Genomic DNA, 72,089 nt, shown 5'->3' with positions numbered 1-72,089 from the left:
ACAATAAAGCAGATTCAGCGGTTGCACGGTGATTAGGATCATCAAACATTAATGTCATAGCTGCCAAGAAATCATCCAAGTTATTTAACCGTGGGTCACGAGACTCAATCATCGGATTCGCCCAGGCGAGCGCTCGTGCAGTCAGCAGCATTATTACACACAATACTTTGGATCTATCATTAGGAAAATGGTCAGCATGCACATCAAAATATAGCATACATTGATTCACAAAGCCACGAAATTTGTTGCGATCACCATTAAATCTGAATGGGGGCAACTTAGGTGGGCTAGCTTGTGGCGGTTGCCCAGAAGGAAAAGTCGCTTGTGCAGCTATTTGCGTGCTTATGTCCTGAAAAGCCCGTCCATACTGGGACTCTATGCCAGCAAGTTTGTTTTCCTGGGCTGCCATGCGGGTGCTTAAGTCCTGCAAAGTCTGTCCAAACACTTGTTGATTGTGTTCAAAGCTTCCAAACTTCTTTTGCAGACCTTCCACATCTTTCTGCAGTGATCTAATTATGGAAAACACCTGCTCTAGTCTGCTTTCTGCAGTCATTGTTCCAGCAGTCTCCATTTTTTTTTAGGCTAGAGTATCCTGTAATAATTATAAGGGATAACTCAGGAGACTCTTTGCGTGGAACAAGACAACTACAGGACACAGTTTTATAAGTGGTAAAGTCTATATTATCACACGGTGATTCAAACAGGTGCAGAGAGAAACTCAAGTCCACAACACTTGGTGCAAATATCAAATGCAGCTCAGCAGTCTACAGGAAACTTCAGAGGAAAATGCAATCACGCAGAAAGTCTATGAAGCACAATTATTCTTGAGGATACTTGACACGAATAAGTCCTTGCTTAGTCCAAAACACAGATAGATATGCTTATAAGGCAGTTCAAATAATATCTTAGCTCAACCAGGGAGGTCTGGGTAATAGTCTCAGGTTCTTGCAGAGCAGCAACAGCTTACATGTCCAGCAAATGCAGATGGAAGTAAACACGAGCAGCAGATGAACGAGGATTACTGGAACTGGTGTATGCAGCAGGAACTCAGAGCAGAGTAGCAGGATAACCCCACAGGTTCACAGGAGCAGGTATATAGCCAGGGAGTCACCAGAGGTCAGGAGCTGGATGCAAGGCAGAATACTCTAGCACAGACTGAAGGCTGGGGTGGAGTTTTACAGCAGGAAGGCGCAGTGCACATGAGACCAAAGATGCCATCTTGGAAAAGGGCAGTAATGCACAAAAAGGTAATAAAAAATCTTCAGAGTCCTGACTGCGGGCCATTGGGGTTCTTCATGTGGTGCTCTGCTCTGTCATAAGCTATCATACTGATGGCTTATAACAGGTCACTGATGCCTCAGTGACCGGCCCCCTATTTTACATACTGATTATTATTTGTATTGAAAAAAAATCACATTCAGCAGGCAGGTGGCAGCCTGCGCCTGCGCTGCAGCATGATCATATCTATAATATGCATTAAATTGTTTTATTCAGTCATATACATTTATTCTGAAAAAAAAATAGAATTATTCTTACCGTTAATTCGGTTTCTAGTAACCCACCACGACAGCACACCTGGAGGATGTTACCCCTTTCCTAATAGGGACAGGAAATGACAAAGAGGTTAAATAACCCCTCCCTCATCCTCCCCCTCAGTGTTATTATAAAGGACCACAGGAGAAGGAATGCTTCAAATTATATTTATTCTTTCCAGAACATATCTTTAAGCAAAGGGAGGGATTACTCCTGCTGTCATGGTGGGTTACTAGAAACCGAATTAACGGTAAGAATAATTCTATTTTCTCTAGTAACCCCCCACGACAGCACACCTGGAGCAGTACCCAAGAGTAATTTTAGGGAGGGACTATAGCTCTAAGGACTTTTTCTCCGAAGGCCAAGTCTTCTTTTGACATCAGGTCTAGCCTGTAATGCTTGGAAAATGTGTGGACCGAGGACCACGTGGCAGCTCTGCAAATTTGCTCAATGGAAGCACTGGCTTTCTCGGCCCAGGAGACAGCTGTTGCTCTGGTAGAATGAGCTGTGAATTTTTCTGGCGGTGGAAGCCCCTGGATCTGGTAAGCTTCCAGGATTGCCCTCTTGATCCAGTTGGCAATTGTGGTTTTGGAAGTCTTCTTCCCTTTATTCTGTCCATGAAGATGAATAAACAAATTTTGATCCTTTCTAATTTTGTTTGATTCTTCAAGATAATAAAGTACCGCTCTCCGAACATCCAAAGTATGGAACTGTTGTTCCTTCTCATTCTTTGGTTCCTGATAGAAGGAAGGGAGAATTATCTCCTGTGACTTGTGGAATTCAGACACGACCTTTGGGAGAAAGGAAGGATCCAAACGCAAAATAAGTCTATCTTGTAGAATCTTCATGTAGGGCTCATTGATTGACAGGGCCTGTAGCTCACCTACTCTCCTGGCTGTAGTTATTGCTACCAGGAAGGTGGTTTTCCAGGCCAGTCTATCCGTTCCTATTGATGACAAGGGTTCAAAAGGAGGAAGTGTAAGTCCTTTTAGGACTATATTGAGGTCCCATGATGGGACTATATTTATGGATCTTGGAGATATGCGGGATGCTGCTCTCATAAATCTTCTTATCCATCTGTGTTCGGCTAAAGGCTGGTCGAAATAGGAGCTCAGGGCCGCCACCTGCACCTTGAGGGTGCTGGGTTTGAGACCTTTTTCTAGCCCATTTTGTAAAAAATCCAGGATCCTGGCTAGGTTCAGCCGGTGTGGGTTAGGCTGATCAGGGGTACACCATGTGATAAAAGTTTTCCATACTTTCTGATAGATGGAATTAGTTACTGTCTTTCGGCTCTTCTGTAGTGTTCTAATGACGTTCTTTGATAGCCCTCTGGTCCTCAGAATTGAGAATTCAGAAGCCAGGCATTCAGGTGTAATTTTTCGGGATCTGGGTGGAGTATTGGCCCCTGATAGAGAAGATTCCTGACCGGGGGTAGTGCTATCGGTCCATCCACTCTTAGGCTGATGAGTGTCCCGAACCAGCTTCTTTTGGGCCAAAGTGGAGCCACTAGGATTACCTTGATCTTTTCTGTCCTTATCTTTTGTAGGACTTTTGGTAGAATTGGTAACGGCGGAAAAGCATATGCCAGTGAGAATGTCCATGGTTGGGCCAATGCGTCCACACCTAGCCCTGGACTGGTTGGATCCAGTGAGAAAAATTGGTCCACTTTTGTGTTCTGACTGCTTGCGAATAAGTCCACTTCTGGCCGTCCCCACTTCCTGGTCAAAATTTGAAAAATTTCTGGGTCTAGACCCCATTTTCCTGGATGGATTCTTTCTCTGCTCAGGAAATCGGCCTGTATATTTATTTCTCCTTTTATGTGTAGGGCCGAAAGCGAGAGAACATGTTCCTCGGCCCAGGGAAATATTCTGGTTGATATGGCCTTTAGATCCTTGTGTCTTGTACTTCCCTGATGGCGAAGGTGGGCAACTGTCGTCATGTTGTCCGAGTAGATCTTGATATGGGAGTTTTGGACAAGCGCTGTTGTGGATTCTGTTGGTGGGCTCCCTCTGGTGGTTACTGCTGGTACTGGGTGACTTTGGTGGGTTGCGGCCTTTGGTTTCCACCTGTCCATCAGAGGCTGGGTGTTTCCTATTTTACCTGGCCTTTCTGTCATTTCCCTTGCCGGCTATCAATGTGTTCAGATGTGCTCTGTTTGGTTCCTGCCTACCTGCTCCCAGATCTTTCAAGATAAGCTAAGTGCTGATTTTCAGTTGTTTGGTTTTTGGTCCAGCTTGCTTAGAATGTCTCTATGCTAGCTGGTTGCTCTAGTGGACTGAGGTTCTCCCCATGTGCCATGAGTTGGCACATGGGTTCTTGTAATCTCAGGATGGTTTTTTTGATTAGGGTTTTTTGCTGACCGCTCAGTCCCCTTTTGTATCATTCTGCTTTCTAGTTTTTAGCGGGCCTCTATTTGCTAAAGCTATATACATCATCTCTATGTGTGTGCCTTCCTCTCATTTCACCGTCAATACATGTGGGGGGCAACTATACCTTTGGGGTTAATTCCTCTGGAGGCAAGTGAGGTCTTGTTTTCTCTGCAGTACTAGTTAGCTCTTAGGCTGGTGCGTGGCGTCTAGAACCAACGTAGGCACGCTCCCTGGCTATCTCTAGTTGCGTTTGTCAGGCGTAGGGCAGCGGTCAGCCCAGGTTCCATCACCCTAGAGCTCGTCCGATATTTTGTTATACTTTGCTTGTCCTGTGCTATCCCTAGCCATTGGGGATTCATGACAGTATAGCCGGCCTACAAAGTGTTAATTGTTTGGGCTGAAGCAGGAGGAAAAGAAGTGTTCAAGGAAAATTTTTTATTTTTTTTCCTTCAGAGTTTTGCTGCCTAGCCCTTAATTGCTGTCTAGCTGCTTCTTACCTCCTCTTAACCCTTGAATGGCTCTGATCTTAGCTGTTTATCATGGATGTCCAGAGTTTGGCTTCCAGCCTGAGTAATCTCGCGGCAAAGGTTCAAAACATACAGGATTTCGTTGTTCACACTCCCATGTCTGAACCTAGAATTCCTATTCCAGAGTTTTTTTCTGGAGATAGATCTACCTTCCTGAATTTCAGGAACAATTGTAAATTGTTTCTCTCTTTGAAATCTCACTCCTCTGGAGACCCTGCTCAACAGGTCAAGATTGTTATATCGTTCCTACGGGGCGACCCTCAGAATTGGGCATTTGCATTGGCACCAGGGGATCCTGCGTTGCTCAGTGTGGATGCATTTTTTCTGGCATTGGGATTGCTCTATGAGGAACCTAACCTAGAGATTCAGGCTGAAAAGGCTTTATTAGCCCTCTCTCAGGGGCATGATGAAGCGGAAATATATTGTCAGAAATTTCGGAAATGGTCGGTGCTTACTCAGTGGAATGAGTGCGCCCTGGCTGCAAACTTCAGAAATGGTCTTTCTGAGGCCATTAAGGATATTATGGTGGGGTTCCCTGCGCCTACAGGTCTGAATGAGTCTATGGCTATGGCCATTCAGATTGATCGGCGTTTACGGGAGCGCAAACCCGTGCACCAGTTGGCGGTGTCTTCTGAACAGGCACCTGAGACTATGCAATGTGATAGAATTCAGTCCAGAAGTGAACGGCAAAATTATAGGCGGAAAAATGGTTTGTGTTTTTATTGTGGTGATTCAGCTCATGTTATATCAGCATGCTCTAAACGCACAAAAAGGGTTGATAAATCTTTTGCCATTGATACTCTGCAGTCTAAGTTCATTTTGTCTGTGACTCTGATTTTTTCACTGTCTTCCATTTCCGTCGATGCCTATGTGGATTCAGGCGCTGCCCTGAGTCTTATGGATTGGTCATTTGCTAAACGCTGCGGTTTTAGTCTAGAGCCTCTGGAAGTTCCTATTCCTCTGAAGGGAATTGATTCTACACCATTGGCTATGAATAAACCGCAGTATTGGACACAAGTGACCATGCGCATGACTCCCGTTCATCAGGAGGTGATTCGCTTCCTTGTACTGTATAATTTACATGATGTACTAGTGCTTGGTCTGCCATGGTTACAAACTCATAATCCTGTCCTGGACTGGAAAACAATGTCTGTGCTAAGCTGGGGATGTCAGGGGGTTCATGATGATGCACCTCCAATTTCTATCGCTTCATCGACTCCTTCGGAGATCCCTGCGTTTTTGTCAGATTATAAGGATGTTTTTGAGGAGCCTAAGCTCAATTCGCTCCCTCCTCTGTCATGATTCTCAATGGCGAGAGAACATAGCCCAGCATATATGAGAACTAGCTCTTGGAAGATGGAAACTATACTGACCATGAACTAAACCTGCCGCACAACTAGAAGTGGCCGGGTAGCATGCCTACGTTTTTTAACCCTAGATGCCCAGCACCAGCCGGAGAACTACCTAATCCTAGCAGAGGAAAAGACAGTCCTGGCTCACCTCTAGAGAAATTTTCCCAAAAGGCAGACAGAGGCCCCCACATATATTGGCGGTGATTTTAGATGAAATGACAAACGTAGTATGAAAATAGGTTTAGCAAAATCGAGGTCCGCTTTCTAGATAGCAGGAAGACAGAAAGGACACTTTCATGGTCAGCAGAAAACCCTATCAAAACACCATCCAGAAATTCCTTTAAGACTCTAGCATTAACTCATAACACCAGAGTGGCAATTTCCGATCACAAGAGCTTTCCAGACACAGTAACGAAACAGCAGCTGTGAACAGGAACAAAATGCAAAAACACACAAGGACAAAAGTCCAACTTAGCTGGGAGTTGTCTAGTAGCAGGAACAAGCACAGAAGGCTTCTGATTACATTGTTGACCGGCAAGAAACTGACAGAGGAGCAAGGTTATATAGCGACTCCCACATCCTGATAGGAGCAGGTGAACAGAGGGGATGATGCACACAAGTTCAATTCCACAAGTGGCCACCGGGGGAGCCCAGAATCCAATTTCACAACAGTACCCCCCCCTCAAGGAGGGGGCACCGAACCCTCACCAGAACCACCAGGGCGATCAGGATGAGCCCTATGAAAGGCACGGACAAGATCGGAGGCATGAACATCAGAGGCAGTGACCCAAGAATTATCCTCCTGACCGTATCCCTTCCATTTGACCAGATACTGGAGTCTCCGTCTGGAAACATGAGAGTCTAAGATCTTTTCCACAACGTACTCCAACTCACCCTCAACCAACACCGGAGCAGGAGGCTCAACGGAAGGCACAACCGGTACCTCATACCTGCGCAACAATGACCGATGAAAAACATTATGAATCGAAAAGGATGCAGGGAGGTCCAAACGGAAGGACACAGGGTTAAGAATCTCCAATATCTTGTATGGGCCGATGAACCGAGGCTTAAACTTAGGAGAAGAAACCCTCATAGGGACAAAACGAGAAGACAACCACACCAAGTCCCCAACACAAAGCCGAGGACCAACACGACGACGGCGGTTGGCAAAAAGCTGAGTCTTCTCCTGGGACAACTTCAAATTGTCCACCACCTGCCCCCAAATCTGATGCAACCTCTCCACCACAGCATCCACTCCAGGACAATCCGAAGATTCCACTTGACCGGAGGAAAATCGAGGATGAAACCCCAAATTACAGAAAAACGGGGACACCAAGGTGGCAGAGCTGGCCCGATTATTGAGGGCGAACTCCGCCAAAGGCAAAAAAGCAACCCAATCATCCTGATCCGCAGACACAAAACACCTCAAATATGTCTCCAAGGTCTGATTAGTCCGCTCGGTCTGGCCATTAGTCTGAGGATGGAAAGCAGACGAAAAAGACAAATCTATGCCCATCCTAGCACAGAATGCCTGCCAAAATCTAGACACAAATTGGGTCCCTCTGTCAGAAACGATATTCTCAGGAATACCATGCAAACGAACAACATTTTGAAAAAACAGAGGAACCAACTCGGAAGAAGAAGGCAACTTAGGCAAGGGAACCAGATGGACCATCTTAGAGAAACGGTCACACACCACCCAGATGACAGACATCTTCTGAGAAACAGGCAGATCCGAAATAAAATCCATCGAGATGTGCGTCCAAGGCCTCTTCGGGATAGGCAAGGGCAACAACAATCCACTAGCCCGAGAACAACAAGGCTTGGCCCGAGCACAAACGTCACAAGACTGCACAAAGCCTCGCACATCTCGTGACAGGGAAGGCCACCAGAAGGACCTTGCCACCAAATCCCTGGTACCAAAGATTCCAGGATGACCTGCCAACGCAGAAGAATGAACCTCAGAGATGACTCTACTGGTCCAATCATCAGGAACAAACAGTCTACCAGGTGGGCAACGATCAGGTCTATCCGCCTGAAACTCCTGCAAGGCCCGCCGCAGGTCTGGAGAAACGGCAGACAATATCACTCCATCTTTAAGGATACCTGTGGGCTCAGAATTACCAGGGGAGTCAGGCTCAAAACTCCTAGAAAGGGCATCCGCCTTAACATTCTTAGAACCCGGTAGGTACGACACCACAAAATTAAACCGAGAGAAAAACAACGACCAGCGCGCCTGTCTAGGATTCAGGCGCCTGGCAGACTCAAGGTAAATTAAATTTTTGTGGTCAGTCAATACCACCACCTGATGTCTGGCCCCCTCAAGCCAGTGACGCCACTCCTCAAAAGCCCACTTCATGGCCAAAAGCTCCCGATTCCCAATATCATAATTCCGCTCGGCGGGCGAAAATTTACGGGAAAAAAAAGCACAAGGTCTCATCACGGAGCAGTCGGAACTTCTCTGCGACAACACCGCCCCAGCTCCGATTTCAGAAGCGTCGACCTCAACCTGAAAAGGAAGAGCAACATCAGGCTGACGCAACACTGGGGCGGAAGAAAAGCGGCGCTTGAGCTCCCGAAAGGCCTCCACAGCATCAGGGGACCAATCAGCAACATCAGCACCCTTCTTAGTCAAATCAGTCAATGGTTTTACAACATCAGAAAAACCAGCAATAAATCGACGATAAAAGTTAGCAAAGCCCAAAAATTTCTGAAGACTCTTAAGAGAAGAGGGTTGCGTCCAATCACCAATAGCCTGAACCTTGACAGGATCCATCTCGATGGAAGAGGGGGAAAAAATGTATCCCAAGAAAGAAATCTCTTGAACCCCAAAAACACACTTAGAACCCTTCACACACAAGGAATTAGACCGCAAAACCTGAAAAACCCTCCTGACCTGCTGGACATGAGAGTCCCAGTCATCCGAAAAAATCAGAATATCATCCAGATACACAATCATAAATTTATCCAAATAATCGCGGAAAATGTCATGCATAAAGGACTGGAAGACTGAAGGGGCATTTGAAAGACCAAAAGGCATCACCAAATACTCAAAATGGCCCTCGGGCGTATTAAATGCGGTTTTCCACTCATCCCCCTGCTTGATTCGCACCAAATTATACGCCCCACGGAGATCAATCTTAGAGAACCACTTGGCCCCCTTTATACGAGCAAACAAATCAGTAAGCAGTGGTAACGGATATTGATATTTAACCGTGATTTTATTCAAAAGTCGATAATCAATACACGGCCTCAAAGAGCCGTCTTTCTTAGACACAAAGAAAAAACCGGCTCCTAAGGGAGATGACGAAGGACGAATATGTCCCTTTTCCAAGGACTCCTTTATATATTCTCGCATAGCAGCGTGTTCAGGCACAGACAGATTAAATAAACGACCCTTAGGGTATTTACTACCCGGAATCAAGTCTATGGCACAATCGCACTCCCGGTGCGGAGGTAGTGAACCAACCTTGGGTTCTTCAAAAACGTCACGAAAGTCAGACAAGAATTCAGGAATCTCAGAGGGAATAGATGATGAAATGGAAACCAAAGGTACGTCCCCATGAGTTCCTTTACATCCCCAGCTTAACACAGACATAGCTCTCCAGTCGAGGACTGGGTTATGAGATTGCAGCCATGGCAATCCCAGCACCAAAACATCATGTAGATTATACAGCACCAGAAAGCGAATAACCTCCTGGTGATCCGGATTAACACGCATAGTCACTTGTGTCCAGTATTGTGGTTTATTACTAGCCAATGGGGTGGAGTCAATCCCTTTCAGAGGTATCGGAGCCTCCAGTGGCTCCAAATCATACCCACAGCGTTTGGCAAAGGACCAATCCATAAGACTCAAAGCAGCGCCAGAGTAGACATAGGCGTCCGCGGTAATAGATGACAAAGAACAAATCAGGGTCACAGATAGAATAAACTTAGACTGTAAAGTGCTAATTGAAACAGACTTGTCAGGCTTCTTAGTACGCTTAAAGCATGCTGATATAACATGAGTTGAATCACCACAATAGAAGCACAACCCATTTTTTCGTCTAAAATTCTGCCGCTCGCTTCTGGACAGAATTCTATCACATTGCATATTTTCTGGCGTTTTCTCAGTAGACACCGCCAAATGGTGCACAGGTTTGCGCTCCCGCAGACGCCTATCGATCTGAATAGCCATCGTCATGGACTCATTCAGACTCGCAGGCACAGGGAACCCCACCATAACATCCTTAATGGCATCAGAGAGACCTTCTCTGAAAATCGCCGCCAGGGCGCACTCATTCCACTGAGTAAGCACAGACCATTTGCGGAATTTTTGGCAGTATATTTCAGCTTCATCTTGCCCCTGAGACAAGGACATCAAGGCCTTTTCCGCCTGAAGCTCTAAATGAGGTTCCTCATAAAGCAACCCCAAGGCCAGAAAAAACGCATCCACATTGAGCAACGCAGGATCCCCTGGTGCCAATGCAAAAGCCCAGTCTTGAGGGTCGCCCCAGAGCAAGGAAATTACAATCCTGACCTGCTGTGCAGGGTCTCCGGCAGAGCGAGACTTCAGGGACAAAAACAATTTGCAATTATTTTTAAAATTTTGAAAGTGAGATCTATTCCCCGAGAAGAATTCAGGCAAAGGAATTCTAGGCTCAGACATAGGTGCATGAACAACAAAATCTTGCAAATTTTGTACCTTTGTGGCGAGATTATTCAAACCTGTAGCTACACTCTGAAGATCCATTTGAAACAGGTGAACACAGAGCCATTCAAGGATTAGAAGGAGAGAAAGAGAGGAAGGCTGCAGTATAGGCAGACTAGCAAGTGATTCAATTAAGAGCACACTCAGAACTAGAGGAAAAAAAAAAAAAAAATTGTAGCAGACTTCTTTTTTCTCTCCTTTCTCAGCCAGTAATTTAACCCTTTTTTGGGCCGGTCAAACTGTCATGATTCTCAATGGCGAGAGAACATAGCCCAGCATATATGAGAACTAGCTCTTGGAAGATGGAAACTATACTGACCATGAACTAAACCTGCCGCACAACTAGAAGTGGCCGGGTAGCATGCCTACGTTTTTTAACCCTAGATGCCCAGCGCCAGCCGGAGAACTACCTAATCCTAGCAGAGGAAAAGACAGTCCTGGCTCACCTCTAGAGAAAGTTTCCCAAAAGGCAGACAGAGGCCCCCACATATATTGGCGGTGATTTTAGATGAAATGACAAACGTAGTATGAAAATAGGTTTAGCAAAATCGAGGTCCGCTTTCTAGATAGCAGGAAGACAGAAAGGACACTTTCATGGTCAGCAGAAAACCCTATCAAAACACCATCCAGAAATTCCTTTAAGACTCTAGCATTAACTCATAACAACAGAGTGGCAATTTCCGATCACAAGAGCTTTCCAGACACAGTAACGAAACAGCAGCTGTGAACAGGAACAAAATGCAAAAACACACAAGGACAAAAGTCCAACTTAGCTGGGAGTTGTCTAGTAGCAGGAACAAGCACAGAAGGCTTCTGATTACATTGTTGACCGGCAAGAAACTGACAGAGGAGCAAGGTTATATAGCGACTCCCACATCCTGATAGGAGCAGGTGAACAGAGGGGATGATGCACACAAGTTCAATTCCACAAGTGGCCACCGGGGGAGCCCAGAATCCAATTTCACAACACTCCTCATAGAGAGTGTGACTGTGCTATAGAATTGATTCCTGGCAGTAAGTTCCCTAAGGGTCGTTTATTTAATCTGTCACTGCCAGAGCATACTGCTATGCGGAATTATATTAAGGAGTCCTTGGAAAAGGGACATATTCGTCCATCTTCGTCCCCTCTGGGAGCAGGTTTTTTTTTCGTGGCAAAAAAAGATGGTTCCCTGAGGCCTTGTATAGATTATCGCCTTCTGAATAAGATTACAGTCAAATACCAGTATCCATTGCCATTATTTACTGATTTGTTTGCTCGCATTAAGGGGGCTAGGTGGTTCACTAAAATAGATCTTCGTGGTGCGTATAATCTGGTGCGGATAAAACAGGGTGATGAGTGGAAAACCGCATTTAATACGCCTGAGGGCCATTTTGAGTATTTGGTAATGCCTTTTGGACTCTCCAATGCTCCGTCAGTCTTTCAGTCCTTTATGCACAATATTTTCCGTGAATATCTGGATAAGTTTATGATTGTGTATTTGGATGATATTTTGGTGTTTTCTGATGACTGGGAGTCTCATGTTCTACAGGTCAGGAAGGTGTTTCAGGTTTTGCGGGCCAATTCTCTGTTTGTGAAGGGCTCAAAGTGTCTCTTCGGAGTCCAGAAGATTTCTTTTTTGGGGTACATTTTTTCTCCTTCTACTATTGAGATGGATCCCGTTAAGGTTCAGGCTATTTGTGACTGGACACAACCTACATCTGTTAAGAGCCTTCAGAAGTTCTTGGGGTTTGCTAATTTTTATCGTCGGTTCATTGCTAATTTTTCCAGTATTGTTAAACCTTTGACTGATTTGACTAAAAAGGGTGCTGATGTTGCTGATTGGTCTCCTGCGGCCGTGGAGGCCTTTCGGGAACTTAAGCGCCGGTTTTCTTCTGCTCCTGTGTTGTGTCAACCAGATGTGTCACTTCCTTTTCAGGTGGGGGTTGATGCTTCCGAGATTGGAGCGGGGGCGGTTTTGTCACAGAGAGGTTCTAATGGCTCGGTGACGAAGCCATGTGCTTTCTTCTCTAGAAAATTCTCGCCCGCCGAGCGCAATTATGATGTGGGTAATCGGGAGCTTTTGGCCATGAAGTGGGCATTTGAGGAGTGGCGTCATTGGCTTGAGGGTGCTAAACATCGCGTGGTGGTCTTGACTGATCACAAGAATCTCATTTACCTTGAGTCTGCCAGGCGTTTGAATCCTAGACAGGCTCGTTGGTCATTATTTTTTTCTCGTTTCAATTTCGTGGTTTCATACCTGCCAGGTTCAAAGAATGTGAAGGCAGATGCTCTTTCCAGGAGTTTTGTGCCTGATTCTCCTGGAGACACTGGGCCTGCTGGTATCCTTAGGGATGGGGTAATATTGTCCGCCGTATCCCCAGACTTGCGACGCGCATTGCAGGAGTTTCAGGTGGATAAACCGGATCGATGTCCACCAGAAAGACTGTTTGTTCCGGATGATTGGACCAGTAGAGTCATCTCCGAGGTCCATTCTTCTGTGTTGGCTGGTCATCCTGGAATATTTGGTACAAGAGATTTGGTGGCCAGGTCTTTTTGGTGGCCTTCCTTGTCTAGGGATGTGCGTACCTTTGTGCAGTCTTGTGAAGTGTGTGCTCGAGCTAAGCCTTGCTGTTCACGGGCTAGTGGGTTGTTGTTATCTTTGCCCATCCCGAAGAGGCCTTGGACGCACATTTCCATGGATTTTATTTCTGATCTCCCGGTTTCACAGAAAATGTCCGTTATCTGGGTTGTGTGTGACCGCTTTTCTAAGATGGTTCATTTGGTGCCCTTGCCTAAGTTACCCTCCTCCTCTGAGTTGGTTCCTTTGTTTTTTCAGAACGTGGTTCGTTTGCATGGGATTCCGGAGAATATCGTTTCTGACAGGGGATCCCAGTTTGTGTCTAGATTTTGGCGGACGTTTTGTGCCAAGATGGGCATTGATTTGTCTTTCTCGTCTGCATTCCATCCTCAGACGAATGGCCAGACGGAGCGAACTAATCAGACCTTGGAAACTTATTTGAGGTGTTTTGTTTCTGCTGATCAGGATGACTGGGTTGCTTTTTTGCCACTGGCCGAATTTGCTCTTAATAATCGGGCTAGTTCTGCCACGTTTGTCTCTCCTTTTTTTTGTAATTCGGGGTTTCATCCTCGTTTTTCCTCTGGTCAGGGGGAATCTTCAGATTGTCCTGGAGTAGACGTGGTGGTGGACAGGCTACATCAGATTTGGAATCAGGTGGTGGACAATTTGAAGTTATCTCAGGAGAAGACTCAGCAGTTTGCTAATTGCCGTCGCTGCGTGGGTCCCCGACTTCTTGTTGGGGACTTGATGTGGTTGTCTTCTCGTTTTGTCCCTATGAAGGTCTCTTCTCCTAAGTTCAAGCCTCGGTTCATCGGTCCTTATAGGATCTCGGAGATTCTTAACCCTGTATCTTTTCGTTTGGATCTCCCAGCATCGTTTGCTATTCATAATGTGTTCCATCGGTCGTTGTTGCGGAGGTATGTGGTGCCCGTTGTTCCTTCGGTCGAGCCTCCTGCTCCGGTGCTGGTGGAGGGAGAATTGGAGTATGTTGTTGAAAAGATCTTGGATTCTCGTGTTTCCAGACGCAAACTCCAGTATTTGGTTAAGTGGAAGGGTTATGGTCAGGAGGATAATTCCTGGGTGGTCGCCTCCGATGTTCACGCGACTGATTTGGTCCGCGCCTTCCATAGAGCTCACCCTGATCGCCCTGGGGGTTCTCGTGAGGGTTCGGTGACCCCTCCTCAAGGGGGGGGTACTGTTGTGGATTCTGTTGGTGGGCTCCCTCTGGTGGTTACTGCTGGTACTGGGTGACTTTGGTGGGTTGCGGCCTTTGGTTTCCACCTGTCCATCAGAGGCTGGGTGTTTCCTATTTTACCTGGCCTTTCTGTCATTTCCCTTGCCGGCTATCAATGTGTTCAGATGTGCTCTGTTTGGTTCCTGCCTACCTGCTCCCAGATCTTTCAAGATAAGCTAAGTGCTGATTTTCAGTTGTTTGGTTTTTGGTCCAGCTTGCTTAGAATGTCTCTATGCTAGCTGGTTGCTCTAGTGGACTGAGGTTCTCCCCATGTGCCATGAGTTGGCACATGGGTTCTTGTAATCTCAGGATGGTTTTTTTGATTAGGGTTTTTTGCTGACCGCTCTTCCTCTCATTTCACCGTCAATACATGTGGGGGGCAACTATACCTTTGGGGTTAATTCCTCTGGAGGCAAGTGAGGTCTTGTTTTCTCTGCAGTACTAGTTAGCTCTTAGGCTGGTGCGTGGCGTCTAGAACCAACGTAGGCACGCTCCCTGGCTATCTCTAGTTGCGTTTGTCAGGCGTAGGGCAGCGGTCAGCCCAGGTTCCATCACCCTAGAGCTCGTCCGATATTTTGTTATACTTTGCTTGTCCTGTGCTATCCCTAGCCATTGGGGATTCATGACAAAGCGCTACTGCTGATTTGAGAACTTCCTCCACCGCTTTTAGTTCTCTGAAGTTTGAGGATCGATGGCCTATCTCGTCTGACCAGTTTCCTTGAAATATGTGCTGGGCCACCGTAGCTCCCCAACCTCTCTCGCTGGCATCTACTGTTATGGAGATTGCTGGATCCTGCGACCAGGGAACTCCTCTGATTAAGTTCTGCTTTTGTAGCCACCACGTCAAAGAGGATTTTACATGTGGTGGTATTCTGATCTTTTTGTCCAGAGAATCTGGGGATCCGTCCCAATTTGACAGAATATGAGTCTGGAGAACTCTGGTGTGGGCTTGTGCCCATAACACCATCTGGATGCATGATGTCATGGACCCGAGAACTGACATGGCCCATCTTAGAGAGACTGATTTCTTGTCCCGCAACGTTCTTACTTTTGCTGTAAGCAAGGTCCGTTTTTGTTCTGGTAAGAAGGATGTCTGTCTGTGAGAGTCCAGTAGGACTCCTAAAAAGACCTTTGACGTTGACGGGGCCATATCCGACTTTTTGTGGTTCACTATCCAGCCTAGGGACGATAAGATCTGGACTGTCCTTTGAAGGTGTTCCTGTAGAATAGGAACTGAGGGAGCCACTATCAGCAGGTCGTCGAGGTATGGGATTATGCATATCTGTTGACCTCTGATGTAGGCCGCTACTTCGGACATGATCTTTGTGAAGATCCTCGGGGCTGAAGATAGTCCGAACGGGAGGACATTGAATTGAAAATGGTCTATTTCCTTTCCCCTGGCGACTGCAAATCTCAGGAATTTCCGATACGTTGGATGGATTGGGACGTGATAATATGCGTCCTGAAGATCTATAGTCGCCATGACGAAATCTTGTCCTATGAGGGGAACCGTGGATCTTACTGATTCCATCTTGAACCTTCTGTAGGCAACATATTGATTCAGAGGTTTTAGGTTGATTATCACTCGATGGGACCCATTTGGTTTTTTTATTAGAAAAAGGTTTGAATAATGTCCTCTGTTCCTCTCGTTCTCTGGGACTGAGGAGATTACATTGTTGGCTAGTAGATCTTGTACACCCGCCATCAATGTGGATTGTAGTTTTGGTGAGGGTAAAGATGTTGTTTTTGACATCCTTTGAGGATATGATATCAACTCTATTTTTATTCCGTCTCTGACTGATGTTAAGGTCCATTGGTCTGAGCAGATTGTTTGCCAGTATGGGAGGAAGTTTGAGATACGACCCCCCACCTTGGTGGCGTCATTGTTTTCTTTGAGTTTGGGGTTGGGAAAGAAAGAGATTTCTATCTTTCCCTCCTTTTGGATAACTCCAACGCCCCGTTTTGCCTTTCCCTCTGTATTGAGGAATATGATCTTGTTGGGGGCGAAAGGGCCTCTTCCTAGGGTTTCTAGGTTCTGGCAAGGTCTTCTTTTTGTCTGAAGCCTTCTCCAGTAGATCATCGAGTGCGGGCCCAAACATATATTTTTCTTTAAAAGGAATAGAACACAGCCTCATTTTTGAAGTCATGTCCCCAGACCAAGATCTCAGCCAGAGTGCTCGTCTTACGGAATTTGACAACCCTGATGATCTCGCTGCCACCCTCACTGATTCGGCCGAGGCATCTGCTAGAAATCCAGTCGCTTTCTGGAAGATAGGTAGGGAGGCTAGAATATCCTCTCTGGGAGTGCCTGAAGACAGGTGCTCTTCTAGTTGTCCCAGCCAGCGATGCATTGATCTAGCCACACAGGTAGATACCGAATTAATGTTCAGTAAGGATGCTGATGTCTCCCATGATCTTCTTAGTAAGCCATCCATCTTACGTTCCAGAGGATCCTTCAACTGGGAAGCATCTTCAAATGGTAGCGTGGTCTTTTTGGCTACCCTGGCGATCTGGATGTCCACCTTTGGAATCTCCGACCAGCATGAAGCAGTGTCGTCGTCTACGGGAAAACGATCTTTAATCTCTGCTGGGGTGGTCAGCCTTTTTTCTGGAGTTTCCCATTCCTCTAGGACTAAATCACGAATATTTTTGTGAATGGGAAATACTTGTTTCTTCTTAGAACGGAGACCCCCGAACATTTCTTCTTGTACTGAGTGAGCTGTTTTTTCCTCTTCAATCTCCATAGTCTTCCTCACTGCTGTGAGGAGTTCCTCTATGTCACTGGAGGAGAAGTAATATCTCTCCTGCTGAGACGCCTCTGAGTCCAAGGATATTTCACCTTCCTCTGGAGGTTCATCCGACATCTCTCCTTGAGATTCCTCCTGCCCTTCATCCTCTGGATTAAGCTTTCTTTTCTTAGCTTCCGGAGGCGCACTGGGGGAGGGTGTTGGTTGGGAAAGTGTGGCCAAAGAGCTTCTGATCTCGTGCTGGATCAAGCTTTTAATCTCTTCCATGAGAGATGGCTGCTCTTCCCTAACAATCTTGTCTGTGCATTCCTTGCACAGTGTCTTTTTGTATGAAGAGGATAGCTTCTTTACACAAACTGCGCATTTGCGCGTAGGTTTGGTTCTGCTTCCTGATGCAGGTTCCCTGTCCCCCTGAAATAAAGGGGAGAAGGAATCATAAGATTTCAACCTGCATCAGGGAGTGGACACCCTGGGCCAGATTACTTACTGGGGCCGGGATGGTGCTGGGATCTGCAGGAGCAGAGCGCGAGGTAGACGACATCTCCATGCTTTTTCACCACACAGTGGTCCTACCTGAGATGTCTTCTTGTCCGGGGCTCTTAAATAGGCGACCGGACACAGCACCAGTCCTCTGGAGAGAGGACCTCCTCCTCCACTGTCCGGATGTGGGGGAAGGCCGCCGACATCAACGCTATTCATCATGCGTTCCAGCGAGGAATGCAAAAGCACTTCCTGAATGCTGAAGCCGGCTGGCGTCTGACGTCACATCCTGCGCCGGCTTCAGACCGGAAGTGCCCACTGCGCGCATACCGCTGGAGGAGGAGGGAGGCTGGAGAGCGTCCAAGCGGTCTGCAGCCGAAAAAATGCCACCCAGACCTTGCCCTGAGGTGCGGACTGGTGGCAGATGACCCGAGTCCAAAGGAGACGGGAGCAGCGATCGGGGAAGAGAGGTAATCTGCTCCCCAGCTGCACGGCGTTTAGTATTTTCCCCCCGGTGACCGCTGCCGGCACAGTACACCTGGGATGACCTCTTCATCCCTAGTAGGGACAGGAAAAACACTGAGGGGGAGGATGAGGGAGGGGTTATTTAACCTCTTTGTCATTTCCTGTCCCTATTAGGAAAGGGGTAACATCCTCCAGGTGTGCTGTTGTGGGGGGTTACTAGAGAAAATCTTTCTCAAAATGGCACCGGCCGCACCTGCGCAGTAGCATCTATCGGCGATCCGATAGATGCCACTGAGCAGGCGCCGCCAGTGCCAACTTGGTGTAGACAGATTTTTTTTCCCCATAGCAAAATGGCACCGGTGGCACTTGTGCAGCAGCATCTATCGGATCGTTGATAGATGCTACTGTGCAGGCTCCGCCGGCACCATCTTGGGGGAGACAATTGTTTTTTTTCTCTAGCAAAATCATGCCGGTGACGTCTGTGCAGTAGCATCTATCATATCCCAATAACCGCGTTGGTAAGGACAAGGGTGATATTCCTGGAGACATCTTGATACAAGGAGAGGCAATTTTGTTTTTTTATTTGAAACCTACAAAATTTCACACAAACCAATTTCTACAGTATATATGACAATAGTCAATTTTTAGAAGAAAAATAATTTCTCAACTGCACCAGGCCAAGTGTTTTTTTTTTTAAATGTGAACCGACTATGCACAAACCACGTTAAACTATATGGTTGACTAATTGATTCCAAAACTAATTTTTTAATTTTTTTTGGCGTTTTAGATACCACCCTAATGTAACAATAACTGCGTTAAACTGTATGGATGACTAATTAAATGCAGAAAAAAAAATTGAGTGTAAATATTTTGAATGTGTAGTTCATGTACTCCGATACTCCTAAACTCTTTGCAGAAAGTGCAAAGCCAGGAAAAAATTATAAAGGAGGGTAATACACTAATCCTCTTCAGGTGTCCGCTTCTTATTCTCCTTTCTTGGGTGGCTGGTAGGACTGCCTCCACCAGCTTCCTGAAGCTTAATTTTCAGGTGCATGGGCTGTAAGTAACCCAGCTTCAGGTTGTGCCGGAGCCCCTGACATGTATAAATGAGCGACAGCTCCCTGTGACACCTGCACCATAGCCTGCTCATGCATAGATGTTGCGGAACCCCAAGGACAGTACAATCTCTCGTGGGTGGTAGTCCCATCTCGAGCTGCATCAAGGAGCCTCTCCCAAGCCTGTTCATTTCTCAATGAGGGTTCATGCTGCTCCCTTCCTTCTGGGATCACACCCACCACATACCAGCGATGCTGACCCTCTATTTTGAGAAATATGATCTTGGTTCAAGCCATCAGCTCTTGCAGCCTTCTAGACAAGTGTTCCTTCACTACTGCCTGTTGGTTGAATAAGATGTGATGATGGGATCCAAACTCTTTGATGGACTCCCTTCTCCGCTGACGGTCATACTTAACAACCCCCCCAGGATGCCAACTGTCTGTACCTTGCGGCTAGCATTTGTCCAGCCGGGGTCCTGGTTCACCTACTTGTCTCTCCTGACCAGCCAATGCCCTGCAGTCCGCTCATCAGTTCCTAGATCCTGACTCTCTCGTCCACAGTCCACAAGAAAACCAGAGGTGATGGCTACAGCTTTGGTTCAGGATTTGGTTGTTCTAAGAAAGGAGCCAGATCTGGACCACGTGCTCCTGCTACCTCTGCTGTCGTGCCAACTTCTTCTGGCTCAAATATTCCTCTGGAGTCTCGCATAATTCTGCCATCTTTGTCACTCACTAAGCACCTTACTCTGTATTGATGACTAATTGAATAGAGATTTTTTAACGCTTTTTTGAGTGTTATACATCACAGAAATGTACCCCAGGGCACAAAATAAAATATGGGTGAGTAATTCCAGCAAAATTTTGTAATGCTTTTTTGGAGTGTTATGTATAACAGAAATGTACCCCAGAGCACAGAATACTCTGAGTAATTTTATCCAGAAAACATTTTCAACATTTTCAGTGCCGATTACATCCGAGCACCCAGATACTCAAGTGATATCTGAGTATCTAATCCTTAACTGCAACCAATTCTTGCTTTAACAGTGTTTGGAAATTATCAAAAGTTATGTGGTTATATTTGTACACTCTCTTTCTTGAGGGTGACCACATGTTCTCAATGTAACTGTGGTCAGGGAGTTTCTTGGCCATGGTCCCTAAATTTTAAAGTTAAAGTTTAGTTATCATTTTTCCTTGTGATATGGCGCTATATCATGCTGGAAAAAGCATTGTTCATCACCAAATTGCTTCTGTACGTATTTTTGAAAGAATTTGCTCTTTGATATGACTTATATCACATTCTTTAGTCATCACAGTGTACTTGAGCAAAATCGCAATTGACCCCACTCCATGAATGAGAAACAACCTCACACATGAATGATCTCTGGTGTTTTATTTTTGCATGACTGAGGAATCATGGTAGCGCGCACTTTTTTTTTTTCTCGGAACTATCATTCTTCAAGATGTCCCAAAAAGTTTAAAGTGGGCTTTATCAAAGAAAATAACTTCATTCCAGTCCCCTGCAGTCCAATGCCTGTACTTTCTGAAAAATGTCACTTTATCCTTGTTAATTTTCTTGAAGAGAAGCAGGATTCTTTACTGCCCTTCTTGACATAAGCCTGGCCTCCAAAAGCTTTCACCATACTGTGCATGGAGATGCACTGTGGACTCGGCTGTTGCAGCTCCCCAGGACAGAGGAAGTCTGTCTTGTACAATAATTATTGCTGGGATAGTTCCAGTAGGATCCAACAAATGTGATACCAGCAAGTGCGATCTGGTGATCTACCACTCCCATCTTGCGATGAGTGAATATACTCTTTACTCGAGATTTCCCGAGCACGCTCAGGGGTCCTCCGAGTATTTTTTAGTACTCGGAGATTTAGTTTTTCTTGCCGCAGCTGAATGATTTACATCTGTTAGCCAGCATAAGTACATGTGGGGGTTGCCTGGTTGTTAGGGAATCCCCACATGTACTTATGCTGGCTTACAGATGTAAATCATTATGTTGCGGCAAGAAAAACTAAATCTCCGAGTACTAAAAAATACTCGGAGGACCCCCTAGCATGCTCGAGAAATCTCGAGTAACAAGTATATTCGCTTATCACTACTCCCATCCTCTAAATATTGCAGTGAAGTACATGTGGACATCGTAATCAAAGCAAATTTATGTCAAATGACAGAAAAAAAAAATCTTCATTGATTTCAGATTCAATTTTCAAATCTGCAATAAAGCTATTATATTACAAAATTGAATGGGAAACTAGTGTATGCTCAGTGCTGTGTTTTACAATAGAGGACGCGGATGGACAGGCTTGGTCACATACCTGTCATTCAAGGGCTATGTTTACGAATGCAGCAGGCTGTACTTAAAAGGGGCAGCCCTTCTCAGAAAAAATGTAACAGGGGAGCTGCATATTAGTAACTTCTTAGTAAATTCCGCATAATCCTATTTACAGTACATTTTTTTAAAAATTACCAAGAAAATGACATGGCCTTAAATTGCACTGGTAAAATTTTTGTTTGATTTTACCATTTTCAGTCTCTTAAGAACAACATCAATTTGGGGTTACAAAAAAATGAATTAAAAATTGACTTTAAAAGTGTTGGTTGGTCTTTTGTACATTAAGTGCAGAGGAGAGCCCAGAGCCAAGCATACACTGTAGAAGCAGGACCAGTGCTTTCCAGCTCCAGATGGAAAGTTGCCAGTTCTCACATTGCTTGGGCCATTTCTGGCAGCGATTTTTTTTTTTTCAACTCCATTCATGTAACAGATGTCAAACGAAAGGTCTTTTTTTTCTCTGCAAAAGAGCATGAATTGTTAGTTTCTACAGTATGAGTCAAATGCAAAATGTCAAGTCATTAATGTGCGCCCTGCTCTCCTCCGCTTATAGTGAATTAATAACTGTTCCCTCGCAGACAAGGACATTGTTCTTCTGTCCTACAAGTTTCAAGTGTCCAATCTCCTATCCGAACATTAATATTCAGGTTCTCTAAAAGACAAAACGCTATCTAGTCATTACCTAGTGGGTTGCTTTAAGGGTAAGTTCACATTGTGTCCTTTTCAAATGGTAAAACATGGCAAAAAAATGCTTAAAAAATGAACATTTTTATTTCTATGCAAAACGACTTGGTGTTCATATGTTAAGGCTTTCAAAAAAACTCCAAAGTAGTAACATGTACGTTCTTTGGTCATTTTCTACCAGGAAGACACTCAATACTTTACAATTCATGCCAATTGGAGAGCTAAAAAAAAGGAAGACGCACAGGTGCTTTTTTTCATCATTTCCACTTCAAAAAATACTTGTTTTTATTATTCCATTATGAATATCAAAATGTGTCCAGAAAACTCTGCTGGAAAAATGCTGGACAAATGTTTAGGAAATTGCACAAAAAAAAAAAAATTAAAGCTATAAAAAAACAAGTTTAATATTTACAAAAATAGGAAAGTTTCCTTTTTAGGCTTCGAAAAACAGATGTTTTTGACCACCAGATTGAGAAACAATGTGAACATACCAAAAGGCTAGGATCGTACTGTATTGGCACCATGTTTGCCAGGAAATTCTCCTGCTGTGCACAGCATCGGACTGGGGTGCCAAGGGCCTACCAGTAACATTGACATTACACTACCTTCATTCACAAATTTACCTATACCTCTATATAATAAACTGGGTAGTTTGGTTAATGAATAATGATATGCTGCTTTTTTCTGTACAGAGTGAATCAAGTGAACTATGCCAAGTACTGCCCATACAATGGACTTGGTGGCCCAGATCTGCAAAGGGCTTCACCAGGGAATTTCCCTGTTGCTCTATGGGCCAGTCCGAGCCTGGCTGTACACATCCAATGTGTTTATTCAGTATCATTTTAGCGTGCTGTAAATTTTACTAACGTATGCCTTCACAACTGTGACGCATGAGTATTGCTTTATTTTTTATCACATTTATGTGAAGCAAACCTGATTGAAATACTATATATATATTTCTTCTCAATTGGGGTCAACTGATCACTTATGTAACAGAAGAAGCATAAACTTTAAATTAAGAGGTTAAGAACCTAGGACCCAATTCATCATTTACAATTTACAGACATTATCATCACTGTCCCCAATGGGGCTCACAATCTTATTTCCCTATCAGTTGGTCTTTGGGGTGTGGGAAGAAACAGGAGAACCCAAAGCAAACATGGGGAGAACATACAAACTCCCTGCAGATATTGTCCTTATTGTTTTTTTCTTTTAACCGACCTTACTTCTCATTGTTTTGTGCTATTTGCTGAATTTTTTTTGCACCAATGTCTTCAAAATGGCGCACGTGTTTCATTAATTTTTTGCAAAAACAAAAATTCTATTTGTTTTGTCTTTAAATAGATTTTCTGACTTTTTAGAACCAAAAATCACATATCCTTTAAAACATTACAAACTAAAAAGTCTTACAAAAACCTTACTTGAAGGTGGGAGTGGGACATGAGATGCTGCAAAAAAAAAAAAAATGTGATGTTTGGTAAAAGGGGTATTTCATGAATCTCTCTAAAACATGTGGATAAACAAAGCTGTCAAGGAAAAATAAAAAAAGACAAATGAAGGACAATTTAAAAAAAATGGTGTAACTCATACAGGTAAAAATACTAAATCCACTAAAAATGGAAACAAATACTCCAGAAATCTGTAGCAATGATGAATCAGAGCCCTAATGTTTAAATAAGGTGTTATCTGAGCAAGCTTGTGTGCTCAGTGCCGCCATCAGGACATTACTGCCCTTACTGCTGCATGGGGCCCGGTGAGCAGCAGTACAGAGGTGGGCCCGGACCCCCCTTTTATGCGTCTGCTCACCGGGCCCATCATGTAATGAAGTTCTGTGCCCGATGCATATCTCGGCGGTGGGAGACTATCTTGGCGCTACACGGCTGCCTAACCTGGACAGCTGTCCAGCTCCCGCTCCCTCCGCCCTCTAGACATCCATTCAGGTGACGGTGTGTATGCGACAACATCATTGCGTACGTGCCATTCTGGACGAGGACGCCTGAAGCAGAGCTGTGCATGCAGGGGATCATCAGTGAGGCAAGTATCATTTTTTTTCTTTTCTTTATAAAATTAATTAAATAGGTAAGGGGGTAGGTGGAGGGAGACTGCAAGTAATGGAGGGGGGACTACAAATGATGAAGTGGGGGAGCGGTACTGCAAATGATGAAGTGGGGTGGAGGGTGACTTCAAATGTGAAGTGGGGGAAGGGGACTGCACATGATGTTGGGGGAAGGGAATTGCAATGATGAATTGAGTGGGAGAACTGCAAATGATGTGAGTAGGGGGACTGCAAATGATGAAGTGAGTGGGGGAAGGACACTGCAAATGATGAAGTGGGTGGGGGAAGGGAACTTCAAATGATGAAGTGAGGAAGGGGAGGGGGACTGCATGATGAAGTGATGGGGGAGGGGGACTGGAAATGGCGAATCGAAGATGGGGGTGAGGTGAGCAAGTGATGATTTGAAGGTGGCGTGGGGAGAGCAAATGATTACTTGGTGGAGAGCAAATAATTATGAATTTTGAGGATGGGGAGTAAATGATTATGTATTGAGACTGGTGGATGGGGGACAGTAAATGATTGATTGTGGGAGACGACAACAGATGATGAATTGGGGTGGGGCAGCAAATAATGATAAATTGAGGGTGGATGAGACTAAATTATGTATTGAATGTGGGGGAGAGATGTTGATAATGAATTATAGGGTGGGGTGGGAGAGAGAGAAGACATGACATGATTTGGGGTTGTAGGACCATGTAAATAAAATTAATCAGGGAACGGGGGGTACATAGTGGGGGGCCGTTGAGGATGCGTCGTAAGACTGCATCTGCTGCCCACGTTGTGCACAATTGTGCACAACGTCCGTCGGGCCGACGGTTTGTGACGGCCCCGTACCGACGGAAATGTGAAAGAAGCCTTAGGTGGGGAAAGTGGTTATTAATAGCTAATTATGTATTAATTGTGGGTGCATGTCTGTTTTCAGCTTTGTAGTTTAGAAGAAAGGGAAAAAGTGTGGAAGTGGGGCTTTAGATAACTGTGTTATTTTATGTAGAGACAAGTCCTGGCTGGAAGAAGTGCTGACAGTCTTCTCTAAATGAAGAAGAAAAGAAAGATGAAGAACTACCAACTAGAGAAGTCACTGGTAAGTCAGGGTGTTACCTGTACACGGACAGTATATACTGTATACTATATACAGACTTCCTGTGTATGTCACTGGTGATCACTGTATTACCTGTACTCTATATAGTTTATACAGAGCTCCTGTGTATAATGTCACTAGTGATCACTGTACTATGTCTACACTGACATAATATACAGACTTCCTGTGTATAATGTCACCGGTGATCACTGTATTACCTGTACACTATATACTTTATACTACAACCCCTGGCAAAAATTATGGAATCACCGGCCTTAGAGGATGTTCATTCAGTTAATTTTGTAGAAAGAAAGCAGATCACAGATATGGCACAAACCTAAAGTCATTTCAAATGGCAACTTTCTGGCTTTAAGAAACACTAAAAGAAATCAAGAACAAAAAATGTGGTAGTCAGTAATGGTTACTTTTTTAACCAAGCATAGGGAAAAAATTATGGAATCATGAAAAACAAACAAACAAAAAAACACTCCAACACATCACTAGTATTTTGTTGCACCACCTCTGGCTTTTATAACAGCTTGTAGTCTCTGAGGCATGGACTTAATGAGTGTCAAACAGGACTCTTCATCAATCTGGCTCCAACTTTCTCTGATTGCTGTTGCCAGATCAGCTTTGTAGGTTGGAGCCTTGTCATGGACCATTTTCTTCAACTTCCACCAAAGATTTTCAATTGGATTGAGATCCGGACTATTTGCAGGCCATGACATTGACCTTATGTGTCTTTTTTCAAGGAATGTTTTCACAGTTTTTTTTTTTGCTCAAATGTGATGGGGTCCCTAAAAAAATGGTTTTGTAAATTTTATGAGAAAAATTTGAAAATCGCTGATCAACTTTTAACCCTTATAACGTCATAACAAAAAAAAAAAAAAATGAATGTTTCCAAAATTGTACTGATATAAAAGTAGACATGTGGGAAACACCAAGGTTACTTACCGGTAGCTGTTTTTTCTGGAACCTTTGACAGCACACCTGAGAGAGGGGTATCTGCCCAGCCAGGACAAGAAATCTACTTAAATTAAAAGGGTGGTACTTCTCCCTCGCTTCAGTTGGTTTACAGAGTATGAGAGGTCTCCCTGGTTAGTTCACACAGCAAACCATCACCACATTATAATCAACAAAAGGCACCCAAACTATAGTGCACACCAAAGGAGTGAGAAGGGGGGAATATACGAGTGCTGTCATGGGTTCCGGAAAAAACGGAGAATGAAAACACCTTAGGGAGGGACCACAGCAGCATCCTTCTACCAAAGGTTAGATCAGTCAAGGAGTTCAGATTCAGTCGGTAGTGTCTAAAGAAGGTAGATGGTGAGGACAAGGTAGCAGCCTTACATTTCTGATCAATCGATACCTCTGCCTTTTCTGGCCAGGATGCTCTGGTGGAGTGAGCCTTTATTCCTTCAGGAACCGGAGCGCCACTCGTTTTTAAGAGTGCCAGGACAGGCGTGGGTGAGTAGAAAAAAGGAAAGTCTTCTAACTGCCCTTTTAAAGCACGAGGGTCCCTGTCAGGACAGGAAACCCAACTGAAGCACCACCCTTTTATTTTCAGGTTTCCTATGCTGGCTGGGCGAATCCCTCTCTCGTGTTTTTTTTTTTTTTTTACAAATAAACGCAAGTCACATCGAAGAAAATTTACCACTTATGAAGTACAATATGTCACGAAAACACTGTCTTTGAATCAGTGGCATGTATTGAAGAGTTCCAGAGTTATTACCTCAAAGTGACAGTAGTCAGAATTGCAAAAATTGGCTTGATCATTAACCCCTTCAAGACCTTGCCCTTTTTCGGTTTTGCGTTTTTCTCTCCCCTCCTTCCCAGAGCCATAACTTTTTTATTTTTCCGTCAATAAGGCCATGTGAGGGCTTATTTTTTGCGGGACAAGTTGTACTTTGGAACGACATCATTGGTTTTAGCATGTCTTGTACTAGAAACCAGCAAAAAAATTCCAAGTGCGATGAAATTGCAAAAAAAAAGTGCAATCTCACACTTGTTTTTTGTTTGGCTTTTTTTGCTAGGTTCACTAAATGCTAAAACTGACCTGCGATTTTGGTTCTCCAGGTCATTACAAGTTCATAGACACCAAACATGTATAGGTTATTTTTTATCTAAGTGGTGAAAAAAAATTCCAAACTTTGCTTTAAAAAAAAATAAAATATATAAATAAAAAATGCGCAATTTTACAATACCCGTAGCGTCTTCATTTTTCGTGATCTGGGGTCGGGTGAGGGCTTATTTTTTGCGTGCCGAGCTGACGTTTTTAATGATACTATTTTGGTGCAGATACGTTCTTTTGATCGCCCGTTATTGCATTTTAATGCAATGTTGCGGCGACAAAAAAAAAAAAGTAATTCTGGCATTTCAAATTTTTTTCTCGCTACGCCGTTCAGCGATCAGGTTAATCTTTTTTTTTATTGATAGATCGGGCGATTCTGAACGTGGCGATACCAAATATGTGTAGGTTTGATTTTATTTTTATTGTTTTATTTTGGATGTGGCGAAAGGGGGGCGATTTAAACTTTTATATTTTTTCCATATTTTTTTAAAACATTTTTTATTTTTGCCATGCTTCAATAGCCTCCATGGGAGGCTAGAAGCTGGCACAACTGGATCGGCTCTGCTATATAGGAGCGATCGTCAGATCGCCCCTATGTAGATTTACTGCATTGCTGAGTGCTGACCACAGGGTGGCGCTCATACCAATCCGGCATCAACAACCATAGAGGTCTCAGGTTGTCATGCCAACGCATCGTTGACCCCCGATCATGAGACGGGGTCGGCAATGCGCTCATTTCCGGCCGCACGGCCGGAAGTGGTAGTTAAATGCCGCTGTCAGCGGCATTTAACTAGTTAATAGTGGCGGGTGAATTGCGATTTCACCCGCCGCTATTGCGGGCACATCAGCTGTTCAAAACAGCTGACATGTCCCATCTTTGATGCGGGCTCACCACCGGACAAGCAGGGTATTTGACCTCTGCCGTACTAGTACGGCGGAGGTCGTGAAGGGGTTAAGGTCAAAATTGGCTTGGTCACTAGGGGGTTAACCATGATTGATATATATATATATATATATATATATATATATATATATATTTTTTTTTTTTTTTTTTTTTTTTCATGCCAATCATTGGGTGACTGTTCATGTCATTTTTAATTTTGAATAAAGTTTATTATAAATCTTGTATTTGTCGTTTCTCCACACCTTTGTGAATAATATTATGTGTAACCATCTACTACTGTCCTAATACCCGAAGTACTGTACTTTTATATACTAAATTCACCTATACGCTCATACAAGTAAGCCAAGTTGTACACACAATGTTTGATCTAGCTATTAGCTTGTTTCAATCACCTGCTCACATAGGCGGCGCTGCCGATGTTCAAATGACCTCAGCCATTGAACGATAGAATTGCTAATTGTTATGAATGGAGTCATGATTTCTGTCATCTCTCTGTGCAAATGTGATTAAAAATTGCTTGTCAGTACTGTGGCTGTCTACTGCATTGCTCTGGGGCAACCAGCCATGTCCCTCCATTTAGATACATTATCATCCTGATGTGAAGCATTTTTTGCATCTGAACATTTATATGCCTTGTAGTCAGATAAAGGGGTTTTCTGGGGTATTCGGATAAATTCTGTATATACTGCAGATTAGCAGATCCTAGCAGTGGGCTAAATGCACAGTGAAAGTTCTACTCAATTGAGCAGGCATTAATGTGATCGCCAGTGTGAGCTCTGCATGCTAGCGGTCACATGACTACTAGATTTTCATCCGATTCTTTCAATGTTTTATTAAGCAAATCAGGTGAAAATAGTCTGCACATGACTGCCAGTATGCAAATCGCGTGCCAGTTATCACATGACCACCCTCTAAATTGAGGATTATCTTTTACAGAGTGTAATGCATGCTGTCAGGATTTAGCAATCCATAAAACTCTGACTGCAGTAATTTCTCAAGCCTGGAAAACCCCTTTGAGAGTCAATCTGACATTGAAAACATTTCTATATACTTAACCTTTAAAAGTTGCATAATAAAACAGTATAAAACATTTTTTTAAAAATTAAACTTTATTAAAAAAAAATAAACATTTGTAAACAAATATCTTGTACATGTCTGCTGTCAGCATAATCCACACAGTAAAAGTAACATTTAAAGGGGTTTAAATAAGAAAAACAAGCAGCCCCATGTCTCCATGAGATGTATCTTGAAGTGAATTGGACCTTGTTTTTGGATGGAAGCACATTCTTTTTTCTCATCTTGGAAAACCCAATTAAACTTCAACTCATCCAACCAAAAAACAAGACTTCTTACGAGAAGAAAAAGAAGATGATAGCTATCAGGAGACAACACAGACAATATCATGGAGAGCTGTGGGCATAAGCAGCCACTTTGTTTTCTGCCAGGATGTGGAGGGGCCAGTGGGATGAGGTCAGGGAAGCCCTTTTCTAAAGATAGATGTAGGTCCCAGAGGTGAGGGTCTTATCAGACATTTAAAGCAGTCTGAGGTATGAATAACCCTTTAAAGTATAAGGGTATGTGCACACGTAGAATGGTCCACTGCAGATTTTTCCTCAGCAGATTTGATAAATCCGCAGGGCAAAAAACACTGCGGTTTTCCTGCAGATTTATCGCGGATTTTTTGTGCGGATTCCACTGCGGTTTTACACCTGCAGTTTTCTATTATGGAGCAGGTGTAAAACCGCTGCGGATTCCGCACAAAGAATTGACATGCTGCGGAATGTAAACCGCTGCGTTTCCGAGCGGTTATTTTCCGCAGCATGTGCACTGCGGATTGCGTTTCCCATAGGTTTACATTGTACTGCAAACGCATGGAAAACTACTGCGGACCCCCAGCTGTGGAAACGCTGCGGATCCACAGCGTGTGAACATAGCCTAAAAGTCAACAATTGTGTTCAATTTTATAGAAAATCTGTGACGTCACTTCATGTTCTGATTTTTCTTAACGTTGCTATGCTGCAAGTGTCTTGTATAGACAACGGGGGACCCTTATGCATACAGGATCTGTCCCATTCCCCCTCTAGTTAATATATGTATGCATTGGGACCCAAGGGGTAACATTTCTCCTTGCGAAGGTGAGGAGACTTAACTGGATTGTGTTGCATATCTATGCAGGAAATTGAAAGCTCTGTATCTGCAAATTTAAGCTATGATTAATATAAGTGTAAAATGTCATAAGAGGTGGGGATTCATTTGAAATCATATTGATGCTATTTCTATAACATACTAACAGAAGTCACAATAAAAAAAAAGTCACTAGGCATTGATAAAATAGAAAGGCTACAAAATGGTGAAAAAGGTTCCAAAATGGCTACCTGGAGAAATAAATTAAAAAAATTAAAAATTTCTTACCGGTATCTGGGTACCCGGATGCTCACTCTTGCTTTTCTTCTGGACGTCCTGGAAGAGGACAGGTCCGTATTGCCAGTTGTATGATAAAAACCTACATTTCCAGCATCTGCTCTAAACCGTGTAGGCACACCCCATACACTGCAAGAGATCAATCAAGTGCTCTAGGCATGGAAAAAAAATGAGCTTACCGAGAGGACACGAGTTACACTTTAGGAAATTACTCCTAAAGTGTAACTCGTGTTCTCTCGGTAAGCTCATTTTTTTTCTTCCAACTAACAGATTTTACAATAAGGCTATGTTCACACTTTGCGGTTTTTGCTGCGGATCCGCAGCCGTTTTCCATGCAGGGTACAGTACAATGTTACCCTATGGAAAACAAAAACCGCTGTGCCCACTTTGCGTTTTTCCGCTTGAAAATCCGCGCGGATTTTCTGCGGAAAAAAAGTAGCATGTCAATTCTTTCTGCGGATTCCGCAGCGGTTTTCCACCTGCACCAATAGGAAAGTGCAGTTGGAAACCCGCAGTGGAATCCGCAGTAACAACCGCACAAAAAACCGCAGTGAAAACCACCGTGGTTTTGCACTGCGGTTTTTCCAAATCCGCAGCTGAAAAATCAGCAGCAAAAAAAGGAAAGTGTGAACAAGCCCTCAAACTTTACAAGGCATATCAAAAACGCAAGTAATTGAAGAGTGCCCTAACATGTAGAAACTCTAAATTAAGAACTATTGAAAAGTTACGGTAAATGGTCATAGTGACAAAAGGTAAGTCGTTTAATGGGGACATTTGAGGTTTTTATTGGCAAAGGTGCAGGGAACCCTACCATTGGCTAAAATAGGTGAAAGCGCTCTGCTAAGTGCAGAACACCATCCTGATCAGCTCTCCTTAGAGAGCAGAGAAAGCTGTGAGAGGATCACCCATTCTTCCTTACTGCTCCCAGGACTGAATGACTCGGGTACCTCTATCAGTCCCATGTACATGAATGGGGTGGCAGCCTAGTTATAGTGGTCACAGGGTCCCATTGGTTGGATCCACAGAGATCAGACATTTAGTCAACAAGTTTTGGTTTGGATGTTTTTGCACTGTGGTGTACTTGACAAACGTCATCCCAAGAGTGATCGCTTCCACCTTGGTGGCCTTGACATAGTCTTCACCTTTTTATAGCAAGTGATGTATGTGTGTGTCAACTGAAATCTGTCAGGAGAGTTGCCCTGTAACAGCTCCGCAATCACTGTATTAATATATTAGTATTTAAAACTTTCAGGGTCATACCAGGGCAATCATGCTTAAGGCTTTTCACACTTGCGTCGGTACGGGGCCGTCGCCATTCGTCAGGCCGACGTACGTTGTGAAAATTGTGCACAAAGTGGGCAGCGGATGCAGTTCTTCAACGCATCCGCTGCCCAGTCTATGAGGAGGGGGCGGAGTTCCGGCCGCGCATTCGCGGTCGGAAATGATGGACGTGACGTACAAAAAACGTTACATTGAACTTTTTTTGTGACGACGGTCCGCCAAAACACAACGGATCCAGTGCACGACGTATGGCGATCCGTCGGCAATACAAGTCTATGGGCAAAAAACGCATCCTGCGAGCACATTTGCAGGATCAGTTTTTTTGTCCAAAACGACGGATTGCAACGGATGCCACAGGACGCAAGTGTGAAAGTAGCCTATGACAAAAGAAAAACACCTTTCCTGACATTACTGTGTATAAAGCAAGTGCCACTCACTCTCCATTTACCCTATAATAAAACACAAGACTTAACAGATCTTGGGAACTCCCTTCCATGAGCCAGAGGCACGAAGAATCAGTGGCCATCCTAGCTGGCAGCCTGTCTTCCCACTTATCGCATGGATGGCCAATCATTTGATTGGGTGCTATATCATTCTACAATTCATGGCCAACATTTAAGCTTCGGCTCTAGTGTTTTTAAAATTAGACAGATGTTTCTATGGTTACTAAAGTACATTGTATAAGCATTTCATAAGCTTTTAAACTTTAACATACAATTATTTACAGTTTTAAACCCTTCTTTTTGCAGACTTCTTCCCCGGCATGTTGTATATCAGCTTTTGGGCGAAATTGTGACTGATGCAAACACAGTCGCGTCTAATCAGTGCTTGAAGTTTATCACAATATCCCTATTTATTAGTTCACCCACTAAGTATTGACCACAAGGTCTCAATGTGTTGGTTAACTTTTCATCCAATGCTATGTTCCCACGATGAGCTTTTTTTTCCTAAAATATGCAGTGTCATATGGGGTGCAAGGTCACAAAGCAAAAGTGATAAATAGATTGGTGAACATAACATTGAAATTTTGGGTACATGGACAAGAAATTATACAGATCTCCATCACATTGAAAACCTGTGGTCGGTTCGCAAAAAGCAGAACAAATAAAGCCGAAAGAAATTGTGATAACCTCCAAGCAGTGGTTAGGTAAAAGTGGGTTGCCATCGCTCAGGATTTGGCCCAGAAGTAGATATCCAGCCTGCCAGGACAAATTGTAGAATCCTTGAAAAATAAGAGTTAGAAGAACACTGTAAATATTACGTTTTTGCATAAACTTATTTCATTTGTCAATAAGTGTGAAAGTCTGAAACACTTTAAAAACTTTTGGTCATGACTGTACATGCAGGACACTTGCCAGCAATATCAGATGGTCATCAGCAGTTTAATAAGTTGGACTAGTGGCAAATTTTGAAGCCTTAAAGAGGACCAGTCAATTCTCATAAACAGATTTTTCACATGCCCTGAATGATTCTGTTCTCTTGAATCTGGCGTAGCTTATTTATATTCCTGCACCTCTCCATTCCTTATATATAGCACCTTCGTTACTGGTTATACATCGTGGGCATGGTGCTCAAGAAGAATTCCATAGGGTTAAAGACAACTCCCACTTGCCAACAACACAAGATCTACATAGAGGGTAGAGGGGGGCAAAGTTAAGGAACAGAGTAGCAGAGTGACAATAGAAGAGTGACGCCAGATTTAGAACAGTACAATTTACACCAGGGAAAAAAGACAAAAACAAAAAACTATATACCTTGCTAAATTTTAGCAAGTGACATCTTCCATTTAAAATGGAATCCGTCACCAGGTTTTCACTACATAGTCTGAGAGCAGCACAATATAGATAGAAACAGGCTCCAATTCGAGCAACTTATCACTTACTTGGCTGCTTGCTGTAGCTTTGATAATGAAAGCAGTTTTAAGGGACCACCACTAGTAAACCTTTTGCCATGGCGAATTCCATATTAATGACCTCTGAATAACCGCACCCACAGTCCTGATTGGCAGCTTTCTGCCTATGCACAATGGTCACAGAAAGCTGCCAATCAGTGGTGTGGGTAGGGTTATACAGTAAGCTCCGCATTCAGAACTGGTATACCTGCACAGAGAAAGTTTTAAGAAAAACTGTAGCAAGATAAGTGACGCATTTCTGGAATCAGGGTCTCAGCTCCTACATAATGCTGCCCTCATGTGGGTTAGCAAGAACCTGATGACAGATTCCCTTTTAAAAGATTACAAATTCTCCGTCCCCTTTAACAGAAAAGCAAGACTTCCCTCTATAGACATTGTAAATTGGCAGCATACATGTGACAATACATAGCAGTTTCACACAATGGTATAATATCCTTACTAAAGCTTCAGTCACAGTAACACTTTAAAATGCAAGTCAATGGCACAGACATGATTCCCTCTGTACATCGTTTATTATTTACATAATACAATATAGCATAAATGCTGAATAGCATGATTATGTGCAATACATAAATATGAACTATCTGTACACATTTGCATATCTAGTAACTCAGAACAAAAGATACAAGTTTTAAAAGAAAAAAAAAAGAACAAAAACTGATGCCTGGGAGGAGTAAGGAGAGCCGAGGGCAGAACACAATAAAATCAGAAAGTGGGGCAGAGTGAACATACATTAACTATTTACAGATGAGAACAGGCAATACTACAACACTACTCTAAAAAATTACTTTCATCTAAAGAGCAAAAACAAACAAAAAAAAGTGGGGGGATAAGTCTCATACAAACCTTCCATTATAACACAGAAGTGAAATTACCAGACAAGCATCAGTGAAGTTTACTGTCTTTTCTAGAGTAGTTTTTATACAAAGCTGTAGATAATGCAGCCCATGCAATAAAACCAAGAAAATTACAGTCCAACACCCAAATACAATTGAAAACTATACGGTGAGCAGCCCCCCTTCATTGTGGTTCCTGACAGCACTCATGGAAGAACTGAAACATTGACACCTCAACCCTATGCAAAAAAAAGAAAATGGATCTACAGCAGCCAAGTAAGGTATGGTTTTCATGCAAATCTGTGCAGGTGAGTCACATTGGAAAACCACCATGAATGGCGAAAAGCCATTAGATTACCTTACCAAATCCAAAAGTAAAAGTGTGCACGGCAAGCTAAAGTTGAAGCAATTTTTAGGTTTGACCCTACAGGCGGAAATATCTGGAACTGAAGTGGGCATTCTGTGCCGCTCTCTATTAGGACATGCTATTAGGAGACGACCTGCTCGGCAGGGAATAGTTGCTTCCACAATCACCCTGTCCAGGTCAGGTGGAAAAAAAAAAAAAAAAAAAGAAGAAAAGGAAAAAGACTGATAACTTCTTTAACCTTTCAATTCAGAATTTCAGCTGTCTCAATAACCACAAACAGAAAAGGCACTGTAAGGATTAAAATAAATACATTAAAAGTGCACCAAGATAGCTGGGACAGAAGGGTTGGATTTTAACCTATGAAAGTTTGACAATCTGCAAATTCATAATACAGGTAAAATAAGAATAAAAATTAATGAGAAATCGTCACCAATGCAAAGTTGTTGGAAAGTACTAAAGCATAATAAAATCTAGCACCACACACAAAGCACAATGTAGGGGCTGATACTTAACTGGATAGTGTCACGTCTAAACAGTATTGCTCATCTTAAAAGTTAGGAGGTTAAGAAAAATGGCGGAAACAAATAAAAAGAAGCGCAGCTCCGGTGCACACACATTCGCGTCCGCCCGCCAGGTTTAGTCCAGACCTGTATCTTTGATAGCACATATCCGATGCAGGCATGCAGATTTTAGGCCTACATTTTGGCACAAACATTTCCTCAACCAGATATGCATTCAACTAAAAACAGTAAAGCCAGCACTGATCCGTCCAAGTTCTGAGAGCACAGGAACACAAAAAAGGGTCAAAAAGGGCTGTATCATCTATTCATTCAATTTTGCCTGTAACACTCAAAACATCCCAACTAGAGAAAAAAAAAAAGTAAGACACCACAAAAAAAAAAAAAAAGTTTAAACATTTGAAAGAAACATGCATCTGCTCTTTAATGTTTCCCTAAGATATATTAAAATCAGAATCAAAAGAAAAAGTCAGTCAGTCTTCACAAATGTAGATTTATATTCTCTGTATTTTTTCTGCCACAACAACTGGGTTTTCTTTCCTTATTTTTGCTGCAGCCTCTGCCTTATAGTCATAAGGGCAGTTGTGCTTGTCAGAGTAACGATGAAGTCCACAAAACAGATTCCCACAACGGCAGTCAAAACCTAAGGAAGAAAATAGAAAGATAAGTGCATGATCATGACGACAGCAAAATTATTTCACCCACTTTGATTTCTTTAAATTCACCCTATAACACCAAAAGTAAATATAACATTCACGTCAATTCTTCACATATGTGGCCTGGAAAAAAGGAGTCAGTGTGCAGTAGTCCACTTATAGGTTAACCGTCTACGGCCGAAAATGTTGGCACCCTTGTAATGGTTTTAGAAAATTAAGTATTTCTGCCCCAAAATTATTTTAATTACACATGTTTTGTTATACAAAGTTTATTTCCTTTGTGTGAATTGGATCAACATAAATGGAGGGGGGACACAGAAAAAGGCAAATTGGACATAATTCCTCTCAAAATTGTTGGCACGTTTCAAAAGTTGTGGGAAAACAACTGTTTCCAGCATGTCATGCTCTTTCAAACTCACTTGTTGCAAGTAACGTGTGCGCAATATACAAATTGACTCGTGTGTGTGTCACAGTAAGCATGGCGAACAGAAGGAGAACTGTCTGAGGACTGAACCAAAATGTTGAAGAATGTCAACAATCTCAAGGTTAAAGGCCATCTCCAGAGATCTTGATGTTCCTTTGTCCACGGTGCACAACATAACCAAGAAGTTTGCAACCCATGGCACTGTACCTAATCTCCCTGGACGTGGCCGGCAGAAAAAAAATTGATCAAAAGGTTGCAATGCAGGATAGTCCAGATGGTGGATAAGCATCAAGTTCCAAAGAAATTCACACTGACCTGCACGGTCAGGGTGCATCAGAGTCAGCGCAAACTATCCGTCGACAATTAAATTAAAGGGAACCTGTCACCCCCCCAGGGCCTATTCAGGTAAAAGAGCAACCTTGTGCAGCACTAAGGCTGCATTCTGTGAAGGTGGCTCTTATGCTTTTGATCCCTAATAATGCTGAAATATTCACTTTTATAAATTGCTGCCATACCTGTATTGAGGTACGTTTTCCCCCCCTGACTCGGACGCCTTGCAGTCGTCTATAATCCCACTGGGCGCCGCCTCCTCTGTCTTGTGCCGTCACCGACGCTTTGCAATTATCTCTCGGGCATGCGCCGTGCACACTGCCCTGGAATTTACATCAAGTGATGTAAGTAGATCACGCCTGCGCACGGCGCATGCCCGAAAAATATGAGCACAGTGCAGGTGTCGGTGACGTGAGGAGCCACAGAGGAGGCGGCGCCCGGTGCACTGAGGGGATGATGGACGGCTGCAGGCGGTTGAGTCAGGGGGAGAAAACGTATCCACGGACTCAATACAGGTACGGCAGCAAGTTATAAAAGTTTATATTTCAGCATTATTAGGGATCAAAAACATAAATAAGAACCACCTTCACAGAATGCAGCCTTAGTGCTGCAGAAGGTGACTCTGCTTGTGAGCAGCTCATGATGTCCCTGCCATGCGTGTCTTAATAGTCCGAAAAATACGGTAAATCCCATTGAACACCCATAGAAAGATCTTAAAAATTGCTGTTAGGAGAAGGCACCCTTCAAATGAGAGACCTGGAGAAGTTTGCAAAAGAAGAGTTGTCCAAAGTTCCAGTTGAGATGTGTAAGAAGCTTGCCGATTGTTAAATGAAGCGATTGATTGCAGTTCTTAATTCCAAAGGGTGTGCAACCAAATATTAAAGTTGAGGGTGTGAATAATTTTGGGGTGGTGTGTGAAATTATGTCCAATTTGTATTTTCAACTCTTGTGTTCCAATATACACAAAGGAAACAAACTTGTATATACTTGCAAGAAAACATGTATAATAGTTTTCTGGGAGAAACTTAAGGGTGCTAACACCTTTGGCCATGATATATCTATTGAGTATTTTTTCCCCCTCACTTATCTGTGTGCAGTCTGTATAAAATCTGTTTTTTTATTTTAACAAACAGCTTTACATAATTCAAAACAATTTACAATTTCCTATGTTACAGAATTGCATGCTGCCAATTTTTTATTTTTTTTCACACAGATTTGGCCAGTTTAAAAAGATGCTCATCTACACTGCCCCACTGAATAACATTGGTCCAAGTTGTGTGTTTTTTTCACACGGACAACACTGGAAGAACGAAAATACTGTCATGTGAACAAGCCAATAGATAAGGCCATTACAGAAGAGGCCAACAGATAAGCCTTTATAAAAGAGGCAGCATGATTTCAGGTACATTCACAGATGTTTTTATTCAACTTAGTGAGACGTCTAGCTTCACAAGTGAAGCCACCAGACACAAAAGTAACCCCGTCAGAAAGTAGTAGGCAAGTTCTGTCATCCATTAGCTATATTTTATGTTTCCATGTCCATCTACAAAGGAATGAATGACAGGAAGGCAACAAGTACAATACCTGTAAGACCAATCTTCTTCCTGCACATGAAGCATCTGTTCTTCTTTGGCTTGGGGAGTTCTGGAGTCTTTTCCTCATTTTGAGATGTACTAGGCTGAGATACTGATGGACTTGGCTGAGTCACAACTGAAATACAAATCAATAGATAAATGTAGGAAATATCAGAGTTGAGAAACACAAACCTTAGTTTCATACTCCTCATCTATTATTCCCATTGACAAGCCAGTGTGGGCTCGGAAGTGAATCACTGCAGACAATGAACAGATTGAAGTACTGAAAGAAAACATGGCCTACATCTATTTTGCAGTTATACTTATATGATCATATTACCTGGTTGTAGGAGTAACAAAGGAATCTAGAGCGCTTCATCATTCAAGTTGCCCACAAAAACAACAGTATATTCTTAGAAGACAAAAAAAAACTAACTAGCCAAAAATTACAGTGGATTGAAGTTTGTAATAACATTTGTACATGTGTTTGGCGGATATTACAACAGTGGTCTTCAGATATTTCCTATACCTACTGGCACATAAAACATACCTGGTTCTGAGGATTCTGTTTTTGGAGATGTCGAATTATCTTCTCTTGAAATGCTCATCTCTGTCATTTGCTGAGTTACAGGTAAAGCAGCCACATTTCTAAAAGGATTGCAAGAAGGAAAAAAAAAAATTGTGAAATTAAGTGGAAAAAACCCCATAATTTAGGACTTTTACTGTGTGTGCGGCTGAGACCTTATGAACATATATTTAAGATCTTTCAAGGGAAAAAGTTGTTTAGGGAAATGTTTTTTTCCACTCCTTTATAGCAAAGTTATTACTGTGCAAGGAAACTGAAAGGTTTTAATTTACGTGAAAAGCTGTATACCTATGGATCAACACAGGGTTCTTAGGATGATCACAAGAGCGTTTCCAGTCTCAGATAGTGAAATTGGCAATATAAAAGTCAAACATTGTGAAGTTGCCTTATCCCCATAAAGAAACATTAAATTTAGTGTAACAGTCGCCAACACTAAAATAAGCCACTAGAAGGCTGAAGAACTGCTTCTATAAAAACATGCCCGGGTAGTGTCTGGTAATGCTCGAGTGTACTCGTTGCTCTGCTGGTCTCCCAGTATTTGTTAGTGTTCGGAGATTAAGTTTTCATCACCTCAGCTGAATGATTTACAGCTATTAGCCAGCTTGATTACATGTGGGGATTCATTAGCAACCAGGCAACCCCCACATATACTTAGGCTGGATAGTAGCTGTAAATCATTCAGCTGCGGCAATAAAAACTTAATCTCCGAACACTAACAAATACTCGGAGGACCCCCGAGCAACGAGTACACTCGCTCATCACTAGTAGTGTCCTACACACTGTTCACTCACTTACCTGGATTTGTCAGTAGGGCTGCCAACATCACTTTCACAGTTGTTTAATACGGTTTCTACTCTCTGGATGGCTGCAGACTCTGCAGTAGGACTATTCGAACCACTGGATGCACCTAGATGAAACAAGACACATTTTTCAGTCCAATTGCTAGTTCCAATTAAGCCCCCTAACATACGCAAGTGCAAGGTCTAGAATGTTAGTCAAATGACCATCACATTATCCACAATTCCAATTACACTGAACCCAAAGGCAGTCATTAGCTTCTGTATGCACAATCAAACTCCATAACCAACAATGGCCTATTACTGGGGAAAGCATGAGAAACGGCACACAAATGATTAGTATAAAAGGTCAGAAATCTGAAAGTACCACTCTGACAGCAAAGCGGCGAGTATGTATCTTAGGACCAACTAGCTCAACTTTAGCCGTTATCAATTTACTTTCACCCCATTTTATTTTTATTCTTTTTATGGTGAACTCATCCATTGACTCGAGACCGACTGACAGTCACCTATTACCAAAATAACAGGATAGAAGCCAATGGATTTGACAAAAAAAAAAACAAACAAAAAAAAAAAAAAAAAACACACAAACCCAATAGTTTTAATTCATTCAAATGGTTATTCAAGGGGTGGTCAACACTTGAGGCTCAAGTCTGCAGTCACTGTATGCTTTGAGGATTATCCGGTGCTAGCATCGGAGGACGTGTGACCAAAAGTATTTGTATACATGTGGTCAAGTGCTAACTAGACATGCGCAGCCTCACTTAAGGGTACCGTTACACTAAACGATTTACCAACGATCACGACCAGCGATACGACCTGGCCGTGATCGTTGGTAAGTCGTTGTGTGGTCGCTGGGAGCGGTCACACAGACAGCTCTCCAGCGACCAACGATGCCGAAGTCCCCGGGTAACCAGGGTAAACATCGTAAATGTAAAAAAAAACCAAAAAACAGTACATATTCACATTCCGGTGTCCGTCAGGTCCCTCGCCTTCAGCTTCCCGCACTGACTGAGTGCAGGCCGTAAAGTAAAAGCAGAGCGCAGCAGTGACGTCACCGCTGTGCCCTGCTTTCCGGCCGGCGCTCACAGTCAGTGCGGGAAGCAGACGGCAAGGGACCTGACGGACACCAGAATGTGAGTATGTACTGTTTGTTTTTTTTTACATTTACGATGGTAACCAGGGTAAACATCGGGTTACTAAGCGCGGCCCTGCGCTTAGTAACCCGATGTTTACCCTGGTTACAAGCAAACGCATCGCTGGATCGGTGTCACACACACCGATCCAGCGATGACAGCGGGAGATCCAGCGACGAAATAAAGTTCCAAACGTTCTGCTACGACGTACGATTCTCAGCAGGGTCCCTGATCGCTGCTGCGTGTCAGACACAGCGATATCGTATGGATATCGCTGGAACGTCACGGATCGTACCGTCGTAGCAACCAAAGTGCCACTGTGAGACGGTACCCTAAGACAAGTGAATAGAGCAAAACAGCACATATCCAGTCGGAATGTGGCTAGAAGTACACAAAAATCGCATTCTTGTGATCACATGACCAACCGCTCCGGTGAAGGAGAATCCTGATTGCGCCCTGTGAGGATTCACAAGTTTGCAGTCAGACGGCAGACTTAAATCCCGAGCCTGGACAACCCCTTTAACCACTCATTGATCACAAAGATGTATCACATTAGTTATGTGATAACTACTTTACTTATCATGAAGTATTAATTACAAAAACAAAACAAAAACAAAAAAAAACACCCCACAGGACTTTATAAAAAGGCATATAGATAAAAATATAGCTGTCATGTTTATGAATTTCAGTCAAAAGTATTTTTTTATCTAAACATTTCTAACCACCAGGTCAGAGGCAAAGATTTAATTTTACTAAATTGTATGTAATGGAAATGGACATCGTTAGTGGCCACTGAAAGCACATTATACTGACTAATACAGTTGCTGGGATGGAAACACCTATATTGGGACACACGCTATGCATCTGTTTTGCAGGAAGTGGGTCAAACAAAGGCATCATACAGCTTGGCATAATGCCATGCAGCTAAACCCCAACAGGAGACACAGTAAGGAGAAAAAAAATCACATGAAAAGCCGAATATAGTGATTATTAACACCAAAGAAAACCCTCAGCTATAGCTGAAATGCTTCACTAAATCATTAAGGGTAGGGATTTAAAATACTCAAAACTTCAGCATTAAAATAGTAATGGAACCTTTTTAAATAACAGGTTACAAAGAAAAATCCATCGGGAATATTTCTTTATACTGTCAAGTTCTCATCAGTGAAAACTTAAGACGGTCATTAAAGTGTGCCAGCTTTATCAGTGGTTCACGCAGTTTGATAATCTGAATGCAGGCATGTGCACACGGCATCTTCAACAAGCAGATACCACCTGAAAAAGTGCTGAAACGATAAAAATAAACAAGCACTGGAATGTCAAAATGATAAACCTGTTTTTTTGTTTTTTTTTCTTCTTTCTTCTTCTTCTTCTTTTAAAAGAACAACAAAAGGCGAGACTTCAGCAAAAAAATACTGCTGGCGTTTTCCTAATGCGTCTTCCGTTTCAAAAACGCTGGGTACGCCGGCGTCTAGACTGTGCACATATCCAAGTACACCAAAATATTAGTTGGCCGAGGCCAGTTTTACACCTTTCTTCTCATACATTTAGAAAATAGCAATTTCTTCCCCAGTGTGCTGTGCTCATTTTTGAGCCATCAGTTTTTTTTTGTTTTTTTTTTTTAAATGTGCTGAAAAAGTTTCTTAGCTAAAAGCGCTTAAAAACAACTCCTCATTTTCATTTCCTGTAGTGAGTACTATGGTATGATAATGGTCTCTTCAAAGTGGAAGGGAACTCTAGTGCCACCTTTGGGAAGTAGCAATCCTAAAAGTCAACATAGACTCTCCAAGGAGCCTCGTGGTATGTTCATATGCTATTTCTTAGGTGGTTTTCTATGCCGATTGCCCAAATGAAAAGGCATATCAGAAAACGCTTTACAGAATATTTCCACACCGATGCCACCCTTTGCCAATCACGGCACTGGTTACCCAGCTGCTAAAGTACAATATGAACTTCTTATTCACCATCAAAGCTCTTTCACTTCCCTATATCTTCATCCACTAACCTACTTGCTCTCCGTTTTGCCAATGATCTAAGATTAACATCCTCTCTAATCCAAACCTTCAAGTTCCGTCTCTAGGACTTCTCTTGTGCTGCACCAGTTTTCTGGAATACACTACACAACACTTCATTCCCAGTAGCAACAGTTTGAAAGCAAGCTTTACAATTTTGTTTAGACTAGTCTATCACCTCACTAATCTAAAGTCTTGACAATTCTTTATTCCTAAAGTTATGTGGCCATGATCAGGAGGAGCAGTGTTTTGGGACTCAGCTGACCTGCGCTGCATTCTACATAAGAAGCACAGTGGATCGGATTTATAGAAATCCCATGCCCACTGTGCTTCTATTTAATGCTGCGTAAACTCACCCGCAGGTTTAAGAGCAGCAGCATGTTAATTATCTGCAGCGGATATGCTAGTCTCCGCTGATGAAATAATAGATGCAATTACCACGAGCCCTGGTAGAACACACGTCGACATCGGTGGACCGGAGTAGGCCCAAGAGGAGCATTACTTGTTTTACATGGGAGAAATAAAGTGATTGAGAATGTTGCTCAAGAAGTGGGCAACCTTTTTAATGAATCAGGAGTATCTGACAAGTGGAGTGCATCTTCGTGTGCTCCTTGCCACAAATCCTACTCCAGCCACAAGAAACGCTGCCTCTCGCCATGAATTTACACACCAGTGCCGGTCAAGCGATGTGCGCACATGATCTTCTGGGGCTTGCATGACATCATGTCACAAAAGCTCCAGGCGACCAAGCGTAGACATCAGAATGGCACCAGTACAGGAAGAAAGTATGAAAGTGTTATTTAACATGGAGTAAATATAGACTGAGAAAGGGTTGCCCAAATAGTGGACAACCCCTTTTAGAGGCATGTGCCCCTTAAAGAATCAGGAGCGTCTTACTCCAGCTTGCCACTACATCAAGTACAGGTTAAAGCCATGGTGCTGCATGTTAGGTAGGACACACCACTCACAATAAGCACTGTTAAAGAAGGCCATAACCCCTCACTGGGTATGGGGAAAAAAAAAGAAAAAAAAACTCCGACATCACACAAATGTAGTGCCAGCCATGAAACTTGTTTTGGCAAAAGTGACGCCAGAATTTTGGTGCAAATTAGCTTAATAAATGTGCCCGTTATTTTGAAAGCTTATCTAACATTGTTCCCGAATAGGCAATGTGTTTGAGCGCTTTCATTCAAAAGTCTGATTACAGGCTATTCTTGTAAGGATGTGTCCACGGGCCGGATTACATCCGGATTAGCTGCGGATTGAACGCTGCGTGCAACCGCAGCGTTCAACCTGCAGCGTCCAGATGTTACAGCATAGTGGAGGGGATTTTATGAAATGCTGTCTCCACTATGCGTGCGAACACGCATCCGGCAACCCTGCGTTTACGGACATGCAGCGCATCTTTTTAGAATAACACAGCCCTATGTATAGGGTGCAACGACTCCGGATGTGTTCAATATGTGCAAAACACATCCGGAACCACCACGCATACAGAAGGGGGCGGGGTTTTCCCGCTCCATCCAAAGCGCCAACAATCCAGACCGTGGACACGCACCCTAAAGCATATTCAGTATTTGGTCAGCATTTTAGCTAGGTACAGGTGCTTCTCACAAAATTAGAATATCAAAAAGTTACATTTACTTCACTTCAATACAAAAAGTCAAACACATTATATAGAGTCATTACAAACAGAGTGATCTATTTCAAGTGTTTGTTTCTGTTAGGCCATGTTCACACAGTGCGTTTTTTACCGCGGAATCGCGGCGGTTTTGCCGCTGCGGTTCCGCAGCTGTTTTCCATGCAGGGTACAGTACACTGTACCCTATGGAAAACAGGACACACTGTGCACATGGTCCGGAAATTTAAAAAAAAAAGCCGTGCTGAATAGCTCCCGGAAAAAAGAAGGAGCATGTCAATTCTTCTTCCTGAACCGCAGCGGTTCTGCACCCATAGACCTCCATTGTGAGGTCAAAATCGCAGTAAAACCCGCAGATCAAAAATATATCTGCGGGTTTTACTGCGGTTTGTTGTGCAGAACCGCTGCAGCCGGAAGTGCGGGGAAGCCGGCGGAAGTGCGGGGCCGGAAGTGCGTGGGCGGAGAGACATGGAGGCATACCGGCGCATGGGGATCGTGTCGGCCGTTTGATTGATTTGGTATGTGTGTCTGTGTGTGTGTGTATGTGTGTGTGTGTGTGTGTGTGTGTGTGTGTGTGTGTGTGTGTGTGTGTGTGTGTGTGTGTGTGTGTGTGTGTGTATGTGTGTGTGTATGCGTGTGTGTGTGCGTGTGTGTGTGCGTGTCCCCATGCGACGCTAGTGCCTCCATTGTGCTAAGTCGCCGTATGGACTACTACTCCCATCCGGTATTAGGATGGGAGAGTTGTCCCTGTGTCCGGCGACTTAGCACAATGGTAAAGTTACACCAAACACCTACACACAATACACATACATGACACACAGTACATACAACACATAACACAGAGTATATACTCACCAACAGCACACTTGTAGGCGAAGCCCTCGATCCTCCAGGAAAAAATCCCAAAATAATAAACCAAATCCATACTCCCTGTCCGCAGAATCCATAAAACGAGTGTCCCACGCCGATCGGCTGCTCTCCGGCGATACACTGCCAGGAGCGAAGCTCCTAGCAGTGTATCGCGTACTGTCCCGGAGCTCAATGACTCCGGCGTCTCGGTTAACAGCAGTACAGCTGCGTTGAACTTTCCCACGCAGCACTGCCGTTAAGCGAGAGTGCCGGGGTCAATGACCGCCGGTAAACTCGCTCGCGCATGCGCAGTGACACACCGACAGGAACTATGGCTCCTGTCAGTGTGTTGCTGCATCCGTGGAGAGCAGACATATCTCTGGATGTGTCTGTTCTCCATGGAAAATCTTCGTGGGATACGTGGCACTTAAATACATGATACGTGTCACTTAAATACGTGGCACGTGGCACTTAAATACGTGGCACTGAAATACGTGATACGTGGCACGTGGCACTTAAATACGTGGCACTGAAATACGTGGCACGTGGCACTGAAATACGTGGCACGTGGCACTGAAATATGTGGCACGTGGCACTTAAATACGTGGCACGTGGCACTGAAATACGTGGCACGTGGCACTTAAATACGTGGCACGTGGCACTACAATACGTGGCACGTGGCACTACAATACGTGGCACTTAAATACGTGGCACGTGGCACTAAAATACGTGGCACTGAAATACGTGGCACGTGGCACTGAAATACGTGGCACGTGGCACTTAAATATGTGGCACGTGGCACTAAAATACGTGGCACGTGGCACTTAAATACGTGGCACTACAATACGTGGCACGTGGCACTTAAATACGTGGCACGTGGCACTGAGATACGTGGCACGTGGCACTTAAATACGTGGCACGTGGCACTAAAATACGTGGCACTGAAATATGTGGCACGTGGCACTTAAATACGTGGCACGTGGCACTGAAATACGTGGCACTTAGGCTATGTTCACATTTGCGTTGTGCGCCGCAGCGTCGGCGCCGCAACACACAACGCAAAGTAAAACGCAGCAAAACGCATGCACAACGCTGCGTTTTGCGCCGCATGCGTCCTTTTTTTGATTGATTTTGGACGCAGCAAAAATGCAACTTGCTGCGTCCTCTGCGCCCGGATGCGTGCGCTGCAGTGACGCATGCGGCGCAAAACGCGGAGCGCTGTCATTCAAAACACGTCCACTCATTTTGGTGTTTAGTCCCAAAATGGAGGATGGAAGAAGAAAAGGGTTGGACAAGGAAATGACATCATTTCTTTTTTTTTTTTCCCCCACTGCAGTTAAAGCTTTATTTGTGTCAAACACAGACAATTTGCAGAGAAAACTGCATAAAAAAACGCACCAAAAACCGCACTAAAAAACGCACCAAAAACGCACCTGCGTTTTCTGCAGAGACCTGCAGATTCAGTCAGGAAAAAAAAAGGATGGAAATCCTGAACGTGTGAACATAGCCTTAATGTTGATGATTAAGGTTTACAGCCAATGAAAACCCAAAAGTCACTATCTCAGTAAATTAGAATACTTTATAACACTAGCATGAAAAATTATTTTCAAATCCGAAATGTTGGCCTACTGAAATGTATGTTCAGTAAATGCACTCAATACTTGTTGGGGGTTCCTTTTGTATCAATTACTGAATCAATGTGGCGTGGAGGCGATCAGCCTGTGGCACTGCTGAGGTGTTATGGAAGCCCAGGTTTCTTTGATAGCAGCCTTCAGCTTGTCTGCATTGTTGGGTCTGGTGTCTCATCGTCCTCTTTACAGGGTCAGGCAAGTTTGCTGGCCAATCAAGCACAGTGATACTGATGTTTTTAAACCAGGTATTGGTACCTTTGGCAGTGTGGACAGGGGCCAAGTCCTGCTGGAGAATGAAATTTCCATCTCTAAAAAGCTTGCCGGCAGAGGGAAGCATGAAGTGCTCTACCAACCATCACCGATTGTGGAAAGTTCACACTAGACCTCAAGCAGCTTGGATTGTGTGCCTCTCCACTCTTCCTCCAGACTCTGGGACCTTGATTTCCAAATGAAGTGTAAAATTTACTTTCATCTGAAAACACCTTGCACCACTGAGCAACAGTCCAGTTCTTTTTCTCCTTGGCCCAGGTAAGACGCTTCTGGTGTTGTCTGTTGGTCATGAGTGGCTTGACACAAGAAATGCGACACTTGTAGCCCATGTCCTGGATACATCTGTGTGTGGTGGCTCTTGAAGCAATGACTCCAGCAGCAGTCCACTCCTTGTGCATCTCCCCCAAATTTTGGAATCGCCTTTTCTTAACAATCCTTTCAAGGCTGCAGTTATCCTGGTTGCTTATGCACCTTTTTCTACCACACTTTTTCCTTCCACTCAACTTTCCATTAATATGCTTGGATACAGCACTCTGAACAGCCAGCTTCTTTAGCAATGAACTTTTGAGGCTTACCCTCCTTGTGAAGTGTGTTAATTACTGCCTTCTGGGCATCTGTTAAATCAGCAGTCTTCCTCGTGATTCAGAAAAAGGAGGAGAGGGGAAGAGGAAGGGTTGAAGCTTGACACGCCGAGACATGCATCTAAGAACCGTTGCAAATAAATGTAACTGATGGGTGCCGTACCTGCCGGTGATTAACAGCTGCTGTAGACGAAGGGAGAAATGGGGATTTCCAGCACATCCATCCAGTTTGAGTAAAATAATCAAAATTTATTTAGAACATTTTAAAAAACAACATTAAAAAGAAAGAGAGAGGAACTCTCTTTGCCTGACGCGTTTCTGGCGCACCACGGCGCCCTTAGTCATAGGAACTAATATGACATGAATACACAGGTTTATATATGACAAGGAACCAATCACAGACATAGCAATTAAATTTCATTGGAAAAAGCTGCAGCTAAATTCACATAACAAAACTTTACCTTATTTATCAAATGTCTTAGAAATACACTAACATCTGTTCTAAATTACCAAAAAATTCATTAGTTGTTCAATATAAGTAAAAAAGATCATTTTTGTAATTCATACCATGTGGATATTTGGTGTCTAAAGTTAGAATCCAAAAGGCTTCCCGCAGAGCTAATTGCTTCCTCCAATCTCCACCTCTAGGTGACTGACTAACCCTTTCAATGCCAAAAAAGGAAAAATCTGACAGATCTCCCTGGTGCACGGAGATAAAACTTTACCTTATTTATCAAATATCTTAGAAATACACTAATATCTATTTTAAATTACCAAAAATTTCATTAGTTGTTCAATATATGTAAAAAAGATCATTTTTGTAATTCATACCATGTGGATATTTGGTGTCTAAAGTTAGAATCCAAAAGGCTTCCCGCAGAGCCAATTGCTTCCTCCAATCTCCACCTCTAGGTGACTGACTAACCCTTTCAATGCCAAAAAAGGAAAAATCTGACAGATCTCCCTGGTGCACGGAGATAAAATGTTTTGTGGCCCCAGAATAACCTGGATTTCTATTCCTTACATTGGCTATATGTTCAGAAATTCTCTTTTTGATTTTCCTAGTGGTATAACCTATATAACAAATATTACAGGCTTTGCATTTTATACAGTATATAACATGATCAGAATCACAGTTGATAAATGATTTTATATTATAAGTAACATTGTGATTTGAAGAAAAAGAAGTTCTCTTATTGTCTGCAAATTGGCAGACATTACATCTATTGCCAGAACATTTAAAGAAACCCTTCACTGATAGCCATGATGTGGGAGTTTTTTTCGGGTGCACCATACTGGGAGATAAAATATTCCCCAGTGTGCAACCTCTTTTGGCCACTACCCTGCAACCATTTTGGAGAATTGTGCACAAAGAACTATCTTGATTGACTACAGGAAGATATTTAAGAATAATCTGTCTGATTTTGTTGTATTGACTGCTGTACGCAGTAGAAAATGTAATGTGCGCTTCAGAAGCAGCATTTACTTTTTTGTTTTCAGAATGTAACAAATTGGTACGTGGAATTTTGGAAACCTGTCTGAATGCATGTTTTATATTAGATTGTTTGTACCCTCTGTCCAGCAGTCTATCAGAAATAATGCGACTTTCTTTATGAAACTTTTCATCGCTAGAGCAGATTCTTCTCGCTCTAGTAAGTTCCCCCCTAGGAATGGCGTGAATGGTGTGGCGAGGGTGTGAGCTCGAGGACATCAGGATCGTGTTACCAGAGTTGTCTTTTCTATAGAGTGAGGTGTTAACCCTTTGTGTTGTATTACTGCCTGTAAGGAGAACATCCAAAAATGAGACTTCATCTGAAGGAATGCCACTGGTGAAGCGTAGATTACACTGATTGTCATTGAGATAGGACATAAAATCAGGAAATTTTGTCACCTCCCCCTGCCAAATTAACAAAATATCATCCACAAATCTCCCATACCAATTAAGGCATGGGAGAAATGGATTATCATCCGTAAATATATTCACGCCATTCCTAGGGGGGAACTTACTAGAGCGAGAAGAATCTGCTCTAGCGATGAAAAGTTTCATAAAGAAAGTCGCATTATTTCTGATAGACTGCTGGACAGAGGGTACAAACAATCTAATATAAAACATGCATTCAGACAGGTTTCCAAAATTCCACGTACCAATTTGTTACATTCTGAAAACAAAAAAGTAAATGCTGCTTCTGAAGCGCACATTACATTTTCTACTGCGTACAGCAGTCAATACAACAAAATCAGACAGATTATTCTTAAATATCTTCCTGTAGTCAATCAAGATAGTTCTTTGTGCACAATTCTCCAAAATGGTTGCAGGGTAGTGGCCAAAAGAGGTTGCACACTGGGGAATATTTTATCTCCCAGTATGGTGCACCCGAAAAAAACTCCCACATCATGGCTATCAGTGAAGGGTTTCTTTAAATGTTCTGGCAATAGATGTAATGTCTGCCAATTTGCAGACAATAAGAGAACTTCTTTTTCTTCAAATCACAATGTTACTTATAATATAAAATCATTTATCAACTGTGATTCTGATCATGTTATATACTGTATAAAATGCAAAGCCTGTAATATTTGTTATATAGGTTATACCACTAGGAAAATCAAAAAGAGAATTTCTGAACATATAGCCAATGTAAGGAATAGAAATCCAGGTTATTCTGGGGCCACAAAACATTTTATCTCCGTGCACCAGGGAGATCTGTCAGATTTTTCCTTTTTTGGCATTGAAAGGGTTAGTCAGTCACCTAGAGGTGGAGATTGGAGGAAGCAATTGGCTCTGCGGGAAGCCTTTTGGATTCTAACTTTAGACACCAAATATCCACATGGTATGAATTACAAAAATGATCTTTTTTACATATATTGAACAACTAATGAAATTTTTGGTAATTTAAAATAGATATTAGTGTATTTCTAAGATATTTGATAAATAAGGTAAAGTTTTATCTCCGTGCACCAGGGAGATCTGTCAGATTTTTCCTTTTTTGGCATTGAAAGGGTTAGTCAGTCACCTAGAGGTGGAGATTGGAGGAAGCAATTAGCTCTGCGGGAAGCCTTTTGGATTCTAACTTTAGACACCAAATATCCACATGGTATGAATTACAAAAATGATCTTTTTTACTTATATTGAACAACTAATGAATTTTTTGGTAATTTAGAACAGATATTAGTGTATTTCTAAGACATTTGATAAATAAGGTAAAGTTTTATCTCTGTGCACCAGGGAGATCTGTCAGATTTTTCCTTTTTTGGCATTGAAAGGGTTAGTCAGTCACCTAGAGGTAGAGATTGGAGGAAGCGATTAGCTCTGCGGGAAGCCTTTTGGATTCTAACTTTAGACACCAAATATCCACATGGTATGAATTACAAAAATGATTTTTTTTTTTTTTTTTTTTTTTTACATATATTGAACAACTAATGAATTTTTTGGTAATTTAGAACAGATGTTAGTGTATTTCTAAGACATTTGATAAATAAGGTAAAGTTTTGTTATGTGAATTTAGCTGCAGCTTTTTCCAATGAAATTTAATTGCTATGTCTGTGATTGGTTCCTTGTCATATATAAACCTGTGTATTCATGTCATATTAGTTCCTATGACTAAGGGCGCCGTGGTGCGCCAGAAACGCGTCAGGCAAAGAGAGTTCCTCTCTCTTTCTTTTTAATGTTGTTTTTTAAAATGTTCTAAATAAATTTTGATTATTTTACTCAAACTGGATGGATGTGCTGGAAATCCCCATTTCTCCCTTCGTCTTCCTCGTGATTGTAGAGCCTACTGAAACAGACTAAGGGTACTGTCACACAGTACCATTTTGATCGCTACGACGGCACGATCCGTGACGTCGCAGCGATCGTATGATTATCGCTCCAGCGTCGTAGACTGCTGTCACACGTTGCAATCACGGCGCTGGAGCGATGCCGAAGTCCCCGGTAACCAGGGTAAACATTGGGTAACTAAGCGCAGGGCCGCGCTTAGTAACCCGATGTTTACCCTGGTTACCAGCGTAAACGTTAAAAAAACAAACAGTACATACTTACATTCCGGTGTCTGTCCCCGGCGTTCTGCTTCTCTCCACTGTGTAAGCGCCATAGCCGGCAAGCACAGCGGTGACGTCAGACGTCACCGCTGTGCTCGCTTTCCGGCTGGCAGACGCTCACACAGTGGAGAGAAGCTGAGACGCCGGGGACAGACACCGGAATGTAAGTATGTACTGTTTGTTTTTTTAACGTTTACGCTGGTAACCACGGTAAACATCGGGTTACTAAGCGCGGCCCTGCGCTTAGTTACCCGATGTTTACCCTGGTTACAAGCGAACACATCGCTGGATCGCTGTCACACACAACGATCCAGCGATGTCAGCGGGTGATCAAGCGACGAAAGAAAGTTCCACACGATCTGCTACGACGTACGATTCTCAGCAGGATCCCTGATCGCTGCTGCGTGTCAGACACTGCGATATCGTAACGATATCGCTAGAACGTCACGAATCGTACCGTCGTAGCGATCAAAATGGTACTGTGTGACAGTACCCTAAGGGACCTTTTTAAGCACTTAGGAAGCCTTTGCAGATGTTTTGTTATTCTAATTCACTGAGATAATGACTTTTGGGTTTTCATTGGCTAAGTCATAATCATCAAGATTAAAGGGAACCTGTCACCTCATTTTTGAGCTAGGAGCTGCGGCCACTGCCTTTCGGGGTTTATCTACAGCATTCTGTAATGCTGTAGGTAAGCCCCCAATCTAACCTGAAAGAGAAGAAAACAAGTTATATTATACTCACCCGGGGGTGGTCCGGTCCGATGTGAGTCGCAGGTCCGGCGCCTCCCATCTTCATACGATGTCGTCATCTTCCTTGCTTTTTGTCGTGGCTCCTGCACAGGTGTACTGATTTGCCCTGTTGAGGGCAGGGCACAGTGCTGCAGTGTGCAATTGCTGGGCCTCTCTGACCTTCCCCGGCGCACTGCAGTACTGTGCTCTGCCCTCAACAGGGCAAATCAGTACGCCTGCTCAGGAGCCACGACAAGAAGCAAGGAAGATGACGACATCGTATGAAGATGGGAGGCGCCGGACCTGCGACTCACATCGGACCGGACCACCCCCGGGTGAGTATAATATAACTTGTTTTCTTCTCTTTCAGGTTAGATTGGGGGCTTACTTACAGCATTACAGAATGCTGTAGATAAGCCCTGAAAGGCAGTGGCCGCAGCTCCTAGCTCAAAAATGAGGTGTCAGGTTCCCTTTAACAGAAGTAAACACTTGAAATAGATCACGGTTTGTAATGACTATATAATATGAGTTTCACTTTTTGTATTGAAGAACTGAAATAAATTTACTTTTTGACGATATTCCAATTTTGTGAGATCCACCTGCAATTGTAAGCGAAAACCAGGAGTGGGTGAAAAATAGAGAAGTGGTGACGTCTTTCTATTATACTTTTCTCCAACTAATTTTGTGGTTCTGAAAACGAATATGATGCTTACATTTGTTGATTTGCTCTAATTTTCAAGATCCAGGAGGTTGTAATTACTTATGACCTGCATGCAGGCTTACAAAAAAAATTGCATCTATTATTTCATCATCATTATTGCACTGTTAATAGTTAGTCTGTTACATCTATTCAGTCTATTAAGCCTTCAGTATTCTATCATCTTGAGGTGACCGATCAAAAAACGCCAACTCAACTCAGATGATGTAATCCTAATTACAGTTGCATCACCTACTTTTCTAAATGCTGTGTAAGGCTTCTTTCACACTTCCGTCTTCTAAATCTGCACAGGATCTGTCAAGACGTTGAAATGACGGATCCTGTGCAGATTGTGGGAAAACGTGTGCACTGGGCCCGTTTTTCTGACGGACCCGTCGAGGCTATGTGCACCTGTTGTGCATGCGTCTTCGCAGCGGTTTTCCGCGGTTAAAAAAAAATAAAAAATTGCAGTATTCTCACCTACCGGCGTTCCCGCGCAGTGATGCTCCCGGCAGCTAGCGTTCCTAGTAATACATTGCGAAATCTTGTGAGAAGTCACGGTCTCGCGAGACCGCGACTTCTCGTGAGATTTCGCAATGTATTACTAGGAAGGAACGCTAGCTGCCGGGAACATCGGTGACGCTGCGAGGGAACGACAGGAAGGAGAGAATATTGTGATTTTTTAATTATTTTTAACATTATATCTTGTTACTATTGATGCTGCATAGGCAGCATCAATAGTAAAAAGAGAAAGAGTGAGCAAGAGAGAATTTCCCTGACGGGAAATTCTTCCACGCATGCTCTCTTTGAAAAGGCGGGACCAGTCGCTGGATTCCTGCTTTTCACAGGCAGCGACGCATCCTGCGCCCATAGGTTTCCATTGTAGCCAGTGACGGGCAGTGCAGGATGCGTCACTGAGCGATTTTCCGACGTGCACAAGAAACGTTCCTATGAACGTTTTCTCTGCCCGACGGACCGTTTTTTTATGCAGGATCCAGTGAAAGACGGATGAAACGGATGGCCATCCGTCACAATCCATCTCTAATACAAGTCTATGAGAAAATGCAGGATCCTGCATTCTCAAAAAATGATGGATTGTGACTAGTGTTGAGCGATACCGTCCGATACTTGAAAGTATCGGTATCGGAAAGTATCGGCCGATACCGGCAAAGTATCGGATCCAATCCGATACCGATACCAATACAAGTCAATGGGACTCAAGTATCGGACGGTATTCCTGATGGTTCCCAGGGTCTGAAGGAGAGGAAACTCTCCTTCAGGCCCTGGGAACCATATTAATGTGTAAAAGAAAGAATTAAAATAAAAAATATTGCTATACTCACCTCTCCGAGGGAACCGGCAGCGTTGTTTGCTTAAAATTCGCGCTTTTCTTTCCTTACGTGAAGTCCCGGCTTTGTGATTGGTTGCGTCGCAGTCACATGGGCGACGCAACCAATCACAGCAAGCCGTGACGTAATTTCAGGTCCTTAAGGATTTTAAAATTACGTCCCGGCTTTGTGATTGGTTGCGTCGCAGTCACATGCGCGACGCAACCAATCACAAGCCGTGACGTCACGGGAGGCTGGACACGCGCGCATTTTAAAATGCGCGCTTGTCCAGCCTCCCGTGACGTCCCGGCTTGTGATTGGTTGACCGCGACGCAACCAATCACAAGCCGGGACGTCACGGGAGGCTGGACAAGCGCGCATTTTAAAATGCGCGCGTGTCCAGCCTCCCGTGACGTCACAGCTTGTGATTGGTTGCGTCGCCCATGTGACTGCGACGCAACCAATCACAAAGCCGGGACGTAATTTTAAAATCCTTAAGGGCCTGAAATTACGTCACGGCTTGCTGTGATTGGTTGCGTCGCCCATGTGACTGCGACGCAACCAATCACAAGCCGGGACTTCACGTAAAGGAAAGAAAAGCGCGAATTTTAAACAAAGAACGCTGCCGCTTCCCTCGGTAAGGTGCAGGCTGCGTCGGAGAGGTGAGTATAGCAATATTTTTTATTTTAATTCTCTCTTTTACACATTTTTACATTAATGTTGTTTCGATACCGATACCACAAAAGTATCGGATCTCGGTATCGGAATTCCGATACCCGCAAGTATCGGCCGATACCCGATACTTGCGGTATCGGAATGCTCAACACTAATTGTGACGGGAGCTGAAATACGGAAGTGTGAAAGATGGCCTAAAAGGTATGCAGTTTTAGGATTTTTTTTTAGCATATTGAATTGTTTCTATGTGCGTTTTCAGATAGCACTTCAGGATTCTCATCGACTTTGTGGACATAAGGATTCCATAGCATTTTTGGGCCAATTCCACATCAAAACACATTGTGTGCACATGGCCTTAAAGATGGAGTTTTCAAGTTTGTTGCAGGGCGCAGAAAAGGCTGCTTGGGTAGCATTCGTACTAGTGCTATTTTTTGGGGGGGAAACTCAACAGCAGATTACTATGACGTGTTTGTGAAAAATCTCCTCAAAACATAGGGATCTTATCTGTAACATGTCCTCAAAGCGAACTTGTCAGCAGATTTTTACTCAGTGACCTACAGACACAGTCAGGTTGGTTAAAATGATACCTTGGTTGATGAAATCTATTACTTGCCGATAGATGCCACTGAGCAAGCACTGCTGGCGGCAACATTTTGTTTGAGGGGAAAAAAAAACAAATTTGGCTGCAGCAAAATGGCACTAGCTGCGGCGATTGCGCTGTAGCATTTATCGGCAAGCAATAAACACTACATCACATGTGCTGAGTCCATTTTGCTGAAGTTGGGAAAAAAAAAAAAAAAAAAAAGCAAACGATATTATATTATGTAAAATAGCAGGCAGGTCACTGAAGGATCAGTGAGCCATCAGAAGCCCATAAGGATGAATATGTAAGCAGAGCACCACAAAGCCCCCCCACACACAGGCCGCCCCAGAGCAAGAGAATCTCATTAACTGAATACTACAAATACAGATTAAACAACCACAAGGCGGATTTCATCAACCAAGGTCTCATTAATCATTATATTGGCGCCAACCTGACAGTGTCTGTAGGTTACTGAGCACAATCCTGCCGACAGGTTCGAGTTAGAGATTTATTTCTTACATTTGCATCTAGACTTTTTTCCACCAAATTGCAGAGCAGTGAACGAAGAGCACGGTAAGATATTCCACCAAGATATTGCGGCTGTGGAGAAAAGATGTCAAGGAAAATGGAATCCATCAATGCTGGCAGAAGATTACTGTTGGACAATTGTAAGATGATTCAATGCAGGAGTAGAAGAGATAAGAAAAATAATATCCTGCATCTGCATATTCGTAAAAATAATAAAGGTTTCAAAGTACTGAAACGTTTATGCATTATAATTATAAGTAGAAGTAAAATGAGAACTCTGATATCATAGAAACAAAAAGGCAACTAAAAATGTTCACGGACAGATCTTCAAATCAGGAGGTCAAAATAATTAAAGGAAACCTGTCAAGTCCCCAGTTTGTAAATACCATAACAGTCCCTTTATTATAATACACACAAACAGATCTTTAGAAAAAGCATTTCTAAGACCAGTTTATGACCTGTAAATAAATGAGAGCTTTGACTAGCTTTCCGCACTTCCGATCGTGCGCAGTGCGCCTCTCTGAGGTCAGCACACGCACACCCGGCTTCAGGAAATGAATGCAGTAAGTCAAAGAAGCCACGTGCAAGTATAGCGATGACGCCAGGGCTTGTAAGCCATGTTATCACGCCCAGAGGGGAATGTTAACGTTAAGTGGGCCGACTAGTCTGGAGACACCAACGCCCCATCCACATATGAACGGACTTTAAAAATACATAAACAGATCTTTAGAAAAAGTACGTAATGTACTATAGGGACTGTTATGCAATGCCTCTACATATGCAGAATACTCCTGGTGTTTGAGGGCATCAGGGACCTGACAGGTTCCCTTTAAGTAATGGCTAATTTCATAACTGAACCTGACAACTTCTGAAAATATGTAAAATGGTGAGACCCGTTGAAGCTCAGAGGAGCGAAACGATCGTCGTCTGGAACCGCAGGTTCTCCCTGCACTATCCTGCTGTTTTTACGCATGAAGCCACAATAAAGAAAGACTGTTTCACACAAATGGTGAGTGCTCGTTTTCTCCTATTTATTCACATGAAAAAGACTGTTTCTATTTTCACGAGCACCCCATATGGAAGTGGTAAAGGATATCAGCCGTAATTTGGAAGTGGTAGCACAGGTTGAACGGTGCTGATTGTGCGTTTGAGTTTTTTCCTCTTTTTTTTTTTCGGTGATTATGTAAAACGGTGTAATCGGTGATACTACAGAATATCAAATCATTTTGTCCCTTTGAACAGGTTATCCAATTATTCCTGGCAATCAATGGAGAGGAAGCAGAGGTTGAAATGTCACAGTGCAGCAACTCCCACTCCCCCGGATTCCGTAATTAGCCCCCCAATAAATTTAATGCTAGCTAAACTAATCTATTACATTCCATCTGAAAACAATTACCTCATAGTGACCTCCTAAGATTTACACCCCTTTGTGTTCTCTTAAGGGCTGTCCCACACGTCCAGATAATTCCGGTACCGGAATAAATCGGTACCGGAGTTATCCGTGTCCGTGTGCCTGGGAACTCACGTAGGCCATACGTGCGGCACACGTGTGCCGCCCGCATGGCGAGTGGGTACCACACGCCATACGGGCGTGTGGTACCCTGCATCGTGCTGAAGCCGCGATTCATATGTTCCCTGCAGCAGCGTTTGCTGCAGAGAAAATATGAATAATAGTGTTTAAAATAAAGATCTATGTGTCCGCCGCCCTCCCACCCCTGTGCGCCCCCCCGCTGTTCAGAAAATACTTACCCGCCTCCCTCGCTGCTTCCTGGTCTGGCCACGGCTTCTAGTGTATGCGGTCACGTGGGGCCGATCATTAACAGTCATGAATATGTGGCTCCACCTCCCATAGGGGCGGAGCCGACTATTCACGATTGTAAATGAGCGGCCCCACGTGACCGCATACAGTAGGAGGCGCAGGGCAGAGAGGAAGGAGTGACAGCCAACGTTGGAGCGGGTGAGTATTTTCTGAACAGCGGGGGGGGCGCACAGGGGGTGGGGGACACATAGATCTTTATTTTAAACACTATTATTCATATTTTCTCTGCAGCAAACCCTGCTGTAGGGATCATATGAATCGCGGCTTCAGCACCATGTGGGGGGGACAGCGCTTACTGTAGCGCTGTCTCCTGCACGCACACGGACCCCAGACGGAGAACGTCCGTGTGAGGTCCGTGTTTTACACGGACCCATTGACTATTGGGTCCGTGTAATACGTGCGCTCCCACGAACACTGACATGTCTCCGTGTTTGGCACACGGAGACACGGTCCGCAAAAAATCAATGACATCTGAACAGATGCATTGATTTTTATGGGTCTACGTGTGTCAGTGTCTCCGGTACGTGAGGAAACTGTCACCTCACGTACCGGAGCCACTGACGTGTGAAACCGGCCTAAGGGGAATCTGTCAGGAGGTTTTTGCTATGCAATTTCAGATTAGCATGAAGATGGGGCAGAGACCCCGATTCCAGTTGTGTTCCCTTACGAAGCTACTTGCTGTCACTTTGATCCAATCACTGTTTTCCCTGATGCAGGTCTACCAGTTCTCAGAATGCTGAGCTACGTATAACTCGCCCGCACCACTGATTGACAAAGCTACTAACCAGTGATGGGGACAGACTTACACAACAGGTTGACTACAAAGCAGCTAGTCCTGCAGATATAACACTCAGCTTATGGAAACAGTACACAGCCTAGTGACATCACTGGAATAAGACTCTCAGCCCCCACATCATGCTACTCTCAGATTCCTTCTAAGTGCCCACCAGTAGGGTTGAGCGACTTTAACGGTTTTTAGGATCGAGTCGGGTTTTGCAAAAAAATCTCACTCTCTCTCTCGGAAATCGCTACTTCCCAAACGGTAATATGGCGGTTTCACCCCCTGTAACACCGCAGAAAGTACGCTGGAACCTGTGACATCACGCTGCCCACACTCCTTCATTGGCTGAAAAATGGCGGGGAAAGCGTCACATGAAACGCAACTTTGGCGCGCGACCACATGGCCGATCCCACAGTGGGATCGGGTCGGGTTTCATGAAAGTCGGCGATTTTTGAAAATGTCCGATCCGTTTCGCTCAACCCTACCCACCAGAACTCCCAGTATAATGAAAAAGAGCCCATTACTGTTATTGCCAATAATTACACAAGTGACAGTCTACCTTCTGATTAAAGGCGCATAATTATCAGCTTTCTACTGATAATAAAGAGGGAAGGATAATTCCACTGGCCTTTCAGAAGGCAAAAAAGGTACGGCCTTTAGCTGTTCATGTGATGCATCATTGAATTGGTAGAACTGTGAACTACCAAGAAGTGAATAGAACATGTATAACAAGAAGAGATTATAATATACAGTCAGGTGGTGGTGGTTGTGAAGAAAGCTTTTCAAAAAGTTGCAAGTCTTAAATGAACACTTATGTACATTTTTGTTAAAGGGGTCATGTGACAAGGACAAGACAACATCTGAGGCCCATTTGATGACTTATTCCAGTCACTTGACTCCTACATCGAAAAAGGAGACAGATTTTAGTCCCAACAAAGACCAGTATACATTGGAGAATATGGGGGTGATAAGTATTCTCTCTTGCACTGCACTCGCTTGTTAAAGGAAGGAATGATGCCTTCTCTAAATCAGATTTCTTATAACTTGTACAAAGATAGGTAATGTAGAGACACTAACATTCCAATGACAATAACCCTATACTCATCATAACTTACCCATGGGGCTGATTCTGCCACTGTTCTGTCTTTGAAGATGTTCTTTATAGCACACAGAACACATTCCACTTGTCCTAGGATTGCCATAGAAGCCACATCCTGTGCTGCAAAGCATAGGGCCTGGTGTCTGATTTGTCTCCTGAGCCATTGTTTTCTATGCTGTAGAGAAAAAAAATGAAATAGAATGGAATTAATGATGGAATACAAAGAAATAGTCAGGTGCAAGGTAGAGAGAAGAAAAAAAGAAAAAAAAAAAAAAAGGACACAGTGAAACAAACAAAAGTGCATACCCTAGGGGGAAACAGTCAAATAGCTTTGCTGCGTCTCACTCTGTTCAAAGCACATCATTATCAGACAGCCAAAAGCAAAAAGCATGAAGTGTGACTGGGGTTTGGATCAATCTTTAACAACATCCCTCACACCAGACGACACCAGTGTTTGAGCTGTCCTCTAAGTGGTCACAGGATACATACTGACAAGTGGAATTCTGGGTAGCAAGCATGCCCACACAGACTATACCCAGCAGGCATGTGGAATTCTGGGTAGCAAGTATGCCCACAGAGGCTATACCCAGCAGGCATGTGGAATTCTGGGTAGCAGCAAGCATGCCCACAGTGGCTATACCCAGCAGGCATGTGGAATTTTGGGTAGCAAGTATGCCCACACAGCCTATACCCAGCAGGCATGTGGAATTCTGGGTAACAAGCATGCCCACACAGACTATACCCATTTCTATAGCCAGTAACAGTGGAGGTGATGCTCATAGCAAGTACATTACAGACCAAAAGAATGGTAAAAAAAAACCAAACAAACCCCCAACTCAATAACACTATTGAATCAACTTCTAATATTGTAATGACAGGATCTCCAGCAATCAGTATAAGAAGGGACTTTAATCCATGCCAATTACCCCAAAACATGTACAGTGGGTGGAGGGGAACCATGGAACCCTGCAGGCACAACTTATCCTGTTAGCATGCATGCCTGTACAGGCCATAAAACTCCAGGGGTGATATCGTTTTGAGTCACTGGAGGACAATCATAATTGCCTGCCGTGAAAACTATCTTACACAGAACAGTTCTAGTGTAAATATTTTGTATGAACACTTTATAACATGTGAAGTTTACAAACAGAATGTAGTTACTTTAGTTCACTTTTCACCTTCCTTTCAGCCCTCCATGGGAGGTAGGACAGTAAGCCTGCCATGTCATACCATGTGAGCCATATATGAGCGGTTATTAATAGCCGTGTAGTAGGGAGAGAGCACATCACCAGGATCTTGTTTACCGGACGCCCTGTAATCCCCCCCCCCCCCCCCCCATTAGTCGAAAGCAGCTTGCAATAACACAACATGCTCCTTTTAATATTTCTCAGAAGCTGGGGGTCACGTGGGTGGGAACATTAGCTTCTGCCTGTCACAAGTCTGCAATGTGACAGGCTGGCTGATCTGCAGGCTCAGACACACAAAACCTAGTCAACAGGGGCCTCTGAAATCAGCTGCTATATATAGATCCGATGCTGCCAACTCCTACACAGCGAGGAGCGGCTACGCTTACTGTACCGTGCATTGCCAACAGAGGTCATCAAGGTGGCAATGGTGGGCACGACCACCAGATCCACAAAGACTACAATCAGACTGACCAGTCATTTCCGCTGTTGTATTAAGGATATGTGTCCGATCTTTATTAACCATATAGAGTGTTATGATTAGGTGTACCTCGTTCTGCACAAATCCCCTATATACAGAAAGCACCTTTGTTTTACTGGTGATTGACGTCACCCAGCTGTAGGACAACCTCCATGACCTTAAACAGACATCCCAAGAACTGGCTCAGCAAGTCACGCAAAATAAGGATGTGAGATGGTCCTGTGCCAAGCCTCTGGCGAACTGGATTGGTCTAGTGGGTGAAGATACAGCCAGCAAAGGGTGTTTTGAGTCAAATGACACCAGGCTGAGGTGGCAAGGTTACACAAGTAGCCTCAGGACAGCTCATTCCCAGCAAACACTCCAGGAGTCCTGTTATATTTAGTATGGGAGGGATCGCAGCACACAAGGCATGAGATATGGGATCAGCCAACCAGAGCAACATCAATAGGAGAAACAGGCCTTGGCCAGTCCCCGGCCAGCCAGCTCGCCCCGTCCCCGGCAGGCCCCCATAGATGGCATCACTGCCCTGACCAGGTGGCACATCAGTCACTGGCGTACTACACATCAGCAATGGGCCATGGCAGACACAATGGGGCAGTGGGGACAGGACCGGGGGTGGCAGGATACGGACACAAAGAGGAGGAGGAGGAGGAGCCTGGAGACAAAGGAGGCAGAAGCAGCTCCACCATGGAGACAGGAAGCCCAGGGCAGAGAAAGAAGCAGGGCGCTGGGAGTTGTAGTCCTCCCCCACCACACAACGGAGGCCTATGTAAAAGCACTGAGTCATGGAACAGGAAGCCATGGCAGCCGTGGTGTAACACCCGCCACCGCCGCCCCCCACAGGGAGAGCCCCCTCCCTGCAGACCCCGGAGCTGGTGTGCTCCCCTCCCCCCTTCCAGGCTGTGTCTCCATATAAGGCGCTCCCCGCGCGCCGTGTAACCCCTCCGCTGCCGGCCGCGGCGCGTCACACAATGACTGGGCACACTTACGTTTGAGGCCACAGCCGGGCGGGGGAGGGCGTCTTCTCACGAGCTCTGCCTTGCTCTTTGTTCGTTGGCTAACGCTAAGCAGCGGGCCTCTACTTCTCCTGGCGGAGCCGTGTAATCCCGTGTGCTCCTCGCCGAGGCCCGTGTGACAGCCCCACGCTAATAGGTCGCCGTTGTCCCGCCGTTCCTGTGCCCAATGTCCGCCTCACTGTGCCCCCCGAATGTGTGTCCTGTGTGTGTGAGAGAGCGTTGTGCCTATACACCGCCAGGGGGCGGAGCTGAGCCCTGCTGCTGACGGAGGCGAAACTCCCTCCCACACCTTGTTCCGCTCGTCACGTGGGCTGCCCCGGCCAATGGCAGCGCTGCTGACTGTTGTACCCGGGGCGCTGGGCCTAATAGTGCACGTTGTTTCGGCTCTAGCCTCTTACAACATGGCCGCGTCATAGCTTAGTCATGGTGGACAGCTGGCTGTCTATCACATCGCCCGTCTCGTCCTGTCTGCTTTCGGCAATAGCTCTGGGTCAGTCATCTCCGCGCTGTGGAATAATGTGGCGAGAGGAGACGGATGATCGACGTTAGGCGGCGCACTGTACAAGTTTAAAGGAGCCATGACATGACTGAACTTCCTGTGAGGCTGATAACAGAGAACAACGCATTGCATTCAGCCACACACACATTGGAACATAGACCTCACGCATAAAAGCGGTTAGTCAGAGGTCCTGGAGCAGCCAATCAGATTCCAACGTTCATGCTCCAGCACTGCGCTTTAACATGAAAGCAGTAATCTAATTGGCTGCTCACGTCTATAAGGCCGGCGTCACACTCAGCGCAGGGAAATACGGTCCATATTCTACAGGCGTAATACACAGAACTGATCCCAAAGCAGTGATCCGTATGTCATCCGTAGGCAGGGTGTGGCTGTGTATTTTGCGCATGTAAACCTCCGTATGTAATCCGTGTGGCTTCCGAACAGTGAGATTTTCTCGCCGGCTTGCAAAATGAACATATAATGGATCCATGGGCTCAAATATTCGTGAAAACATATACAATCTATACATATATATGTCAGTGAGACACATATATACTGTATATATATTTATATTTCATACAGCGCAAGATAGTAGAAAAGCCGGTAATTCGTTTGCCGGCTTTTCATTTCTCCTTCCCAAACCCGACAGGATATGAGACATGGATTACATACAGTAAACCATCTCATATCCCTTATTTTTTTGCATATTCCTCACTACTAATTTTAGAAGTGTCTGTGTGTAAAATTTTGTGGCTCTAGCTGTTAAAATAAAGGGTTAAATCACGGAAAAAACTGGCCTTGGGCTCCTGCACAATTTTCTCCGCCAGAGTGGTAAAGCCAGTGACTGAGGGCAGATATTAATAGCCTAGAGAGGGTCCATGGTTATTGGCCCCCCTGGCTACAAACATCTGCCCCCAGCCACCCCAGAAAAGGCACATCTGGAAGATATATATACCTATACCATGTGTAGACATTTATTCTACCTATTCTATTCTAACCTGTCAGTGTGATTTTACTGTACACCGCACTGAATTGCCGGCTTTTCTCTAGGACACCGGTGCGTATTTCTCGCAAGTCACACGCATGGTCCATGTGTAATCCGTATTTTTCTCGCCCCCATTGACTTTTATTGGCAGATTTTTTGCGCAATACGCTGACAAACGCAGCATGCTGCAGTTTTCTCAGCCCATGAAATACGGCTGTGAAATATACAGCAGATAGGAGCTGCCCCATAGAGAATCATTGGTACTTGTGCAATGCGTAGTTTTGCGCCTCTCATACGTCTGTAAAACTCTAGTGTGACGCCGGCCAAGCCTGGCGGGATTCTTAGATAATTCTCCTAAGTTCAGATCGCCATTTTTTTTACGTCAGAAGAGAGAGAAGTGTTTCTAATAGGGGGAAACCTTTTTTTTTAACGTAATCGCCTGTATTTCTTGAAGAACAGCAATCACCTGATCAGGGACTGGAAAAACCAGCCCTGATCATGTTCTCCAGGGTCTCACTTACCCCCGGTAGCTGAAACCCCGGAGAATTTCCATCGCTTGGGAGTGCTATAACCTTATTTAAAGCGGCTGTAGGCCATGTACCAGGGTGGTCCCTCCTAGAATACAGCGGGCTGAGGACAAAGAACACGACCAGGCAATTTGATAAGGAACTAGTCTTTACTAACAACAAAAACTGTGTTACCCTGGAAATAGCAAGAAAGAAACACATAACTACCACACACACCTAGCACAGATCAGCTAGGACCCCTGCGCTGCACAACCGATAGACCCAGTATGTTCTGTCAGGTACACTATCATTTGCCTGACTTGTGGTTCTGCCTAAGGCCGGGGTCACACTTACTGTATGGAAAATCGATCTGAGTCTCCTCGCTGAGAGTTGCACAAGTGTTCTCCTTATGGTCATCTGTGTGTAATGCGATGATACCTATGTATCCGTATGACACACGTATGGCTTTACATTTATCACTGCTTTTCTCCATTGAATTTTATGCTCAGTGGGCTGAAATGAGGAATATGTGTGCTTATTTTTCGCAAGCTACACTGATGGTCCATGTGGTGTCCGAGTTTTTCCTGCACCCAGAAGCTCTTGAATCTCTTTTTTTCACCGATCCGCAGGAAAAGGTGGTCCAGTTTTGTCAGAGTAACAGGCTGATGGGGCTTCTTCCTAAATGTATGTCTCCTGCTTCCAAGTGGCTACTTGGTGAAAATACCAAGACAAAGCCTCCCTTTAATCCGAAAGGGTCCGTTTTTTTCAGGGTACCAGGCTGAAGATGCTTCCTGTGTATGCCTCCAGCTTCCATGTGGCCATTGGGTGAAGATCCCAGGACAGAAGTGTTCTCATCTCTGCTTTCCACCAGTCTAGAGGAGGAGGTCCAGGTTATTGTGGAGATTGATTCCGTTGGGCACCAAGAAATTTGGCACTCTGTGATTCCTGATGACACGCCCACTTCACCTTACCTTAGGGATATCCTGTCAACCTGGACTGTGTGTGGTCCCATACTCCTTCTACAGGTCATTCTAGCAGGCTTGAAGAAGAGGGCCATAAAGGGGTTGGATACTGTAACAACTCTGCCAGCATCACGGCATGGCCTCCCATCCCTCATACACCATCTTACTCACTGCTCCAGGTCATGTTGTAACGTCTGTCTGCTGCCGGCTCCATGTTCTGTGCCTCTTGCTTTCTGCCTGCTCTCTGCATGCTTCCTGGCTGTGTGCATAGGGGGGCGGCGCCTGGACTCTCTGGTTCTTATGGAATCAGGGCGCACCTGTCTAATGTGTCCCTGACCAATTACCAAGAGGCCTTTAGTATTTAGGGCAGCTCCACCCTTTGGATCTTGCCTGTGCAATGTCTAAACTCACTGTGTTGCTTCTGAGCTGCCAGGCCTTGCTCTGTGTTTTGCCTTCTCTGGAGGCTTTTCTCTTTGCCTTGCCTTTATCTTGTTTGTCTGCCCTCCAGGAGGCTGTATATCTTGGTCTCAGTGTCTTTGTTCTTGCTTTGTACTTGTCTGTCTGCTCTCCAGGAGGCAGAATATCCGGGTCCCTGTGTCTTTGTTCTTGTACCTTGTCTCGTTCCATTACCTTGTCTGAACTTTGTCCTACCTCTGTCTCCTTGTCTGTGGCGTCTTTCCCTGCTGTGTCTTTCTTTGTGTTCTCTCTGTACCACTTTCTACCTCTGCTCTGCACTCCTGCAGTTCTGCTCCTGCAGAAATCTCTTGCTGCAGCTCCTCTCCGCATGCCCTGCAGTTCTGCTTTGCTTTAATTCTGCTACTGCAGAATCTCTTGCTGCTCTATAGCTCTTATTCGCAGCCTTGCGGTTCTCCTCCTGTGTGAACAGGTCCCAACCTGTTCCTTCATACTTCATTCCTTCCTGCTTGTATCCGTACCTGCACTTTCTGTGTGAACAGGTCCCAACCTGTTCCTTCACACTTCGTTCCTTCCTGCTTGTATCCATACCTGTATCTCCTGTGTGAACAGGTCCCAACCTGTCCCTTCATACTCCACTCGCTCATGTCTGTTCCAGTACTAGCATCCGCTGTGTGAACAGGTCTCTACCTGTTCCTTCATACACCACACCAGCCTGCCCTGTGTCTCAGCCGTGCCTGCTTGCCTACTCGTCTGAGTTTCATCCGTGCTCATCTGCCAGTCCTGCCTATCGCCCACACCTGTCCTAGTGTTCCTGTTTCCCAAGTGGGATCAGCAGCCACAGCCAGACGCTGTCCTGGAGTGTTACCTGGCAGCTGCCTGCTGCACAAGCCTGACCTCACCATCAGAGGCTCCAGAGACGACCAAGGCAGCTGTCATAGTCACACCCCTTCCAGGGTAGTTTGGTTTGTGGCACAGTGGGTCCACAAACCCCCTGGCTCATGCCCACCCGTCAGGGCATGAGCGTGGCACTTGCATTGGTGAGATTTGGGTAATATACGTGTACAATCTCAGCATGCTGAATACGCCCGAGGGAAAAAAATAACGGTCATGGGAGCTGCCCCATAGATTAACAGTGGTCCGAGTGCTATGCGATGTTTTCTCACATAGCACTTGCCTGTATTCTACGCTAGTGTGACCCCGGCCTAATGAGGTAACTGGGAGTTACCCAGAGCAAGAGTGTAATTAGATGCGTGCAAGAGGCGGCCCCTGCAGCAGTGCAGCGCAGTGATTCCCAAACTTAAAGGTGACTTCTGATTTATTCACATTGCGGGGCTGGGAATCACAGGCAGGGCGGCCGCGCAGGCACAGTCAGCTGGACTGCATATGAGGAAAGACGGGCAGCGCTCACTGCGCCTGCACCAGGCAGGGGAAAAGAGCGCAGGCGCCGGCTACTTTTGAAAACAGCGGTGAGAAGGAGGCGGGACCTGGCGCCAAGAAGATGTGAGTGACGGCTGTGTGGCGTCTAAAGCAGGGGGGAAACGCCGGCCCACTTGACTGAGGACCAGGTATTTCGGACAAATTATAAAACTGATTATTTCTCAAGTTACAGCACCCAGAACTAAAAGAGCCACCTTGTCAGAATGCAGCATTACTGCTGCACAAGGTGGCTCTTTTAGTATGAAACAACTGGGGGGGGGGGGGGGGGGTGACAGGTTCCCTTTAACAATTCTCTAAAATTACAATTCTGTTATGCTATCTACACACAAGCTGCTCACACACTGAGGGGAGTATCTAGCTAAGGTTCACACAGCCCTCTTAGCAAGCAATGTCTCTGTGAATTTAGGTTTGGGGCCAAGCTCTAAAGTCTGTGTGCGTGCTCCCACCGGGATCCCTGTGGTGGGGCCTGAGCTCAGGACTTACCGGCTGTTAACTGAACACTGAGGTGGCTATCTAATTGTCTGAACAGCCAGTTAGCTGGGAGACCGTGGAGTGGATCCTGGGCATGTCACCTGGAGTGCCGTTTTTGCCTGACAGACTAGCAGAAGGTCATTCACGTCATAGCCGATGCTTTGGGTGGAATCCTGCAGATTGTGAGCCCTCGCGGGCAGGGTCCTCCCTCCTTATGTACCCGTGTGCCTTGTTTTTTGCTCATGTTTAATGTATTTGTCTATATTTGCCCCGTATTTCACATGTAAAGCGCCATGGAATAAATGGCGCTATAAAAATGAATAATAATAATAATAATAATCCAACCGTAGTCGTCTCCCCGACGTGATTCTTCTTCTCTAACAGGAATTGCAGGAACAGTTGCACCTTTCCTCAGTTTGAAAAGCTCCTAGCACACTGCACACACCCATTCTTCTTAATTCTACTGTCCTCCTGTCACATCTGTCTCTTACTAAAGGTACCGTCACACTAGGCGATATCGCCAGCGATCCATGACGTTGCAGCGTCCTGCATAGCGATATCGCTATGTTTGGCACGCAGCAGCGATCTGGATCCTGCTGGGATATCGCTGGTTGCAGGGAGAGTGGACGAACTTTCTTTCGTCGCAACTCTCCCGCTGACACCGCTGGATCGCCGTGTGTGACGCCGATCCAGCGATGTCTTCACTGGTATCCATGGTAAACATCGGGTTACTAAGCGCAGGGCCGCGCTTAGTAACCCGATATTTACCATGGATACCATGGTAAAAGTAAAAAAAAAACACTACATACTCACCGTCTGTTGTCCGTCACGTCCCCTGGAGCTTGCCGTACTGACTGTCTCAGCGCCGTCCGGCCGTAAAGCAGAGCCCAGCGGTGAACCTGCAGTAACAGCGGTTCACCGCTGGGCACCGCTGTTACGGCCGGCCGGCGCTGAGACACAGTCAGTGCGGCAAGCGCCGAGGGACACGAAGGACGACAGAAGGTGCGTATGTAGTGTTTTGTTTTTTTTTTTACATGGGGACTTCGGCATCGCTGAAGACAGTTTCAGCGATGCCGAAGTCGCTTGGTCGCTGGAGAGAGCTGTCTGTGTGACAGCTCCCCAGCGACCACACAGCAACTTACCAGCGATCACGTCGCTGGTCGCGATCGCTGGTAAGTTGCTTAGTGTAACGGCACCTTAACTGCACTCTACGATGGCCGCCAGCAACCCAGTCATTCTTCAGTTTTCCAACTGTCGCTGGGGCGGCTCCAACTGGGTATTTCCCTGTGTGCCAACTAACATACAGGTAACAATCTTATGAATCTGCAAACCACTGCCATCTAGTGGCCAAAACACCATTATGTTTACACAGGTAAATGGGAGTGGAGTGGGAATCTTTAAGCACCCCCTCACACGGCAATGAGGGAATAAGGCCCCTTAAAGGGAACCTGCCACCGCCTAGGCATTTTTAACTAAAAGAGCCATCTTGTGCAGCACTAATGCTACAATCTGTCAAGGTGGCTCTTTTATTTGGGGTCCCTTCCAACGCTGAAATATTAGTTTTTATAATTTGCCCGCCATACCTGTAGTCTGTCCGGGGAGACATGTCTTTCTCCCCCCCCCGGACACAAACGCCTCCCAGCCATCACTCATTTTCATTTCAGCCAGGAGGACCGTTTAACCCAGGGGTGGGCAATTAAGTTTCCAAAGAGGCCACATGAGAGACCGTGACTGTTGTGGAGGGCGAAGCAATAGACTGAAACTAATGCTGCTCAATATTAACATCAATATACTATTATATTATTGATAACTACAGTACAGACCAAAAGTTTGGACACACCTTCTCATTTTAAAGATTTTTCTGTATTTTCATGACTATGAAAATTGTATATTCACACTAAAGGCATCAAAACTATGAATTAACACGTGTGGAATTATATACTTAACAAAAAAGTGTGAAACAACTGAAAAAGCGTAGTTACTCACCGATAACGGTGTTTCTCAGAGCCCATGACAGCACTACCAGAGAGAGGGGATCCGCCCTTCAGGGACAGGAAACCTACAGGATAAAAGGGTGGTACCTCTCCCTGCATCTGTTTTGTTTACAGAGCATCGGAGGTCCTCCAGGTTAGTCACAACAACAAAAAAATATACAACTTTATCATATTGTTTAACAAGTGAACACCGTGTCTATATAGAAAAAACACATTTTATACAAAAGAATGTGCTCACTGCACACGTGATGAGGGGGGGAATAAGCAGGTGGTGTAATGGGCTCTGAGAAACACCATTATCGGTGAGTAACTACGCTTTTCTCAGTCGCTCATTATTGCTTAGGGAGGGACCACAGCCTGCAGAACCCTTCTTCCGAAGGTTAAGTCAGATGAAGAGGCTAGGTCTAAGCGGTAGTGTCTAAAAAAGGTTGAAGGTGATGACCAGGTGGCCGCCTTACAAATCTGATCTAATGGTACCTCCGACCTTTCGGCCCAGGAGGTCGCCGTAGCCCTTGTAGAGTGGGCTTTCAGACCCTCTGGAACTGCGTTCCCGGTGGACGAGTACGCCAAGGCTATCGCATCTGTTATCCAACGTGCTATAGTGCCTTTGGAGGCCCTGAGTCCTTTCCTGGGTCCCTGGAAACAGATAAAAAGAGACCCTTCCTTCCTATGCTGCTGGGTGACTTTAATATATTGAACTAGACACCTTTTCACATCTAGTGTGTGGAATTTTTCTTCTTTCTTATTTCTAGGGTCTGGACAGAAGGAAGGAAGGATTATTTCCTGAGACCTATGGAATGTGGACGCAATTTTTGGTAAATAGGCTGGGTCTGTTTTTAGTACAACCTTATCATCTAGGATTTGTGTAAAGGGAGGGTTTGCAGACAAGGCTTGGAGATCACTTATTCTGCGAGCCGATGTCAGGGCTATCAGGAGGGCCGTTTTAAGAGATAGGATCCTAAGAGGTACTGATTCTATAGGCTCAAATGGGGATTCTGTTCAACGTCGAGTTTGGGGGCTTTATCCCATGAAGTAGAAGCCTCCTCTTCAAAGGGATATTTCCTTTTAATAGAGGGAACCGATGCATTCTTCCTCTCTGGTTTTTCCCACTCCTTTTTGATTAACGCTTGTATGTTTTCATTAAGGGGAAAAACTTTACGCTTTTTTTGGCATAGTCCTCTAAACATGATACCCTGTACTGTTTTGTCAGGATGAAGGTCCAATACCCCCATCGTTGATCTTACTGCCTTTACAAGGCCGTCAACCTCATCTAGAGGGAAGCAATGACGACCTCCACTCATTATCCGAAGAAGAGAAGGAGGAGTCCTGTGTATCTGAGTTTCTACTCTCAGATTTTGAAGAATCAGAATTCCTATAAGGAATAGGTTCTTTCCTACTGACTTTCTTTTCACTTTTAACCCCTTCCCGACCCATGACGCCACGTAGGCGTCATGAAAACCCGTGCCAATCCGACCCATGACGCCTATGTGGCGTCATGGAATGATCGCGTCGCTGCACAGCGGGTGAAAGGGTTAACTCCGATTTCACCCGTTCTGCAGGGACAGGGGGAGTGGTACTTCAGCCCAGGGGGGGTGGCTTCACCCCCCCCGTGGCTACGATCGCTCTGATTGGCTGTTGAAAGTGAAACTGCCAATCAGAGCGATTTGTAATATTTCACCTAAAAAACTGGTGAAATATTACAATCCAGCCATGGCCGATGCTGCAATATCATCGGCCATGGCTGGAAAGCCTGAAGTGACCCCCCCCCCACCCCACCGATCGCCCCCCCAGTGCTCCGTTATGGGGTCCGGTCCCCTCCGTCCTGTGCTCCGCTCCCCCGTCCTCCTGTCCGCTCCCCCCTGCTCCTATGTCACCCCCCCGTGCTCCGACGCCCCCCCCGTGC

At 44.4% G+C, this 72,089-nt stretch overlaps 1 protein-coding gene across 1 annotated transcript; it reads right to left on the bottom strand.

The window, feature by feature from the left end:
- Positions 1–34,245: 34,245 nt before the first annotated feature.
- ZFAND5 (zinc finger AN1-type containing 5) lies at positions 34,246–63,456 on the bottom strand. The gene is made up of 6 exons (XM_077249046.1): positions 62,889–63,456; positions 60,251–60,409; positions 39,839–39,950; positions 39,008–39,105; positions 38,468–38,593; positions 34,246–36,116 (listed from the first exon to the last, which is right to left on the bottom strand). Exons 2-6 carry the CDS (start codon positions 60,396–60,398, stop codon positions 35,968–35,970), a joined length of 633 nt encoding a protein of 210 aa, XP_077105161.1. The 5' UTR covers positions 60,399–60,409; positions 62,889–63,456; the 3' UTR covers positions 34,246–35,967.
- Positions 63,457–72,089: the final 8,633 nt, after the last annotated feature.

Source organism: Ranitomeya variabilis, chromosome 1 (genome assembly GCF_051348905.1).
Source record: "Ranitomeya variabilis isolate aRanVar5 chromosome 1, aRanVar5.hap1, whole genome shotgun sequence".
NCBI lineage: Eukaryota > Metazoa > Chordata > Amphibia > Anura > Dendrobatidae > Ranitomeya > Ranitomeya variabilis.
This window is presented reverse-complemented; position numbering and strand designations above follow the sequence as displayed.

What these genes read in the sequence shown, in the direction of transcription:
- ZFAND5 (XM_077249046.1), bottom strand. Translation starts at nt 60,398, where the DNA reads ATGGCTCAGGAGACAAATCAGACACCAGGCCCTATGCTTTGCAGCACA. An exon ending in AACAGAATCCTCAGAACCAG is followed by an intron (nt 38,594 to 39,007) that starts GTATGTTTTATG and finishes TTTGTATTTCAG; the next exon opens with TTGTGACTCAGCCAAGTCCA. An exon ending in GAAGAAGATTGGTCTTACAG is followed by an intron (nt 36,117 to 38,467) that starts GTATTGTACTTG and finishes TTTCTTCCTTAG; the next exon opens with GTTTTGACTGCCGTTGTGGG.